The sequence below is a fragment of the Podarcis cretensis genome (assembly GCF_951804945.1).
Source record: "Podarcis cretensis genome assembly, chromosome: 10".
NCBI lineage: Eukaryota > Metazoa > Chordata > Lepidosauria > Squamata > Lacertidae > Podarcis > Podarcis cretensis.
The window spans coordinates 41174965-41247053 of NC_137179.1; the positions used below are offsets into that span (position 1 = coordinate 41174965).

A 72089-nucleotide genomic window follows, 5' to 3' on the forward strand; every position below is an offset into this window, starting at 1 on the left:
CAAATTCTAAAATGCTTTTTTTTTGATGGACTGTTGCCCAACCTGAAAAATGACAACTACCGTATTTTTTGCTCTATAGGACGCACCAGACCACAAGACGCACCTAGTTTTTGGAGGAGGAAAATAAGAAAAAAAAATATTCTGAATCTCAGAAGCCAGAGCAGCAAGGGGGATCGCTGCACAGTGAAAGCAACAATCCCTCTTGCTGTTCTGGCTTCTGGGTTAGCTGCGCAGCCTGCATTCACTCCATAAGACGCACACACATTTCCCTTTACTTTTTAGGAGGGAAAAAGTGAGTCTTATAGAGCAAAAAATACGGTAATTTTGTACCAGCAGCAATAGATACCGCAGAATGGAAAGATTCCCAACATCACTCACTAGTGTAAGGATAATTCTATCATAATTCAAGATGGAAGATTACTACAAACCAGTCTGCAAATGTAATCCATTTAAAATCTCATCAAGTTTGGTGACATATTATAAAGGAAGCAAATTTTTTAAAAGGTTATATAAAAGTGTAATAAAAACACAAGAAGAGGAAGGAAAGAACTTATTCCACACAGATATAAGTTATCCCCCAGTTCTTTGTGAACATATACTTATAATGAAAAAAATTTAAAAGAAATACTGTGCTATCGTTTCAAAAACTTTTGACATTGAGTGCATCTATGAAGTACCATGTATCATGGTTATTAATGGACTTGAGATTGAATGAAAAATATAAGGTGTGCAAGGAAACAAAGGGGAGACATTGGAAACTGGGGGGGGGGGGTATAGGGGGAAATCCAGAAGGGGTAATTAGTTTTAATTTGTGTTATCTTGATAATTTCAAATAATTTTTTTAAAAAAACAACTTTTGACATTGAATAATGTACTTTAAAATACAGATATGAATTTTCTCAATGAGAAGAATCTTAGGGCCCCTTTATGCATTATGAATCATATGTGATGGTGTCTCCTCCACTGATGTATCTATCCTCCAAATGGTAAAGGTCATTTTTTGGCAATTCCTCCTTTTCCTCAGTCCCTTGCCCCCAAAAATCTGCTCTGGGAGGTTAAGGAATCTTCTGCAGCAGATGGGGTGTGCATAAGAAGCAGCAATCACTGAGAATGCCTCCTCTACCTGTTTTGCTGATGGTTGCCTTGTGTTAGCAGAGGGTGCACTACTGAATGCCTCCCTATTTCATGGGTACTCCAAAATAGGCAAATATATATTCATCACTGCATGAGCCAGAGGGTCATAGCTCCCTGCCTTGCCGTGTAATGGGAGAAGTGGATGTTGTTGGTCACATTTATATCACTTGTGTCAATGCAACATCCGTAGGAAATACCATTTATTTCATGCAAAAACTAGAAAGTAGGATCGTCAAAAACAAATGAGTAACAACTATTCAGATGAGCCAAAACAGCACTGAGCAGCTGGGAAATGCTTCTGTGAGATAATGGTGCTGCATATCTCAGCAATGGGTGCTTCCTGAGCCTTCTACGGGTGAGCTCTTAGGGGAATTCACTCATCATCTTTCTTGTTTCCAATATCCACTGCTGTATCCACAGTCCTTTATGGTCCAGCAGCTATTGCACTATGCCTTTAGATGTAGGCAATAGAAGAGACAGCCACAAGTTCCTTCCTGCTTCTTCTCCCAAATATTTTCACAACAGGCTAAGCTGAATGAGGTTAGTCACAGTCAGTTCTGCCATGGTAAGACAGATGAGATGGGCAGAACCTTCCTCCCCGTAAGGGCAAAAGGACACTGAAGATGTTCAAGAGGACAGCTAAGATACAGGAAATCTGGGACTGGAGAGCTTTATGTTTTGATTAAAAAATTAAAAGCAGTCGCAGAGGGATCTAAAATAAATTGGGGGCAGTGGCACTATGGGAGGAGGCATTTGTTTCTTACCGGCTTAAAAAACAAACGAACTAAAATCCCCCATATGAAGATGCAAATAATAAGAGGGGGCAGGAGGCGATTTAGATCTCATTTTCCATACATTTAGTCTTTATCAAATTTATTTAATAACTGCCCTACAATATGCAGCAGAGATACAGGGCATTACATAGACCAAACTCAATGATGGGGGGGGGGGAGGAGTTCCAGGTATGCAAACACAGAAAAGACAAAGAAAATTACACTGCCCAGAAGGTTTTAAATGCTGCAGGGAGCCCTCTATTATTATTGCTCTCACTCGCATAACTAATAAAACAGAACCAGTCCACCAAAAAAAAGTTTTTGTGTTTCATTTTCAATGAGTGCAATCTGCCAAGCTTGGCTAACTCAACTGTCCAGGGTTGCTCCTTCTGGGTCCTTCCAGACTCTAGCCATTACTGATATGGCTGTCATTACCAGAAAGGCAATTAAAGGTTCAAAGTGCAAGTCAGCATTCTCATCTTAGAAGAGATTCAAAAGTGTCAGATCAGAGGATTTAACAATGCGCTCGCTCTCCAGTTATTTTATCTATTTTGGAGGAAACACGGTCCCAAAATTTGTTAACCTTGCTGCAGGTCCACCACATATGTCAGAAGGTTCTTGTATCCTTGCACCTCCCTTCCCCAACAAAGGGTGGAATAGGGAAAGCTGATGTGTGTCAGAGAGATGTGATGTACCATTTCTGTTAATATTTCAACACCAGTTCTCTTGTGGAAGCAGAGATGGATTTAAAAGGGAATTTCCCCCACGTAGAGTTCCAACAGTCATTGCCAATACTGATGTTACAATCTAGTTTCCACGCCCCACCCCCATCCATCCACTGTGCTCATATCCTTATTAATAAGCAACTTGTGAATTTTGGATACCAAACTCTTGTGATCACCATCCAGAATGTTAAGAGAAATTCAAAAGATTCTGATCTCACAAGGCATGTTCCTTAACATGCAGTTGCCACATAAAGTTACCAACCTGATGCCAGGGTAGACAGGCGACCTTTGAGTCCCTGAACTAATTTTTCCACATGTGTTTGGCCAGTGGGGGAACGTCAGGAATGAAGTCTTTAAGCCTGCAGAGTCCAAACTGCTCAAATTCTTTCACATTGTCTATCTTCAGAAAAAAAAAATCAGGATGGAAGTATAAAGGGATTAGCGGATAAATGATCTAAAAAGTTTTAAAGTGGGATATATGATAATGGACCTCTCTCTTCTACCCCTTGCTCGGCTTATTTTTCATGAAAATTTTACAATCCTGTTGTACTATCCACATAAGGCAAAGGTAAAATTTCACACTTCATGTTGCAGGTACTTGATGGTATACAAAGGATAGTTTATTTTTGTTTTTCTTGTACATATTTCCTGATTTATAAAACATTAAAACTTTAAAAAGAAGCCATTAACAGAACAGTTGATAACAGAAGAGTAAGTGTAAAAAGAAACTTTTGTGTTTAAAGTACAATAGCAGTATCAGTTCCCAGAATTAGATCAATTTACTTGCATGTGAAAGTCTGTTTCTTCAGAGCCACAACTGCATAGCATCTGGGGGATTTTATGGGATCGAATAATTTTACCAGTCCAGACCAGGCAATGTTGTCCTGTAAAACAATACTTGATCAGAGTACATCAGAAAGACATTTGACTTGAAAGCTCAGATACGGCAATATGTTTTTTCCCTAAAAAAATAAAAATTACCTAACAAATTCTGTAACACAAAGTGTGTCTAACATTCATCCTCCAGTGTTGTTTGCTTGAAGTTTCACTGCTGCCAATTACAATTTCAAAAGCTATCGTTTTGAAAGGAGGCTGTTTTATTGCTCTTAGTTATTTTCTTGTGAATTTGCTACTAAAACTACACGGAGCTCTTAGTTCATCGGATTCTATCCACTAGCCCAAGAGCCCAGCAGCTGTCTTAAGAAGCGGAGGCAGAACTCTTTCCCCATGCTCCGCCTCACACGAGCTCCTTCAAGCTGATATTATGAGCTGCCCTCTGTCAACATGTGCAGGAGACTGCACTGTGGCAACAGTGTAAGTTAATAGAACTTCTTATCTAAACAAGGTAGGCAGGTGAGACGAGAAGTGTCTTCATTAACGTGCCTTCATCACTTTGGGTTGCTTTTTCTTCCGACACAAAGTCAAACTATCTTATACCAACTTTTGCTATGTCAGCTGTATGGCAGGGCTGGCCAAAGGCAGATTGGGGAGGTATCCTTAAAGGGCAGCACATTTGTCAATTATTTGTTTTATTTTTTATATGTATTATGCTCAGGAGGCATCATTTGGCTTTGCAGCCTCAGGCACCAAAATCTCTTGTGCTGCCACTGGCATAAGTACAATAATAACTAACGCTAGCAGAACGGCACAGAAAAGCAATGCTAGATATGCTAGCAGCATGGGCATAAATCTCATTCAACAGTAAATTTAGCCAAGTTAAGTCAGTGATGAATGCTACTGAACTGATTTCCCTTTTTTCTTGTGAATTCAGAATACTACTGTGCAGATCACTAGAGGTCTATGAAGTAATAACCTCACATCATGTGAAGTTTCTGACTTCCAGCCCCACTTGCGCAGTGCTTTTGAAATCCATATTTTGGTTTTTGAAATCCAGGGGAAGAAGGAGTGCTGTTTTATGTGCACCTGCTGAAGGGGGGCTCGTGGAACTGAAGCTTTCATAATTTAAAACTAGCTGGCATTTGTAAAAAGAAAAAAAAAAGTTACATAGTTATTTAAATATTTCAACAGTTCCTCTAAAAATAACCGGTAAGAACAAAAGCACACATTTATTATAAATCAATTGTTCGAGTGCTGCACTGCAGACAAAATAAAACTCCCTTAGGATAAATCTTTTCTATGATTCTGTGATTCTCTAAAGGATTTAAAATTGTGGAGGAAAAGCAGAGCAGCTCAATGGATGTGCTTGTAAAAGCAAAGAAGAAGAAAAGTTAGGTATCGATTCAATGATTCATTATTTGTGAAAGGTCAGATATTCTGCAGAAATTTCACTGCACGTTATCAGTGCCAGCCCCACTCACATGCATGCAGTTTGCTCCTTGGGTGAAAGGATGGAAAAAACATAAGACAACTCTCCTACTTAAATCACTATGTACAAATTTAAGCGCAGCTTGTTCACCACCAGCCTTTCTAAGAAGAAGTGATTTCTCATTACCGAGATGATGAAAATCACCCCCTTTATTTCTAGTACTGACACAACGGTCCATTTCATACATTTGGCAATCTCTGGAATAGTACGCAAGTGAGATCATGTGAGTGTGGTGATTCCAGCGCTTGCATGAGAGCGGATGAATATGTGAAATGGTCTGCAAGTAGGAAGCTTAAAACATATCCTTTACCAAGATTACAGCTGATTAGAGGACGTTTTTGTCCAAGGGTACAGACTCCAGCTTTCTTAGGTAGCAAAATGTGAATTGAAATTGCTGGTAGTCCATATCAATAACTTGATTCTGGATTAGTTAACATGTTACTTGAACAGCTAGGGATGAACCATGTTGCTGAAGGTACCATGCATCACAAACACATACCTGTTGGAAACAGCTCTGGTTGCATATTAAATAAAGGTGTTACCTTAATATTAAGATCATGCAGAAAACAGCAGGATATGCAAAGTCAAAATGGTTTGAGCACTTCAACTACTAACCGTGAAAATATCTGTTTAGGCAATGTTGTTTCTTTATTACTGGTAATTTACCATGCAATTAAAAGAACATAAAAACTTTACTGCAACAGATTTCCCAAAGTAAAAACATCTGCGGCACAACATTGGGAGTGATGGATTGGACACTTAAAACTTTTCCAAATCTGTGAAAATCATGCATGCTACTGTTGTTCTCTTAATACGAAAAAGTATTATTCTGCTGTGTCACGTTGCTAAGAATTACCTGTTCTTTGAGGTAGCAGAGACGATCTAGAAGAATCAGCACCTCAATACAAGGTCCCAGAACAACTTTCAACTGAAAGAAACATTTAGCCACAGGAGAGAAATATAATTCCATTACCGCAAACAAGCAATGTCCCTCCAATACAGTTTCCATGTTGTTTTGTTGTTTGGTGCTACATTTCATGAAATTATTATATATTTCATCTCATTATTTTACAGGGCTTAATTATGAACTTCAAAGGTACTGGGCTAGTAGTTTTTCACTCAGGCTGACAAGGAGGTACCTTTAGTAAGACAGAATTTGTCCATGACAGGGGGCTAATCATTCAATAATTTGTTATACAAATTATGTTAGTTACATATATATAATTAGCTACAGTCTTTTTTCTCATGATAGGTTACCAAAATGGCCCTTGGCATTGATCCTGTACTACCAGACTCTTCAACTCTTTCCCATCAAAACAATTAAGGAAGGTGGGCACTGCCAAAGAAACAGTACAACTGCAACCTTGCCAAGTCTACCCTATTGGGCATCTTCAGAAAATCAGTGCAATAAAGATCAAAGTCTGTGAAATGCAATAGGCATGGCATCTATTATCAAGTAGCTTTGAGGTATAACTCAGCATGCAAAGCACATTGCAAGTGGCAGAAATCTTGTTAAAAGGGAATCAACAATGAAATGTATTAAAAGGAACGAACAGAGACCAATGTGGGTTCAAAAGGAGCCCAACTTTTTTTTTACATTTATTATACTTGAAAAAGAATCTCCATATGTTCTCATTATTCTACTGACACCTAATATAATTTTGGAAGAGAATATGCTCCCAGTTAAGGGTTGGTTTTTTCTTCCTGTAGAGAATATATCACAATATAAACTGATCCACCCCATCGTAAAAGTTTAACACAACCCAACTGTGGCCTAACATAAACATACAAAACAACTTTTCTGAAACTGTGATTTTACCATATTAAAAGCTTCCAGCTCATTCATTCTGTGCTTGTATTTTTCAAAGTACTCCATTATGAGGCTGTCTGAAATCTGCAATAACAGGAAAATTGATGATGGCAATTAAAACCTACCTGAGGCAGATACTAAAATTATTTTCTCTAATTAAAAATACTTGAAACCCAACAGAAATTTCATTTTACAATCAATAATTTCCCAACTTACTATAATGACTTTGCAGGACTAATTTTTCACTCCCGAAATTGTTTATGTCTCTTACCTGTGTTATTGCTCTACAGCAAAATTATACTTTTTTTTAAAAAAAGGGGGGGGATAAAATCACTCTACGCATGCCACCCTAAGCACATATATACTAGAAAGAAAGACCTGTTGAATTAAGTGGGACATAAATTCAGAGTTAACATGTTTGGTATTGCATTGTAAGGCTGGCGTACCTAGGTTTCAGGAAGCAGGCTGCTATCCGCAAGCCTAGGGAGCCCGGTGGGAAGTCGCGCCGGGCTCCCCAGGCTTGCAGATATCTGCCCGAAGCCCAGGGTGCGCTCCGCTGCGCTCCCCAGGTTTCGAGCAGGCTGCTGTCCGCAAGCCTTGACATAAATTCAGAGTTAACATGTTTGGTATTGCATTGTAAGGCTGGTGCTCTCTACTGGAAGTGGAGACAATGTTCCTAGATCCTTTGCAAACAATATGGGGTAGCCATTCTACATTTGAGGAAGCATTCTTAAAACAGGCATCAGAATATGAAATACTGAATCTCTTAAAAAACAAGGCTATGCTCCTTGAAATGTAGGGCATTTTGGTAAAAGAGGCAACATTCTAGAATGTTTCAAAGTAGCTAAAATACTTTGAAACAGGAAAATCATCTGGCATGGGTGCATCATATGGATGCCCTTTGTGCTATGCAACCATAGGGAATAAGCACATCATCCTACTTTTCTACTTGGTCTCTGTATTTTAAATATCAGAGCCGTGTGGGGTGCAACCACACAAACAGCAACTACAGTATACAGGGAAGGTTGTCCAAGACTTGGTCCTCAGATTCCACAGCCAATGACCTGCATTCACATTCTGGTTCCAACCATGTCCATAATTGCATGTATGGTTTCAGCCCAAATATGCTACAAGCCACCAACAAAAGCCAGGGAAACAAACAGCTTAGGTAAGTCAGAGAATATAGCTTCTGTATGTAAGAGAGTGAATAGAGGAGAAGAGGAAGGATAAATACCACCGAGAGCAGCTTCTAGAAATTTTAGCAACATTATGAGTAAAAGGGAATGCATAGGTTGTAGCCCATTGTTAAACTTCTCAGGCATCTTCTACTGCAAACAAATCAAATAAACTGATTCAAAACTTGCTTTTATTGAATTATGTTATTCCACAAGAGGAAGATTAAAAGCTTGGAAGAAGGTTGAGAACTCTGAGTTCAAGCCAAGAGTGCACTTCTATGAATGTAAGTAACGCTTTGTGAAAGGGGCTTGGATCTGGCAGAAGTTTCTGCAGGCAGAAGTGTCTGTAGGTCATTTTTTCCAATTCCCCCTGCCCCCTGCCGATCTTATTTCACTTCTCACACACTTTGGAAGGTCCAAAGTGTCTCTAGAGCATATTTTCAGGGGGGGTGGGAGAAGATAAGCTGCCCATGAAGGCCTTGGAGAAAGGGGGTGAAGGTGCATGAAGTTACTGTATTTGCGGCCCAATTTAAAATCTCGTTTTAAGTGCAGAAATGTATTTCATCATAAGGGAAGTTAGAGTAAAAAGTGGGCAGGGGTTCAACCCAGAAGACTGATGTATACTATCCCCACTAAGATGTAGCAGCTAAAGTATGCTTGGCTGTTATGAATAGGCTAGAGGTTTATGCCTTACTTTTTCTGCCTCCCCTCTTAGTTTGCAAAAACCATTTTGTCCCCAAACCAAAACTGTAAACTGGGCTTTCAATGCTGATGTTGAAACAAACCATAGTTTTCACAATCCATGATGCCTAAATGAGACATCTGTTTAAACCAGGGATGGAGAAAAGAAGTGCAGCAATTCGAATCCTATTCTTGATGGCCAAACCACAATTTACTTATGTCTGAACTGACTCATAGGAAATCCAAGAAAGCTTCTCATGCCCTACATGTGAAGGAGATATGAAGAGATCTAAATGAGTCAAAAGAAGACTATTCTATGCCGATCCCTAAATTACAGCATCTTTAGAATAAAAACAGGAGGTACGAACTAAAAATTACCTTGCATCCTGCCACGCAAATGCTCACATAAAAGGAGAGATCAGCTCACTATGACAGCAGTGGAATGCCTCAAATGAAATGTCATATATTCAATTCTTAATGCTTATGTGCCACAGACTGGTTCCTTCTTCTCCAACACCTTGTTGGTGCTGGGGCTTTTCGGTTTGCATATTTTAAAGTGAAGTCTGTAGTTTGCCAGCTGATTCTTGTAAATACTACAGCTGTTAAAACTCCTTATCAGATTAAACTGGAATTTGGCACCGGCAGTACACAGATTATATGTTGGTTTATATTTAAACGACAGCCATCCTTGAAATACTGCATTAATATATGTGCTTTATACAGTTTTAACAGCAACCTTTCATAATCCCGTTTTGACAGCAGGACTATATCTTCCTTTCCACAATTGGCTGGTAAATGTTCTTGCTGAAATGTTTGTTACAATTTAAGATTCGGATGACCTATTTGCATTATAACTCAAGTTAATAAGGAATGGCAAACCAAACCCCTCAACAGCTTCGAAACTAAACACACCCACACACTAAGGTGGTACGTTTACTTGAGAATAGGTTCCACTGAACTTGGTGAGACTCCTGAATAAATAATGCGGAAGATTGAAATTGCATGTACCAAAGAGAGATCTCACCAAAACAAATGGCACCTATCAAATCTACAAAGCTTCTTTCTGGTTGTTCAGTTCTGGATACATGAACAAAGAACTCTGAACTCCTTGACACTGAAGTAAACGAGACAACCTCTGGTTGGGATGAACAACTAGATCAACACAATGTGCCTAATGAAGGCACCTGCTACTTCTCCAAGCAAGGAGATAATGGGAGAAGGGCAATCCCCCCACATTCCTCGCCTTGCTTGCGTGCTCAGGCTTGTAATTTAATGTCCCAAGAGCTTCTGGGGCTCACTTGACAGCTTCTTTGCTGTCATGAAGAATGAGGTTCTCAAGGAAAGAGGGTGTCACTCCAAGAAAAAGAAAAGCGATGCCTGAAGGCTGACTCATTCCTTGGGGGACTAACTGATATCCTCTCACACTGAGGACACACCTCCAGGGATTGGGGGGGGGGTGTCTTAGTAGTGCGTGATTCACTCCTTCGAAGCGCAAAGAGATGTTTGACAGGTGTCTGGGCTGCATGCTAACTAGCCTGCCTGGTGTGGAGGTTGCCAATGCTTTGACTAGACAGCCTGGTAGGATGAGTAAACAACAGTGGTGAAATTCCTGGAAACAAAATGGAGTTTTCTACATAGGAAAACCAGGAACCGCAAGCCAGCTTTTGGTGAGATGCTTTCTGTTTCACAAGTGGGGCCAGCTAGGTAGGCTGAGTTGAGAGGTCTCATGCGTGGTTTATACAGAGGTACGCAGATAAGGGATGTGGATTCTTAGTCCCTGGGGGGTGTTTTGTGACAAGTCAGCTCTTCAAATAGCGATAAGCTCTCCTCAAACCAGAGCAGAACCACACTGATGGTAAAGGGACCCCTGACAATTAAGTCCATTCGCAAACGACTCTGGGGTTGCGGCGCTCATCTCGCTTTACAGGCCGAGGGAGCCAGCGTTCGTCCGCTTCTGCAGACAGTTTTTCCAGGTCATATGGCCCGCATGACTAAGCCGCTTCTGGCGAAACCAGAGCAGCACACAGAAACGCCATTTACCTTCCTGCTGGAGCGGTACCTATTTATCTACTTGCACTTTGCTGTGCTTTTGAACTGCTAGGTTGGCACTGATGGTACTTAACATCAAAAAGGTTGCAGAGCAGCTTTTAAAATTAACCCTTGGGGTGCAGCTGTTTGAAGTTGGAAAGCATCCAGTTCATCAGGACAAATTATCTCGAGTGAGGCTGTAACAACTTCTCCTCCGTGAACCCTCCTGGATTACAAACCTTTTATAGCCTTTTATAGCTTTTTATAGCCGTTTTTATAACCGTTTTTATTAGACTTTTAACTATTTTACCTCTGTTAGAAGTTTTAACCATTCTATCTCTACTGTTGGCCAATTAACAAGGATATTCAAACCTTCTGCTGAGAAAGCCTGCTGCTGATTAGAAACGCCGCCTTGAAGACTGGGTATGCTGAGCAGTGGAGGAGGAGTAGCAGAGGAGTTGTGTCCACAAAAGATAAGTTCTCTTTTTATCTCCGTTTACCTCTACTTTTAACCTCCGTAGTCAGTGAGACAGTGACAAATGGGTCATGGCAAGCGACCAAGATCTGCTGAGAAAGGTTGACAGACTCTGGGGTTGTGCTCAGTGAACAATCTCTCCCTTTCATCTCCCCATACACCTCCTAGAACTGGGACTGGGAAGGAAAAACTCAAGGCCTATTTTTATCCAAAAGAGGTTCGGCAGCCGCCCTATCTTCACGAAGCTGGTAATTAGCAGACGGGGAGGTCAGCTACTGGAAGGACGCCGAGCTTTTTATCGATAAAAAGGGAGGAATTGAAGTAGGTACAACCCCAAGAAACACAAGGCAAGTTCAACTCGATAATTACTTAACTGGCTACGCCGTGAGGCTGTTGAATGAGAGAGAAAGTCCTAGTTGAACTCTAAAAGAAACAAGTTATAGTATGAAAGCCTAGGACTAGTACTATTTTCTAACATTTTAAATAACTGATACCTCACAAGCTCCGATGTAAATTGCTGGAGAAACTAACAAGTAAATTGCTGGTAACAAGTAAATTGCTGGAGAAACTAACAAGTTGGAGAGGTTGGAGAGGTTTAGGAGGCAACGTCCACAAATCGGCATTTCTGCTATTGCTTACTCCAGCTTAGAACAAAAAGATAAGTTACCGTCAAGCAAGCAACCCCTACCATATATCCATATATACCCATATACCCACTATGGTCCTCACCAGGAAAAAATACAAGGACCAAGGAATCTTGCCTAATTCACCACAGAGCCCGATGGAGCGTCGAAGGAGACAAAGTAAAATTACCAGCTACTTTCCTCAAAAAGACGCGAGTAAGAGAACTCAGAACGAGAGTATTCTAGATGTAGCTATGCCTTTGCCACTCACAGTGTTGGATTGGTCAACACAGCTAAAGGATTTGCAGACAAACAACAAGTGGACAAACCATCCAACAAATTTGGCCCAAGAACTCGCCATAGCAGAGAATGCTACAAAGGCTAATACAGCCAACACACCTGATGCTAATCCTTATTTGTCACCGCTGGAACTTGGAAGTAACCTTTCAACCCATTGGTTGAAAGCCAACGACAGCGGAACAGAAATGCGGGGTGATTATCTTCAGGAGCAGATATACCAGATTTCTACGGATCTCCTTAACGTCAAAAAATTTTTAGCGATAACAAACGGGCTTCTCCTGACCCTAGTGGATAATTTCAAACAACATGTGAGCGCTTCAGTCCAGAATACAAATCCCCTAGCCAGCTCGGATCCACCACTCCCCAGCAAATCCCGGAGGAAAAAAGCTGAGCCTAAGATGAAGAAAAGCAAAAATATAAAAAATCTAAGGCGGCTTAAGACAACTCACCGTACCTGCAAAAAATATTGGCAGAAGCTCTTTAACCTTCTTCCATCCCTTTCTACAAGTGGAACAAACAAATCCAACTCAAGTGCTATCAAAGAAACACGTAAAGTAGATACACCCACAAAAGAATTTAAACCAAGTTTTGAAGAATCAACACCGAGCGGGGACAAAGGAACTAATCCATCTACAGTTATACCGCCCCAGAGTCCTCTTATGGCCAGCACAGAATCTGTAGACAGAGGTGAGCTGGCGACCCAAACTATTGAGGGGAACCACTCCTCTCAAGCTCGACAGATGCTGTGGCCCAAAAGAGAATGGAGTTTAGTCCTAATCCCACAAAAGCTTGTCTTTGCTAATTACCCTAAACCGCCTAGATTTTATGCAGGGTCGGACCGTATAGACCACTTTTTGTCCATTATAAGAGGCATTTTACCGGGGATAGTAAAAGCAACTGACATAGCCGCTATAGAGTATCTACATCAAGATGACTGCTCGGTACGAGCACTGATTACCTTTTTAGATCATAATCTGGCCAGCCTTATTTTTAGAGCTAAAAACCTATTCAAAAAAGAAAGAATAGTCCTATTAAGAATATTTGAAAACAGAGCACCTTTAACCTCTCTGATGGGGACCAAGGGCATAGGATTGGAAGTTCACAAAAGGGAAAAAACCAACTACCAAAACCATCAAAACAGAAAGCATAAGTTCCAGCAGGATCATCTCCTTCAAACAGTATCAAATGATAAAAAGGAAGCTCCACATCCAACTGGCATTTGGCCTCCCACGTGTGATAGTGAGGACTCCTTTTTGGAGGAAGAACTCTCGCTGATAAAGCGATTCTGGTCACTGCATCCACCAGCTCAAACTGAGATCCTGAAAAGACTTGATTTACTTCGAAGCAGACTAGAAAAAAAGGATGACCAAGGTGAGACAATGAAGGACCTTTATGTGCAGCCCATATCTCCCAAATGTCTAGTGGATAAGAAGACAGTGGGAGGCACCTTTAAATGCGTAGACGTGGAACTACAATCTGAGCCCCCTGTGATGTACAATAAAGTAAGACCAAATCAAGGTGTGAAATCTCAAAGCTCCTGGCACAGCTATCTTAAATTGTCTCCGAATGAATTAGCTTCCCCCCCAACTCCAAAATCTAGCCCCAAATCACCAAGAAGAGAGGACCACTACACTCTCTCCAAGCAGTCATCCTCGAAAAGAGCCAACGGGTGTGTTTTTTTAGACACCAAAGAATTGCTGGACGTGGTGGTGACATAGACCCAGCTCCCCGAAGGGCCCGGGGCCTAAAAGTGCTGTCTTGGAATATCGCGGGTTGGCACGCCAAGAAAAACACTCAACAATTTTTGTGCTACCTTAAGCAATTTGACATCATCCTCTTTCAGGAGACATGGCAGAATGACCCTATATTTCTCAATGGGTATAACTGCCACTACCTGCCTGCCTCTCCATCTCTAAGGGGCGGCAGATCTAGTGGTGGCCTAGCTTGCTTCATTTCCACGGAGCTGGCGCACTCTCTAACAGCCCTACCCAGCTGCAATTCTTTAGCAACAGCCGCTCTACTTAGCTTCAAGAGAACTACTCTTTTGCTGGTCAATGTTTATATCCCCCCAGGCCAAAAAAACTCCGTGGTCAAGGCTATATGGGCTGAGCTAGAGGCGTTTTTAGAGCCTCTCGAATCTACTTACCCGTCTGCCCTGACTATTGTGTGTGGAGACTTTAATGCTCGCATAGGAACAGATGACAACAGTCTATACACTCACTTCAACCTATTTATGGACCCTGAAGAACTGACGGATATTGGTGCGACACGACTGTCCAAAGATAGCAGAAGTAATTTTTCAGGTCTCTGCTTAGTGCAGGCTGCCAGACGGAGGGAACTGCTGATATTAAACGGCAACATAGAGGGGGATCGCCCCGGGGAATATACCCATTTCTCCAAGGCTGGGGGAAGCGTTATAGATTATATTCTAATCTCAAGATTTGCTCACAGCTTTGTAAGGAAGTTCCTAGTGGGCCACAATACTCTGAGTGATCACCTACCTCTAATTTTAGAGCTTGCAGGTCGGCCTTTTGACTATTCGATTGCCGAGCCACAATATATACCCTCTGTAAATTTGGGTATACCTGCTCCCAAAAGACTCAAATGGTCCCCAATACTGAATGAAAACCTAACCCTCCTTCTTCAGTCAGTGGAGTTAAAGCTTATTCGCTCCGCTATTGTGTCAGGCAATTCAGTAGATGTGATTATGGAACGCTTTAAATTACTTTTGGAAAGACTGAAATCCCATTTAACAACAGTGATACATAGCGCCGCTACAAAAAGGGCAAAGGACGGAGCTAGCTGGTTTGACCTGGAGTCCAGGCAAACAAGGAGACAAATGAGAACTGCCTACCAGAGATATAGGAAATCAGGGACTGCCCCCCTACTTAATGCTTATATTGATCTGAGACGGTTTTACAAACAATTACTAAGGAGAAAGAAACTGGAAGCTGAAAGAGCCGCATGGCACAGTTTGGTTAAGGCATCACACGAGAAAGATACCACTTGCTTTTGGCGAACCATATCTGGTCTACTGGACCAGGAGCGTACTAATTCCATCTGTACAGTGGAACCAATGGAGTGGTTGCGCCATTTTCAATCTGTGTTCTATGACCAGGAAGCCCAACATTACAAATTATGTATTCAATTGGAGGACCTACCTCACTGGCCACCAGTAACTGTTAAGGAAGTTGAGAACTTAATCGCACAATTAAAGAACAACAAGGCCCCAGGGATTGATTACATCCCTGCCGAACTTCTGAAGTCCAACATTGGCTGGTGGGCCCCCCTGCTGGCGTCTCTATTTTCTTGGATCGACTCAACGGGTTTACTTCCAGATGGTTGGACTGAGGCAATAGTTATTCCAATCTACAAAAAAGGACCTACGCCAGACCCGGCGAGCTATAGACCAATCAGCCTTCTGCCTATACCCAGCAAACTATATGCCAAACATCTTTATATTAAGCTAACTAGCTGGCTGGAAACTGAAGCTATTCTAGCGGAAGAGCAAGCGGGTTTCAGGCAAGGCAGATCCACCATAGACCACTGCTTCACCCTAGCCTATTTAATTGATAAATATGCCAAAAAATCCCGCGGGGTGCTATATGCAGCCTTTATCGATCTAAAGGCTGCCTTCGATTCAATTCCACGTGCAAGACTCTGGGATAAATTGAGCACATCAAGTATAGACAAAAGACTATTATTCCTGATCAGCTGTCTATATAAAGACACGGTGCTGCATGTAAGAACTTCGTTAAATGGCCATCTTATAGGACCAGTTCCTGTCAGCAAGGGGGTCAAGCAAGGTTGCATCCTGGCCCCAGTTCTATTTAACTTTTACATCAATGATATGGTTAACTGTTTGTCATCTCCGGACTTCCACGCCCCCAAACTGGCTGACAAATCAATATCAGTACTTTTGTATGCTGATGATGCGATACTCCTATCTCGAACAAGAATAGGCTTAAATAGGCTCATAGGTGAATTTTCAGCATACTGTAGGAGAGAGCAACTGGCAATAAACTATCAGAAAACCAAAATTATGGTTTTTGCAAGGAAACACAGACAGTACAGCTGGAGGATGGATAACCAGACAATTGAACAGGTTAAAGCCTTCAAATATCTGGGTATCGTGTTCCAGTCGACCGGGTCCTGGGATGTCCATCAAAAATGTGCCAAAGAAAAAGCAGCTCAAAGTATTAAGATGCTGTCCCGCTTCTTTTACACAAAGGGGGGCAGATACATCCCAGCAGCCCTTGAAGTTTTTCAAGCAAAACCTTTGGCGCAGTTACTGTATGGGGCACAAATCTGGACGGGGAACCACTGCTCCAGTCTTGAAACTGTTCAGTCTAAATTTCTAAGGCAGATATTCGGCGTCCCCCCCTGTGTTCCAAACGCAGCATTACGACTCGAGGCCTGCCTTCCATCTGTAGAAACTCAGACTTGGCAAAGAACATTCAACTACTGGCTTCGTCTTAATCTAAACCCACCTGGTCTACTGCCTCTAGTAATGCAAGATTCTCACAAAAGCAAGTGGTTCAAAACTGTGCATCAAAAACTCCTTACATGCGGTTTGCATTCACAGTCCCTACTATCAATGGGCCTCATTAAAGCAAAGAGTCTAATTGGCCAGCGCCTGAAAGACATTGAACGGCAAAACAACCTGACCATCTTAAAGAAACTGTGCCCATGGTATACCTACTTTCCCCCTTCTCATTTTGACTCCCCAGCCTCATATTTGTCTAAATTAACCATCCCAAAATACAGACGTGCCTTTACATTGGCTAGATGGGATGTTCTTCCTTCTGCCGTACTCGAAGGTCGTTACCAAAAGACTCCATTTGAAAAACGACTCTGCCCATGTGGAGATGGTAACACGGAAACAGTGTCCCATGTCCTTCTATCTTGCCCTATTTACAAAGACCTAAGGAATGAGATTATTACTCCACTTATTCTCTCCAACCCCGGCCGTTCACCAGACATTACACTGTATCTTCTCTTATCTGATACGGATAGTCAGATAACAGAGAAGGTCGCGAGGTACATCGAGAGAGCTGTGAAATTGAGGGCCACCATCTGAGTGACAGACTTGTTCATCTGACGGACCCCCTTTTGCCTGTTCTTTTCTTCTTTTTATTCTTATTTTTATTTTTATTTTTAATTCTTGTCTAGCTGTGGCCTGTTGGCTTTGCTAATAAAGTTTTGATTTCTGATTTCTATCTCGAGTGAATGAGGGTGAATATATTTCTAATCACCCAAAAAGGGACGAGGTAGAACTGGGAAATGAGCGTAAAGTACAACCTGGCTTCCATAATGGGAGAGAGCCCAAGGAGAGAATCATAATGTTGGGCCTTTGGGAAGAGTCACAACCCAGGAGCAGAAGGTCCCAGGGGTAGAAGGTTCATGTAGTAGGTCCCAGTTTAAATCCCCTGGCACTTCCAGGTGGGATTATACTCAGAGTGGATGTGTTTGTATGCTAAAACTAGAGTCTCTGAACCAAGACAACTAAGCCGAAGTGCTTGACCTTAAAGGAGAACATAGACCAAAGACTAACCCTGCCAGAGGCTCTGATGTGGTCTGTGAGGCCACTTTCTCCAAACCATGCCCATCAGCCAATGTCACTAGTGATAATCAGCTGGTGGGTGGGAAGACAAGGTTTACCGTATTTTTCGCCCTATAGGGCGTACCTAGGTTTCAGGAAGCAGGCTGCTATCCGCAAGCCTAGGGAGCCCGGTGGGAAGTCGCGCCGGGCTCCCCAGGCTTGCAGATATCTGCCCGAAGCCCAGGGTGCGCTCCGCTGCGCTCCCCAGGTTTCGAGCAGGCTGCTGTCCGCAAGCCTTGGGAGCCCGGCGGGAAGTCGCACCGGGCTCCCAAGGCTTGCGGATAGCTTCCTGAAGCCTGGAGAGCAAGAGGGGTCGGTGCGCACCGACCCCTCTCGCTCTCCAGGCTTCAGCGAAAGCCTGCATTTGCCCCATAGGACGCACACACATTTCCCCTTCACTTTTGGAGGGGAAAAAGTGCGTCCTATAGGGCGAAAAATACAGTAATTCTGCCTTGGCTGTGCCGCCCTATTCCCAGCAGGGAACAAGATTGCACAGCCAAGGCAGCAGGATTTAATCCCTGCACATCAGCTGAGTGGGTATTAAAGCCATGTGCAAAAGTGTTACTTGAAGCAGCTCACGTGTGAGAGCTACTTCAAAGAGGCTTTAGGAAAGGGTTTAAGACAGCGCCTGCACTCCTGTTTGAGCTAAAGGAGAAGAGAGAAACAGGATAAGGAGGAGCTTGGACTGTTGAATGATAAGGTGTGTTAAAGGGGGGGGGGGTAAGAGGCTACACAGAAACTGAATTAATTCTTTGCTTCTGTATTTTCTACAGAAAATGTAAGATAGGTATCCATGTCTGAACTTCTCAAAAAGAGAGGCTGAAGGACAGAAGTAAATAGTGGTGACAAGATATGACATTCCTTATTGAGAAATGTAAAAGTAGCAAATCATTAGGTACTAATCTTATCCACTTTTTTCCAAATGTTACTTTCTGTTAATTTGCTATGTAACCATGTTCACATATCCTGGGAAATGCTGTACAGTTTGTAATTTGTGACCCAGGATCCATTTGAGTCTTGCTTACAGCGTTTTTCTAATAACTTCCTAGTTCTGTGTGTTAAGTTTCTTTTTTAACTAATTCTCAATTTTTAAAGTAACTTCCTCTATTGAAATTAAATGGGCTTCAATCCAAATTGCTTAGTCTGAAGAGATCTTTAGATCACAGGCACTTGATTTCTGCCTGAAGTAAAACCAGTGTCAACGCATTAGAACAAGGGCTCTTGCAGGTTTTCTTTAGAAATATAAGCTTGTTAAAAAGAAAACACCAGAAATAACAAACACACATTATATCCAATAAATGTAGCAATAAGTTCCAGATGATGTAAAAAAAGGGCAAGAAACTGAAAATGCAATTCAGTAAACAGAATAATCTGTGAGTCTTCCCACATATGTGGGGAGAAAAAAACTTCTCAATATAACATGTTCTGGAGAACATCAAATTTTACTGACAAAACCAATATTGCTAATTTAGTGATATATATTTTTAATAAAAAAACCCTACTCAAAGCATATCTATTGAATATGTGCTGTGCAATCCAACACATGTTCATTTGGACACTATCCCCATTTATTTCAATGGGACTTATTCACTAGCAAGTGTGCACAGGACTGTGGTCTCCATTTCCCTGGGAATAGAGACATAAACGGAATTTCTACCATATGCATGAATTCATATATATATTATTTATTACACATACAGAAAAATCCCTTAGTATATTACGCAAGGCCCTATTTCAGAAAAAAAATCCAAATAATTCTCTTTAGCACTATTTAGTATTTACAGTGAGGATGTTGTGTCTGAAGAGGGAGAAGGAATCCTTCTCTGTTTAGAGAAGTTTTTAAATGTTTGAAGTTTTCTTCTGTTTTAAATGTTCTGTTGAAAGCCGCCCAGATTGGCTGGGGAAACTGAGCCAGATGGGTGGGGAAGATAATAATAATAATAATAATAATAATAATAATAATAATAATAACTGTTCTTGGCATATGCAATTCCTGCTATTCCACTATCACTGATTTGTAATTTTTTGCTTTTTATCAATTACAGGAAATTATATTGGAAGAGTGGAATAAAATCTTCCAAATATTCCACTTGCAACAATTTGGAACTGATAGGTATGTGTAACTTAATACAAATCTACAGTAGATATGCATTTCAGCAACTGTCAAGACAACATAAGCTTTCAGATTTCAGCAGCAGAACTTCCACCAGCAAACAACCCACTGAAATAAACTGTCATCTATGAAGGTGAATTGCATGTATTGAGTAATCAGCTACTTACCTCTGACTCATCGAGTTCAAGCTTTTTAAAAGCTTTTCGAGCATAATCCAAGAAGGAAGATGATTTAGAATATACTTTCCCAATATTACGATCACTGAAATGATAAATAGGACATATTTTTGTTCTTCTTGCATTAGAAGGCTATATATTGTCATTCCACAGACAGCATTAACAGAAAGCATGAATGACCTAACAAAATAATGAAATACATAAAATACTGTTTTGTATTTATTTAAGTTTCCTTTTCAACTTCATCGGGAATACAGATCATAGATCAAAGAAGACTGGGGATGCCAGTAGATCATAGATAATAGAATTGTAGAGCTGAAAGGGACCACAAGGGTCATCCACTCCAACCCCCTGCCATGCAGGGATATTTTGCCCAATATAGGGCTCGAACCCACAACCCTGAGATTCAGTGTCTTGTGTTCTACCAACTGAGTGATGATTCCAAATGCATTTGTATTAACTAAAATACTTATTCTTGCATGTTAAAGAAAGAAGATATTATACAGCCCTATATAGGAGTGTCTGGCGTGCTCTGGTCCATGGGGTCACGAAGGGTCGGACACGACTAAGCGACTAAACAAATACAGTGGTACCTTGGAAGTTGAACGGAATCCGTTCCAGAAGTCTGTTCGACTTCCAAAACCAAGGTGTGGCTTCAGATTGGCTAAAGGAAGCTCCTGCAGTCAATCGGAAACTACAGAAGCTGCATTGGACGTTTGGGTTCCAAAGAATGTTCGCAAACTGGAACACTCACTTCCAGGTTTGGGACATTCAGGAGCCAAAATGTTTGACTGCAAGGCATTTGGGATCCAAGGTACGACTGTATTATACAGTCCATAGTTGTATCATGTAGACCAGTGTTCCTTCAACCTTGGGTTCACCAGATGTTCTTGGACTACAAGGCCCATCATCCCCATCCAGCTTAGTCAGTGGTCAGAGATATAAATTGCAGTCCAACAATATCTGATGACCCAAGGTTGAAGAACACCGATGTAGACAATATATAAGGTGCACAGGTAGGGGGTGGATAGCTTTGGATTTGAAGAGTTTGGATTTGATATCCCGCCTTTCACTCCCTCAAAGCGGCTAACATTCTCCTTTCCCTTCCTCCCCCACAACAAACACTCTCTGAGGTGAGTGGGCCTGAGAGACTTCAGAGAAGTGTGACTAGCCCAAGGTCACCCAGCAGCTGCAGGTGGAGGAGCGGAGACGCGAACCCGGTTCCCCAGATTACGAGACTACCGCTCTTAACCACTACACCACACTAGCTTTAAACAGAGTATCTCCAGCAAGAAATGTTTGAATTAACAGGTAGAAGTGATGCCTATGTTTGATGCCTATGTCAACCACAAAAAGTCTTGGGGAAGTCTTATTCTCTCAAACTCAACACTTTGTAATGATAATGACTTGCCTTACAACTGAGAAGCTGAACAGTAAATATTAAGCATTTACTACAGTTGAAACACTGTATGAATGATTAATAATGGCTTATGGCATCATTATTCACTCTTTTGTTTGACTTCAGCTGCTTTTCAAGCACGGTTACATAAACCATTTTCAAGAATAATTTGGCTACGTTTGCCAAGCTTTGTTAAAAATCAAGACACCACATAATTCACCAGTTCCTTCTGAATGATCAACTTAATTAAAACATAAAGAATTTACAGGTTCAACTTGCTCACGGTTGAACTTTGTGGAGTCCTATTCAGTGCGGGTGGCACTGTGGGAGCCTAGGGCTTGCCAATCAGAAGGTTGGCGGTTCAAATCCCCACGACAGGGTGAGCTCCCGTTGTTCGGTCCCAGCTCCTGCCAACCTAGCAATTCGAAAGCACGTCAAAGTGCAAGTAGGTACCGCTCCGGCGGGAAGGCAAACAGAGTTTCCGTGCGCTGCTCTGGTTCGCCAGAAGCAGCTTACTCATGCTGGCCACATGACCCGGAAGTTGTACATCGGCTCCCTCGGCCAGTAAAGTGAGATGAGCGCCATAACCCCAGAGTCATCTGCAACTGGACCTAATGGTCAGGGGTCGCTTTACCTTTATTCAGATTTACAGACCCACAGACAAAGAGATACTGTCAGCTATCTATGAAAAGAGTTGTTGCTCTTTCAATACATGCATTTTTGTCAGATTTTGCCACCACCGTGAGTAAAAAAAGGAGGCAAAAGTCGTCCTTAACGATATGAAATTATAGCATACTACCTTCTTTTGACTCCATAAAATTCTTCTACAATAACCTGGAGGACAGCTCGATAAAACAAGGATTCTGTAGGCAGCTGCAAGGAATCAAAGAACAGCAGGGCATTAAGTTGGAACCAGACACCGCAACTAGAACAACGAAAACAGTTGGCTGTCTTCAACTAATTACTGGTTTCTGTTCATTCCACCTAGTGTTACTAGTATGTCTCTTGTTCCCAAGTTAAAGCGTTGTTCTTTAGAAATGTAACGATGTAACCATAATTGTTGGAAAAAATAAACACAGGAAACAGCAAGCACTGAATGGGGCTGAGGAGCAGTCTAGAGGAAAACAGTAAGCCCCACAGGCCAAATTATGCTATTTGTTATGTTGGTTTTACTGCAGAAATGTACCCATTTAGGATTAATCTGGTTCTCTAAAGTCAGAGGGAAAACATTTCGCAAGTTTTCAATGCGCTTTCTACCCCCTAACAACTTCATCTTCTTTCCCCGATACACACAGAAACTCCTGTGCTTCTACAAACAGTGCAATGTGTTGAAGAGCTTCATACCTTTAAGAATGAACTATGTGTTTACATAAGAAGAGGCAATACTTGCACCTCTTTAAAAAGCATGGCCAAATTTATCCCCTGTGTAAACTCCACTGGGCTAACGGCTTTGCAGCAGGGACACACTGGTCTGTAAATCTGGTGTGCTGAACAGTCATGCGGCTTGTGTACATATACCACAAGGGATGATAAATGGCGCTGTAATGATTTAAAGTATCCACAAAAGGAATTTAGATGGAGATTTGAAAACAAAGAATATTGAGTGCCTTGCCAGAACCAAGAATTTGTAATAAATCAAAGCAAATCCTCCCAATACTTTCCCATGTTTATATCTCTAGTTGTATATAACTAATATTGAAGAGAAAATTCACTGATGGTTCACTGGCCCACGTTAGGAAGCCATTTCAATCTGACCGCTGTGTTTCTAGTTAAATGTCAGAAAATTAATTGCATGATGTACGATCTGGCTTTATGTTACTCTAATATTTGCCCATAAACTAAGATTTCAGTAATATATAATTCTTACGGAAGAATCTGGACTTGCAGCAATACATTGTAAGAAAATAAAGGCAGCTACCCAACTGTAAAAACTGAAAGTGGAAAGCCATGCTAGTCTCTTTAAAAAACGGTTTAGGAACACTGACTACATTACTAGAAAAGATACTGGTGCAAGATTCTGAAAGAAAAGAACACTGTGAGATGCCCAGCTAAATAGAATTTCTTCACTAAGCAGGTCTCCATTGTTCCGTAAACGCAATGAGCCAGCTTAAATTGCCAAATTTCCCCCCACAAATGTACACAAGCACGTGTTTTCTGGGTACAGTTCAAAGTGCTGGTTATGACCTTCAAAGCCTTATATGACTTGGAACCAGGTTATCTGAAAGGCAGCATCTCCCATACAAGCCCACCCAGGTTTTAAGATCCTTGAGAAAGGCCTTTCTTTCTAGCCTGCCAACATCAAAATTGGCTGCTCCCCGGCTCTGGAACTCTTTATCAAGAGAGGCCTGGCGAGCTCAGTCTCTGATGACCTTCTGCCGGCAGCAAAGACATTTTTATTTAGACAGACATTTGGCCCATAAATTGATATGTAAATATGCTGTAGTGGGTTTTAAATGGTTGCTTTTATTGATGTTTAACTTACTCTCTCTGTATGTACTTGTATGCTATTGCTGTTTTATTGCATTTGTATTATTGTCTACCACCTTGAGAGAAGGCAAGATACATATGTAATAAATGATAACAATAAAGAATACATAGTCACATGGCAAAAGGTTGCAGAGGTGGTGGTGATGATGGATAGGGGATTTTTCCAAGCAGCTGTAATCAGAGTTAGCAGCCAGGAGTTCAAGCTGTATTGTGTTTACTACTTCCAAACGGTCAAATATATAAGCAAATAGAAGAATCTGGCGGTGTAAACCAACCTCAACTGACACCTATTCCATAATAAGTCGCATCGCAATAATGAAATGTGAGTCACAAAATGCGTTCCACGGAGAGTGCACTTTCAGCCATCTGTAAATCTTAAAAGTGTTTTTGGCCTGTCCTGTCTTACCATGCATTCTTTAAGAAAGCATGCCGTGTTTTTAAGCAGATGAAGATTAAGTCACAGTTCCACAAAACAGAAGGCTTTACTTGGGAAGAGCTCCACTGCAGGCAACAATGAGCAAGCAGGGACAAGACTGACGCAGAGGGAAGAAGCTCATAAAGGGCATCATCAGATGCAACTCTAACCCAAATGAACTTTTGGAAAGAGAGGACTGAATGCAGAACGGGTTGCAATTAGGTCAAAAGCTTTTGCTGGATAAGAAAGAACTCTTGCTTATCAAAGGATCAATTTAACTTCATATTTTCCATGGATACACCTTTGGACTCGGAAAAAGAGATTTTATTTTAAATTTGCATGAGGCAGAAAAGAAACCAGTTTACAATGAGACTGTAATCCTCAACCCGGTTATTCAGTAGTCTCTGGACTTCAAGTGAGGCTACTACAATGAAAGAGGCTGATAGAGGAATGAAACGCAAGACATTCAGAGTACTTTTAATGTATGCTCTTGCTATTTAAATCACTCTTAATTAACTGGAGAAAATTATGTTTTATCATTGCTCATGAAGACCAGGCAATAAAAGTGCAATTTCATGGTGCTGATGCAGAATATCAATCTGCCTCCAATTCAAGCTTTGCTGTTTGCTAACTCTCCAATTCCAGCAAATGAGAAGTTCAGCACAAGGTCATGTATTCAAAGTAAGAAAACAGCTTTGTCATTGGAAGGGTTAAATACACAACATTACTCACCACTTGGCCAACAGCAACTCGTTCCAGAGCCTTCAAAGAGAAAAATAGAAAAATACTGATGTATTTATTCTTCAATCTGAACATATCATAAACATACTTCATTAAAGGGGTGGGGGAATAACAGAATATATGACAGAAATGTGTGTGCTTGCATCTATCACATGTTATTTAAGAATGTAATCACAGGATTCACAGTTACAATGAAACGTATAAATATATTTCTGCAAATATCTGAGATGATACTTGGCTGTACATTTTTAATTAAAAAGCTGAATTCGATGGACACTTCATTTTAGTCTACAATGCACCTAAAATGGTAATGGATTATCAGGTATGCCTGAAAACTATGAAATGGAAATGGAGAAGACTTTAAAGAACTGTTGGGATACAAATTCAATTCTACAAAAAAAATTAGAAATATCCCTTCTATTAACATGTACACTGAATAAAAACTTTAAATGCAAAGGGCTGGTTCACACGTAATGATAAACCATGGTTTAGTGCTACATTCGCAAGCAGGAACAAGCCTAAGCAAAACAGCCATGCTGCTTACACATGGTTGTCATATTATTTTTCCACTGCGCACAGGAAAAACAGAAGTAAACATAGCTTCCCTGATTAGGCACCCAGTAAATAAGATAAGTAGCAAGGTGGGGGAGGAGAATGTGGGGCAAAGTGATAGGAGGAGAAAAGGGATGCAGACCATCCTCAGCCTGTTGGAGAAAAGCGGGCTAAGATGCAGGGGAAGCTAAATCTGTCTGAATATGTTTAAATGGATTATGCAAACTGAGACAGAGGCTTAACAAGTCGAAAGGGACAAAGACTGAGGTTCATAAGAAGATCACACAAGGATCAAATGCACATTTGGTTCAAAGTCAAGATATGTTGCTTGGGATTGGACTAGCACTGCAGCCAGGAGCAGGGGGCAGTTCTAATATTCAGACCTGCTTAGCACATGGCAAACTCTGCTAACCCAGTTTAATTCGTAGCTAGCATCTGTGAGAATATCAAAAGCACGTAAATTAAAATTTTAGTAGGTTAAGAAAGGAGGAGATGGTGGGGAGATTGAAGACACAACACAGTGGTCATCCAAGATAAATGTCCCTAGAAATCCGAATGCATGTTATGCCATCTCACCATGTCATGAGACGGTGCATTTGAACTGAAGAAACATTGCATGTAAAGCTATCTTGTTAAAAAGGGATTGAGTCTACTCTGACTTTGTAGCCAGGCAGACATTTTTTCTATGCTTAGTTGTGATATCCAACAAAGACTAGTGAAATCAGCGATGGGGCTGCCATGGATTTCTGCCCTTTAGACAATTGTCAGGACCTTCTGCTCTGTGCCACATCTCATCTGAACTCAAAGCAACCAAGCTGTGCCCAAATTTTCATATGGGCCCACTAACTGACCATGAATACACCACTAATTGTGTTATTCTGCACTGCCTGATATTTAAGAGACAAATCCAGGTCTGCATGTAGATACATTTTGGGGGGGTGGGGAAAGAAACTGTACCAAACAGGCTGCCATTCTGGCATTGCGACCACAGAACCAGCCCTCTTCCTTTAAATACCGGCTCATGGGAAAACCCAGTGTTCCGTGAAGGACATCTGCAAAAGAAAGAGAAACAATACAGAAACAGTGTAAATAGGCTGTTGAGAATACACTAGAGCATTGAAAGGGATTTTTAAAAGCTACCTAGTTTAACAACGCAAAACAGCAGTTTGAGAGAGATATCTTACCTGGTGAATACCATTAGCCTAAGGGCCTACATCTAAAAATCCTTGTATTTTCTCAAGGTAAGCTATTATTTCCATTCTAAATTAAATCCCTCATGTAATAGGATCCTCTAAAAAAACACAACAACCCTGGTGCATCATTTACATTGTGCAGCACAGACAATTTATAATAAGATTTCAGCATACTAACCTAGAATGATGGTTGTAGTTTTAATATATTAGGTGCATTGCCAAGTATCTCATTTCAGCTGGTATTCTCCACATCGTCTCCGAACTATGTGATTTGCTTTGCACTGCTGGTGATTAAGCAATGAGCACATACTCACTGCACATGCACAGAAAAAGGAAGCCTTGGTGGAGACTAGCCGTCCTCATTGAGAAACTATTACTTATGTGCATGAGATCAAGGAGTTTGAAAACCCCAGATGTGTGCTAACACGTGATTATCTATCTGATCATTTGCCAACAACTAACACAGGCATGAGTTTCTGTTTGGTCTTCTTCAGCCCTGGTGAAAACAAAAGCCTTCATCTCCAACTGGCACTGTTCCACTTTTAACTTAATAATTAGCCGTTTACATAAGGTTAAACACCATCACCTCTGGTTCTCACATGAGACATTTATCTGTACAACTGCATGGTGCAAGAGTCTTGTGGGCCCACAAAATGGAAAAAAAATTGGGCAGCTGAGCAAGACTGGGTAAGAAACAGGAGTGTTCATGATAAACAGATGCGAGAGAGGGACTGCTGGAGACAAATCAATAAGTTGGCCACAGAAGGGAGGAAAACGAGGCAAGCGTCTAAGCGCTGGCTCAATATATATTGATGCGTACACATTCAAGAAAATAAAAGATTTTTAATGGAACATTTAGAAGAAAATTCAAAAATATATATGCTCGGGTGCACTTAACTACTTACTAACAATGCCATTAGAGCACAGCTCCTTTGCTATTATTGTTTAGGGTGGGGATGTCTAATCTGCCGCTCAGGGGATGCATCTGGGCCACCAAGCTCTATTTCCCAGTTGAAAGCAAGCAAACAGATCTTGGCTCTAAACCCCACAGCACTGAGATCACAGATAAAGCCCTCTGCCTGCTCTTTCATAAAGACAAGGCACTGTTTCCAGATACCTCACCCTGGCTCAGGAGTGGGAAATGCTGACTGTGCGTATGTGAAACCACATGCATGTGTGTGTATGTGAGAAAGAGAGCGAGAGAGCACTGTGTGCCAGAATGTCTGGCATATGTGTAGTATAAGTGCAACTGTGCATGTATAGTAAGCATATGGTGATGTGTGGTTTGTGTGCGCATGCACATACACTTATACACTAACCATGCCCAGTGTAGGAAGCTGCCCTTGGAGGGGCGGCTGACCACAAAAGGCTAGCCACTCCTACCTTAGGGAAACAGGCCAGAATTGCAAACTATATTTTGAAATTTGCTTTGTTCCTGAAACCAGGATCAATTAGTTTGTCCATGTTTATGTTAGCAAATCACTCCTCCGTTGCTGATACGTGGCTGGAAAGTCACATGTCACTGTTTACTTTCCTGAGCTGGGAAAGTCTGAGGACGGAAGTTACATCTTATCTATTCTGTTATGTTGTGCTATTGCACTGTGTTCTTCTCTCTCTGTCTGTTGCTGAAGAAGAGAGGAGCCATTATGATTTGTCCTGTAAATATGGCAAAATAAATCTAAAAACACTCACATTCACGCTTCCAGTCGTCATTGCAGATTCTGCTGATTAATAACATGCACAGGATCATCTGACCTGTGTCGCTGAGTGCTCCAGGATGAAGATTGATATCTATCCCAGGGGAGCGTAACACCGGACAATGTCCAGAGAGGTTTGTCTCCTACCGGGGACCGTGGGGCCCCCAGGGCATGTTATGGACAGTTTAGACACAAGAAGTAACTGCTTCCAATCTCCTTGCAGGAAAGGGGAGTGTGCAAGCTCTGAGGTTTGTGGGTGCAACATTAAGGGTGTGTTCACACTCCTGTTTCCTGTGGCTTCGGCAGGCTTCCATCACTGCTTTTTTTTTTAAGCCGGGTTCACATGACATTAGCACAATCCATCGGTATCCAGTTGCTTTCAGAGAAATGCTCCTCTGTGATGAGCTTTTTTCCTCCAGCTAGCTTTGAAAATGGAAACTGTCACTTCCATTGTGGTGCGAGCCGTTCAGGCAGGTTTTGCACGTGTGCGGATGAAAGCTTCACTGACTTGGGAGTTCCATATGGGGAAACAAATCACGGAGCAAAGACATCCCTGCCCCCCTCTCTGATGTGAACAGCGGTGGGAGAAAGCGACTTGGAAATGCAGTGGGGAGGAAACGACCTCAGTGTTTCAAACTGTTAATGTGAACACAGCTTAAATCATAGTTAAGTGTCACACTTGAACTGCTCAGTGTGATGTGGTTTCTCCTATCTTCCCACTCCAAAGTTGGAAAGGGAGAGGTTTTTTTGCCTGCTGCAGAGAGTGGATTTTCCAGAGGCTTTTTTATTCTGTATTTCATCAGAGGAAAGTGTGTGTGTGTGTGTGTGTGTGTGTGAGAGAGAGAGAGAGAGAGAGAGAGAGACTTTTTTTAAAAAAAAGATTATTAACAAAGATAAGCATTTACTTTGGAACTGCCGCACTCCAGTAGAGATATTTTGAGGTAAGTGGCTAACGAAGTACAACTTTCCCATCTACAAAACTACTTGGCAATAAATGCATACAACTTACCTTGACCCTAGAAGTATATATAGGGATACTAAACCACTTAGCAGAAGACTGACAGGCAGCTATTCAGAACAGGCTTGTCTGAAGCCAAAATGCATTCAGAACTAGAGCCAGTATACTGCAGCAGTTTTGATTTTCATTGTTAACACCTGGCTATTTTTTCAGGCATTTATGGATTGTTAATTCTGCTCTGTGTTTTAAAATTGTTCTTTGTTGTTTCGCTGTCATTTCAATAATTGAACAATTGCTTTCAATGTATTGTTGTGCCCAACCTGAGATCCATTTGATATAGAGTGGGTTATAAATATTTTAATTAAGAAACCCCTACCTTTTTACATAAATGAAAGAGCAACAAAAATTTTTGATTGAAAGCATCTTGCAGTTTGTAATATTAAGCAGCACAAAGGTGGAATCTGAGGATAAAGGTGTTATAGGATATTAATTGTATCAAGAAAAGCACAGGATTCCTGATCGCTTGCATCCCGCTTGCTTTTCTTGTATATTGAAGTTCCATAATCCACAAACATTTACAATTTTAATTTTCATCTCATGTGTGTGAATAAAGAAAAATCAAAATGTTTAGGCTTCATTTCTAACCACTATAGGGAAGCAATGGAATACACCCTAAGGGCAAGGCCTAAAAAAGGTGGCAAACCTGCCAAGAGATATAACTGACTGACAATCTGAAACAGCTGTCAGTGTAAGGTAATTACCCAGGGCTTGCTAAACACACTGAAAAATCTCTGTATTTATCACACACTTATTCACAGGGATTGCTCCATAATTTTCACCTAAGATAAACAGTGAAGAGTGACTTGATATGGAACCTAATACTCATATGCAGTGGAATTCACAAGGCTGGCACCAACAGCATGTCAGCTATTTAATTATAAAGATTACTACCTCGGAGATAGTCACCCAAAATTGTGTTCATGCTTGGCTTGTTTATAGTGTACAACTAGAAGAAAAAAAGGAGTTTGGATTTGATATCCTGCCTTTCACTCCCTTTAAGGAGTCTCAAAGTGGCTAACATTCTCCTTTCCCTTCCTCCCCCACAACAAACACTCTGTGAGGTGAGTGGGGCTGAGAGACTTCAAAGAAGTGTGACTGGCCCAAGGTCACCCAGCAGCTGCATGTGGAGGAGCGGAGACGCGAACCCGGTTCCCCAGATTACGAGACTACCGCTCTTAACCACTACACCACACTGGCTCTCTATGCTTTAAAAAAAGCTCAACTATGCTTTAAAAAAAATGTCATTGTCTTCTTACATATTTATTTATACCCCACCTTTCTCTCTGATAGGGACTCAAGGCAGCTTATGGATAACAGAGAAAGAAGAACTTATTGCCTTTTTATTGTTTACTTAGACGTAGATTTTATGTTGGACAATAAAGCACACCAATTATGAGTTAAGTGCTACTGTGTCATTACTGTAACAAGTATTAACCCTGCAAAAGTTTAAAAATAAACACATAGAACTTTGGTGACAATCCAACACCAAGTTAGATATGTGTGAAAGCTAGTATGATGATGATGATGATTAGTAGTATTAGTATTAGTATTATCATCATCATCACCATCACCATCAAGAAAAACAACAAGAAGCAGCTGGCTTACAGATAAAATAGGAAAACTAAAAAATTAAATCCATGAGATTAACTGCATCTAAATCATGGCCTGTAATTATGCTCCGAAAGATTTAAAAATAATAATCAAGGAAACAAGAATAATTGTAAAATGTGGTACAGCATGAGGAGGACAGAAGTCCTAATAATCTGCTGACTTTGATTTGAAAATAAATAAAGCAAGTTTATCCCTGTTGAAATATTACAGAAAAAGAAGAATGGCCTAATAAAATTCAACCACCACCTCAGCCTCAAACACAAATGAGTGGCATGCATCACTTCCCAGATGGCACAGTACCTTCATGACATAACATTAGAGAAGTCCTAAAGATACACGGACTAGCTTTAGGGCTATTTGAATTCCAGTGATTGGGTCAAGAAAGCCATAGAAGAACATATGACATGCACTGTTCATGAGTCTTTCTGTTACCACCCTGTTTCATCAATCTGGGAAGGTAGCCCATCTAAGAGAAGGAAAGCTCTGGTGCTAAACCTCTGCGGTCTTGCAGCTATACTCATTGGTGCCTTGTGGGACATCTTCGGGGAAAAGTAAAGGCTAAGGAGTAAAACCCTACACAAATCTGGAGTGGAGTCCCTAAGACGGTACGATAGTTCCTTGTACATCTCCTTCCAGCAACTCTGGGAGCCAAGCTGGTGCCAAACGTATTGCTCTGCTTTCCTTTGGACCACATCATTGATGCCAAGAGGGGGGTCTGGTCGTCTGGGCAGCCCAGGACCTCCATATGCATTGCCCAGGCTTACACCCCAAGAAGGACACTTTGGTGCTGCAAACACAGATTCTCAAAACCCAGAGGCTAAGACCACGCCACACAAAAAGTTATAACAGGCCTTCCTATAGGAAAGACCCATTAGCCATCCTTCTTCTGTTTATTGCACTGAGATACACACACACACACACACACACACACACACACACATGCATACATTAAATAAGCTGCTTTATACACAAATATAAAGAGAAGTTATGGGAAAGGAAAGAGATTTTGAAACGATGCTTGGAAGACACAAAATGTTTTCTATGAAAAAGATGAATGGGTAAGTAATATGACAGGTCTGTTAGAAGATCTTGCATACTAAGTGTAAGCAATTAATCACTGTAATTACGCATTCAGACAGAAAAGGTGACTTCTTATCGCTGAAATATTAAGTATTTAAGTTATGAGAACTGGGATTGGGACACTATGGCACACACATCCTATACAGAAATATATTAAAAACAATACCATGACAAGTGCTAATGGACTAGTTTTCTTTAAGTTGTTTAAAAACACTTGAGTCTAGGCATACAACAGATGGCTGAGCAGCACAGAAGTTGTACTGAAAGTGAAACCCTGCTTTCATTGGGGCTCCCAAATGGCAACATTATGCACATCTACTTCTAAAGTATTAGAAGCAGGTTTCTCTAGATCTTTAATTTATTTGGCTCTGGGTATATTTCATACTCAGAGAGCAGCCACCATTACAGGACTTGGGAGGCAGATTATATTATTTCGTTATGAGATCGTTTTGTTGTTTTATTGACAGATTCACCCTGCTCTAGAGGATTCTCCGATCTGAGCCCTGTCCAGAGTTGTCAAGGATGCTGTTGTGAAACCATACCACTGAGAACGTCACTCAAAATGGAACAAGAACTGGGAAGATTACATCAGCGGCATTTTTTTTGGTCTGTGCATTTGAACAGGTTTTACTAATAAGAAGATGGGATCACAACCAACCAGCACTAAATATCACACTTCGGTGAAAACCAAGAAGCACAGAAATATTTGTCCGCATTCATTCTGAGATTATAGAAAAATCACTTTTAAAAGATGTTCTACAACCATTTGTGTATTGCGTTCTGCATTAAAACTAATGCAATATCCTTTTAAAGGATGGTGTTGGGAGCTATAAAGACACCAAACTATACAAGCCTTCATATGTATTTTCATTTTTTAGCTGAGGTGAAAGTCTATACAAATCTTGTAGTGCTTTTAAGATTTAATTAAATACCTACAGAAGAACAGAAATGCAACTGTTTTGATGCCATACTCGTAGGTGGATTTCAGACTTTTTAGTTAGAAAATGAGTCACATTTTCCATTATTCGCCCTTCACCCTTAATGTCCCCGCCCCACCCCCGGTAAATAACTATGACTACAATCCACCTTCCACCAACACACATCCATCAAGCACTCTTGTTACCAACATTATCCACCTCTAGCATTGTTCTGATCATGTTGACATCCCTCCTCTAATCCGCACACTGGCTTCTTGGACACCCTGCACAAGCTTCTTTCATTCAAAATTGTTCACAGCCTCATCCCCATCTCCCTACTTTTATGTTCCAGCACAACTGTTCCCTTCACACATCCAGCTGCATCATGCTTCAGTTGCCCAAAGGTCTCCTGCTCCTTCATATACGCCACCACACCCACTTCAAAACTGCTTGAAACTGTCCTTCAGGACAACTCAGTGTGACCAACTCCCTTACTTTGTTCAGGTCACTCCTCAAAACACGCTTATTCCAGGAAGCTGTTGTAAAGTAAGCTAAAGTGTTGTTGTTGTTTAGTCATGTCCGACTCTTCGTGACCCCATGGACCAGAGCACGCCAGGCACTCCTGTCTTCCACTGCCTCCCGCAGTTTGGTCAGACTCATGTTTGTAGCTTCGAGAACACTGTCCAACCATCTCATCCTCTGTCGTCCCCTTCTCCTTGTGCCCTCCATCTTTCCCAACATCAGGGTCTTTTCCAGGGAGTCTTCTCTTCTCATGAGGTGGCCAAAGTATTGGAGTCTCAGTTTCAGGATCTGTCCTTCCAGTGAGCACTCAGAGCTGATTTCCTTCAGAATGGAGAGGTTTGATCTTCTTGCAGTTCATGGGACTCTCAAGAGTCTCCTCCAGCACCATAATTCAAAAGCATCAATTCTTCGGCGATCAGCCTTCTTTATGGTCCAGCTCTCACTTCCATACATCACTACTGGGAAAAGTACGTCTAAAAGCTAAAGTACGTCTAGCCAATTAACACAAACTCTTCCTCTGCTTATCGCTGCCTCGATCATCTGCTTGCTTTGGATGGCTATAAAGCTCTCTTTTCTTTTTGCAAAACTCTCACGTATAAAGATGCCAAATATAGCTATACACAATCCACAAACACGGATATGGGTTTTCCAGAGAATAGTGTAATTTGCATTGGATATTTTTCAGTACATGAATAAAAAAAAAACCATTGCAGAGAGCCCACCCAACGATAGTTCCAGTTGGAGCATCTATGTACTCTTTCAAGACACAATAAAAATACTGGAGTTCATGTATTCCGTGAAAAAACACCTTTATTTTAATGTATGCTTCAAGGGGCAAAAAAAAAAAAAAAAAAAAGACTGAAACCGGAATTTTGAATTTCTTCTGTACTGCTTCTTCAATAAAACCCCTCTGTATTTTGAATTGGTCACTTGAGGGGGGCAGACTGTCAGAGAGCGATAGTGAAATTTAATAAGATAATGATTTTTAAATGTTTCAGTATAAAAAGGTAAAGGTACCCCTGCCCGTACGGGCCAGTCTTGACAGACTCTGGGGTTGTGTGCCCATCTCACTTAAGAGGCCAGGGGCCAGCGCTGTCTGGAGACACTTCCGGGTCACGTGGCCAGCGTGACATCGCGGCTCTGGCCAGAGCCAGAGCCAGAGCCAGAGCCGCACACGGAAACGCCGTTTACCTTCCCGCTGGTAAGCGGTCCCTATTTATCTACTTGCACCCGGAGGTGCTTTCGAACTGCTAGGTTGGCAGGCGCTGGGACCGAGCAGCGGGAGCGCACCCCGCCGCAGGGATTCGAACCGCCGACCTTTCGATCGACAAGTCCTAGGCGCTGAGGCTTTAACCCACAGCGCCACCTGCGTCCCCATGTTTCAGTATACATATTAGTTAAAAACATCTGTTATTTCCTTTACAGCCATGTTTCAGATATCTCACAAACTGATTCAAACAATGCAAACATGTGCCATACAGCAATATTTAGAGATGGTATGGAAATGAAATCAAGTGCTTTGATCTTTCCTTTGGAGCACTTCATGAGTTGCCATGGTATCAAAGTCTCTTGCTTTTAGATTGATATTGCGGAAGACAGAAGTAGATTCTTTCATCATTTCAAGAGGGTCAGACATAAAAAAACCCCTCAAGTTCTATATCAAACAATGCTTCTAAAAGAATGTGCTGTTCCTTTACATGTCAACGGAACTGAATTTCCAAACGAGGAACACAATCTAAATCTGAGCATGTATAGCTCAATTGATTTCAATGCGCTTGTGTGTGTCTGTCCTCTGGATCATAACCAAATAATCTTTCAACATGCCACGCATTTAGAATCTAATGTGAAACTCTAGCGATTCAAGAGCAGGTTAAAAGTGGAGGCCTGTTGTTTAAGGGTGGCTCAATGGTCTGTCCGTGGCACCAGAGGCTGAAGTCACCTCTGTGTTATAAGAGATAACCTGGCTCTAGTGACATGTCCCCTTTGTTTGGATGACTGCAATGCCTTGGATGTGGAGCTGCCTTTGAGAATGAGCCCAAAACTTTAGCTGGTACAAAATATGGCTGCTAAAGTATTAGCTAGAACTGTGTATTATGAGCCCAATATTTTATCTTCTCCAATCCCAATGCAATGTGCTGGTTTTTCTTTTTAAAGCCCTCCATGGTTTGGGATCTTGGTGTGTGACATATCACCCCTTCCTACATGTGCACTGTCTCCCATTTCCTCTCCGACCCTGTGTGCCCCAAAAATCTGTTCCAGAGGGTCCCCCAACCCTCCAGAATTTTTTTTGAGGGCATGTAGGATGTTGGAGGGTTAATGTGACTAAGTTAGTCTTGTCCATAAACATCAGTGGTTCTACTCTGAGTACAATCAGCAATGGACATAAAAGCTTATGGCACAATAAATTGAAATGCTAAAGTTCGTAATTTTTTGCTACAGGAAGCTAACACAACTACCCTTCTAGTATTCACATTTGTGCTTCAAGCAAGTCAACTTCTTAAACTGGCAGGCTGAAACTAACCATAGTTAAGATTACATAGCAACAGTTCTGGATCCAGATGATATGATAAGCTGCGAAAGCTTCGAAACTCCTCCCGGTCACACAGGAGGGGAAGACTGGAGATGGGGAATACATAAACTCTAAGCTCACTATGACTCATGCACACTGTGGTAAACTAATGGGTCTTGTGAACTAAACTAATGCAAACGTGTCTGAAACCTAAAGCCAAAGGTCGTTCTTTACTGTAATACTGAAGCATTATTATTTTTTTAGTAATCTGCAAGATAATTCTGGGTAAGTTTTATATTTCCTATTTCAGATCATGTTTAAGGAAAGGTATATACATATATAAAATTATTCTGTTCCCATAATGAAATTTTCTGAAACTATTTGCTCTCTAATTATACAAGTGTGCTGTTATCTACAAACCCATTAAACTTCTCTGTTTGTGCATTTACATACTTAAGGAGGTTAAACCAGTTTAAGTGGCAAGCACATTGACATCATAATCTTCCAACGCTTTCCTCCCAACTTGGCTTATGATTGTAAACAGCCACAGTATTTCCAAAGGCATAAATGCACAACCCACTGTATAATGAATCAGTGTGGTGTTATGGGTACACTGCTAACGGCAAAATCTGATACAAACGTTATGTGGATGGAAATATAATGATGAACAAAAACACATATTTTTAAGTGAAGCCAAGTAAAAACAGCTGTCTTTATAACCACATTAAAGCATTCTGTATTAATAAGCCTATGACCAAATATTACAAATATAAAAGAGAGTGGCAAAACAGGAAAGCCACAGGGCCTGCAGAAGTAAGTCTTCCACAAGTCATAATGAAAAGCAGTAAGAAATGAGTCAATAAAAGAAACCAAAGACATTCTTAATTAAACAGTTTTTTTAAAAAAGGACTCAGGTAGAAAAGGCTTGCTGTACCTTCCTGAGTTTCATGCTCCTCTGACAGAAGATGGTAACAGCAGCCGACACTGCAAACTGCCTTGATTTCAGGTTTAGCAGTAAAAAGTCGCAGGGTACTCGGAGCAAGATCACCACAGGTATGTAGACCCACCATTACACAGTCCTGGAACAGAATAGAAATAATACACGTTCAGAATTGAGCTCACCATTAGTGAATTGTCATACACTGCAAATCTTTAAGCCCACAACGTATGTGACGAGGCAAAGATCATTTGCATTATTCCTCCAGCTCTCTCCTACCTATAGGTGGAATAGAATGGAGAAATTAAGGCCTCTTGGATTTATTAAGGTCTCTTGGGAAGAAGTTTCCACACTGAATATATTTACACCCAGGCAGTATGCTGTAAAAAGCAGCCACTTAGCTCTCAGGAGGTCGGGTGAGCTCCAGCACACCAGCCCCCTGTCTGCCACTATTCTTGACGTGAAATATTTCAAGCTTCAAAATTAATAAAATGAGTTAATAAAGTGAGATGATAATCCAGGGACATTGTAAAATTAGCCAAAAAAAATTTAAATAGAGGGAATTTTTAGCCAAAGTATGTTCCTGAAGTTTAAGGAAAGTGACTTTATAGAGGCTATATGAACATGTTTAGATATAGGGAACAACGGATCAAGGAAATGTGAATGGCAAGGAACTTCCATTTATGAACCAAACCTCCACTTAGCTAAGCCTGTACTTATGAAACATTTAGTGTGGCACTTCTAAATAATAGCAATGGTGTCGTTATAAAACGGATCCCATGCTCTATTTCCTCTGTGCTGTTAAAAAAAATGTTATAAAGATGGAGCAGAAAATATTTTAAAAATGAGGTTAAGTAGCCCAGAGTTCTACTTCACAATTTGCCTTACAGTGATGACCAGACCAGGAATTCTACGTAGGAGGGAACATAGGAGGGAAAGACCACTCCTATTCCAGTTGACTTGGTAAAAGGAACTTTCTTTCTTTATTAATAACCAGCTGAGAGGCTAGTAGCATACGTCTCCACATTGGCCACAGTGGATAGACTTTGCTCTGTGGCACCAGCAAGGAAACACAGTCTGCTTGTCTCTTAGCAGGACTGTAAAAGTAATAGCAGAATGGGTTTATTCACAAGCAACCTGGATTATAACAACAAGCAAAATAACCTCCAGATCTTCAACAATGTCTCGCAGCTCCGTTTCTGCAGTGACGTATGATGTTAATGGAGAATATACGTTGGCTTCTTTTGACCGGCTTGCTTTCTCTTTAAGGGAAGCCATCTTCCTTCGTTCTTTCTCCTCTTCACAGAGCTCCCTACAATTACTTCTGGTTGAGCAGTCAGTTTCCACAGCGTCAGCAGGCAGAATACTTAGGAATACATTTTCCGGAATGTTGCTCTCTTCGGGCTGCAGCTGAGCCCCCGAGTGAAGTTCATACTGTTTGTTAGTAATACACTTATCAGAGTCTGTGAAAACATCAGCTGTTTCAAAAAGAATGGAATCTGGAGCAGCCACCTGGGCCTGACTTTGAAGACTGTTATTAGTACTTAAGAGCTTTTCACTGATATTTGCTTTGCATTTCCCTTTATCTTGCTGTGGCCTTTCATTTGCCTCTTCCAACACTTGCTCTTTGACATTTGCTCTTCCCCGTCTTTGATAGGCTTTCCAGTGTTTCTTCAATTTCCTGTTCCTTTCATTAGCTCCGTGGGTGTTTGTGTTTGAGGAATCAATTCCGTAAACCTTCAGATTATACTGCAATGACAAGAAGGAGCTCAGGTAGCCTTTTCCAGATCCCAGGTCAATAACCTAGAACACAGATAACAAAAATAACTTTTTAAAAGTAGCAGATACTCATATTTGCAGGCAGCAACTATAAACCATAAAATTAATGGGGGGGGGAGGAGTGTAGGTCCTGTGATTTAAATAGTCCTGTTAGCGTTTATATCTCCCTCGAGGTTAGCACAAGGTAAAACTATACTACCTGATAATGTCAAAATGCAGTAATTTAAAATTCAAATGTCCTAGACTCGGAAACAGGTCTTTAAGAATTCGTATTTGGTCTGCAAATTTCTCCCCCAAAAGGGTAATTTACTAGGACCTTAGGAATGACAAAGAGAAGATCTTGAGCTCAGGTGCTCCCTCCCTAAACCTCTTCAATTTCAGGAGAAGTGGGTGTATGCATTGGGGGGAAACATTACGTTCAAGCACAGTATGATGTTTAATAACAGCATTTCAATATCATATTTCAGTTGTTCCAACTGGTGTGTGTGTGTGTGTGAGAGAGAGATCTCAGAAACCTTTAGAGAACAGAACTAGAACTCAGGCCCAGTATCGAAGCTGGTGAGCTGAGGCTAAGAGAGCAGTGGCTTGCCCAAGACCCTCTAGTGAACTCACAGCTAAGGTTAGGTTGTATACATATTCTTCCCTTCTTACACCAGCTCTCTTGTCCTGGCTGGTTCATTCATTCACCTATCCTCAGAATGAATGGAGAACAAATCCTGGTCCCAAGTTAGGTTAGATTCTGGGAGGAAAATATCACTTGAATGAGCCCAGAGGAATTCATTTTGAGCTTTTCGTCTCCATGAAAGAGCTGCTACCAGACTTCCAGGAAGTGGATTTCCCCAGGCTCATTCCTGCTATTATTGAGAAGTGTGTGCTTATAATCTGCTTTTATCGTATACTTCTACCATACCTTGTTGACATTAGAAAACACGGTCAATTAAAGTAACTTTCACTCTGCTAAATAAGTTCTTATTTGAATTAATGTTCAGTTTAGCTTTCATTAAGAATATACAAAAAGTCACATGGACAGGTAAAGAGCCTCCAATTATTAATTTTAAAATGAATATCCCATTCTTTTTATGGAAGTGCTTTTGAATCCAAAAAAAGCTCTCCATCAAATATGAAGATCAAACTTAAAATTTTGTCTCAGACTATAGAAAGAACGGTTACCAATATTACAAAATGCAAGTATTTGAAATGGACAGAACTTACAAAGGGGGGAACTGATTGATGCTTCCATATACAAAAATACATCTCATACATCTTTCATTTTATATAGACAAAGGTCTGAGAGAAGAGGGAACATTCTCTCTTTCCTTCTCAAGCATGTGAAATCTACACCAAATATTCTCATCTACAACTATGACAAAAGGAATTTATGAAATGATTTCCCAACAACTGGTGAAAACGTAACACTCGATATTAATGTAATTTACAATCTCTTTGATCCTTCAACACCTTTGCTGTGGTTTCGATATGCAGTTCAACCTTTCTTTAACAGGAACTTGAGGCTTAGGCTGAAAACAATAATGGATTGTCCTTTACTGACCTCTAGTGTCTGTTAAATTGCCAGTGCTACCTCAGCAAGCCATTTCTACTCAACTTTTTAATCAAGGAAATCACATATGTACGTCAACACTATACATTTTTAATGAACATTTGTGTTCCCTTTGAAAAGTGCAATGAAAGTTATGCTAAGCACATTGAAATAAAGCACACTGGAAAAAGCTAATCCCCACTGAAATACCACTGACTCAACTTGGAAAGGCAATGCCAAGAATAAACTATTAAAAGTTAAAGTTCCAAGACATAATGAAATCTTTATTGGGTTAAATACTATGTCCAAATACAGTCCTTGTAAGCAACAAGGCAAAAACTTTAATGCAACAAGGCAAAACATTTTAATAGCAAGTCAGAAGTAATGCTTCAGCCCAAAAGCTGGCTGCATGTGTACTATTCAACAGATATTAAAAGGACCAAACTTAAAAAGCTTTATCAAGGGCTATGTTCTATTCTAATGGTTTTTCATGCTATTATAGTTTATATTTGTTTTGTTTTTATCTCATTATAAGCTACAAAATTCCCTGCAACTTAGTTGGCAAGGGAAATATTTTAGAAGTGAATTATTTTTTAAAATTACATAAGCTGGGTTTACATAGCATGTGAGACAGGGAATGCAATTAAGCTGGCAGCTGGGATAGGCCTTTCCCCCCCCCCCCAGTGGGCCCCTCACTGTTGGCCTTGGGGCTGAGCCTGGCGAATGGACTCTATCCCCCTAGTCTGTTCTCTGGATCTTTAGCCTTTTGCCATGTATCAGTGGTACATTTCGGTCTTTTCTAATTAACATTTGTTTACAGGCGGTAACCATTCTGCACACATCTGACTGATTCATGATCACCAACACATGCATCACTTTCAACCCCAGAAGAAGGTGGAATGGGGTGGTGGCGCAACGGGTTATGCCCGACCACCGATGAACACAATGGCCCAGAACACTCAAACAGGGAGTCGCCAGTATTTGAAAAGGTATAATTTATCACTGGCTTGCTTTTAAAACCTAGCAGACTATCCGCATGTTCTGGAAGTGTTGGTAAATGCCAAAGAACATTTACAAACACAAGCATATGGTATACACGATTTTGTCTTTGAAATGTACCGTAAGAAAACCAGGTTGGGGGGAAAAGTCTCTATCATTCAACAAGTTGCAGTTTCTCATTCACGAAAAAGATTGTTCCCAAACAGGAGCCAGAAAAGACAATCACTTGCCACAGCAGGACAACTGATTCTTAAAGACCCTTCAAGTCTTAACGGTTCAAGTAAGGTTCTATTTGCATAGAGCAAGGCTACTACCATTATGAGATTGCATCTTCTGCCCAAATAAGACCTAACTAGATGTTCTCCATATGTATAAGCTTTGGGAGAGATTCAATGAGCACAAGCATTTCAGCTTCCTTCCACTCCTTCCTCTTTTGCACTAGCAGATTCCTTGTGCCGGCTTCCACAGTGGACCTCCTTGGTTGAATCCGGCACTATGAGTAGAGAAGGGAACCAAAGAACTGCACTGCTGGCCCTGCCCTCAGCATCATGAATGGCTATCGCTCTGTCTCCTGGATTTCCACACCATCCACGAGAAGTTGCTTATTCAAAAGCTTTCCTGATACAAACATCAATACCAACGTAGAACTATCCAACGTACAACTAAGGTAATGGTAAAGAACCCCTGGACAGTTAAGTCCAGTCAAAGATGACTATGGGGTTGCGGTGCTCATCTCGCTTTCAGGCCAAGTTTGTCCGCAGACAGGGCAACAGGAGCTCACTCCGTCACGGTGATTTGAACCGCTGACCTTCCGATCGGCAAGTCCAAGAAGCTCAGTGGTTTAGACCCACAGCGCCACCCGCGTCCCATTAAACTATCCAGGCATCAGAGTCAGTGCCATGCATGATATTGGGGATGGGGCTAGCAACACAGTCCCACAACCTCCTTCTCCACATGGAGAACTGGGTAGGACTATTGTTGGTGGACCGTGCAATTACAAACCATACTAGCAAAACCTATTGCATTACAGGGTGCATTGCTAGTGTGGTGCATAGTCACACAATCCCCCCAACCCTGTATATCACTGGGAGCAGTGTGGGAGTAACCAGGGGATTGTGGCAACCAGGCGGCTTTGATTAACTAATGAAATGGGCTTAAAGATATCCATTTATGGGTCCTGATACTATTCTTGCCTCTTGTTTATTAGCTTGCATCTGCACTAACTAAGCCAGGAGGTCCTTTCCAAGATACTTCAAGCTACATGTAAAACAACAACTTGACTTGGTCCCAACACAATTCAATGCTATTGTAGAGAAAAGGTTTTATATTTCTTTTAGATTATGCCTCTGTGTAATATTAAATACGATTACAATGATTTTCTTCATCTAAAACAGGGATGAAGAACCTGTGGCCCTCCAGATGTTGTGAAGACTGTAATTCCATGATCTCTGAACACTGACTACGAGTGATGGGAGTTGGAAGCCAACAACATCCGGAGGACCACAGGATCCCTTTTTTTAATCTCAAGGCATCCAAAATGCAGCCATTCATAAAATAGACAATGAACTTGATTGATTGATTTATTTTTTGTAAAAACCTGTTGATTGACTTCGAAAGTAATAGTTTTCAAAATAAGTATACCACTTTGCACTTTAATTTTGCTATACAACCAACCACCATACCATCACAGTATCTTCTACCACCCATTGAACATTGCAGGTAAAAAGTTGAAACTAAGGGCAGAGACTGGAGTCTCTTAAAAAGAACCCTCTTAAAAAGATATGTACTGTTGTAAACCATGTGTTTGTGTTTTTCATAGCGCTACACTTTAATTATATTTGGCATACTTTTATGAGAAGGGCTGAAAAGAATCCAATATGAAAAATCTCTCCTAAAGTCTTGCATTTTTTCCATTAACTAAAACCATGGAGTGCTTTTATCCACTCCACACCCCATATTAATTCCAGTGTAACCAAAAGGCCATTTGGGGGTATTAGGGATTTGCAATTCTGAGCAAACAATGCAATATTACAATGCATTGATTGACTAAAACGTTTAATCATAAACAGCCTCTATTTTACAATACAATACAAATACCTTTACTGGCATTCCAAGTCTCTATTTTATATTCAGTGCAAATTGTGGAGAGTCTGGGTTACAATTAAGACTGTAAGAACAGCCTTCTGGATCAGGCCAATGGCCCATCTAATCCAGCATCCTGTTCTCACAGTGGCCAATCAGATGCCTGTGGGAAACCTGAAAGCAGGACCCAAGCACAAGAGCGCTCTCCCCTTCTGTGGTTTCCAGAAGCTGGTATTCAGAAGCATTACTGCCTCTATCTGTGAAGGGAGAGAATAGAAGTTATGGATGGTAGCCATCAAAAGCCCTCTCCTCCATGCATTTATCTAATCCTCCTCAAGCCATGTAGGCTGGTGGCCATCACTGCCTCTTGTAGGAGTGACTTCCAGAGTTTAACTATGTGCATAGCTGTCAACATTTCCCTTTTCTAAAGGGAAATTCCCTTATTCCGAATAGGATTCCTCGCAAGAAAAGGGAAAAGTTGACAGCTATGACTATGTGCTGTGTGAAAAAGTGCTTCTTCCAACATTCTGCTTCAAGGGATTGCCCACAAATTCTAGTTTTATAAAAGAGGGAGAAAAATTTTTCTCTACCCACTTTCTCCAGGCCAGGCATAATTTTATAAACTTCACCTCTTACCTGCCTATTCTCTAAACCAGGCACCCCCAAACTCGGCCCTCCAGCTGTTTTGGGACTACAACTCCCATCATCCCTAGCTAACAGGACCAGTGGTCAGGGATGATGGGAACTGTAGTCCCAAAACAGCTGGAGGGCCGAGTTTGGGGATGCCTGCTCTAAACCAAAAAGTCCCAAACACTGCATCTTGTTTTCATAGGGGAGTCTCTTCAACCCCCTGAACATTTTGGTTGCCCTTTTCTGAACCTTTTCCAACTCTGCAATTACTGCAATCAGATGTCAAACCGCACAGGCAGTTGTCTAATCTTACAATGCCATGCTATACTCACTTCAGAGCAGACGTACCTAGGGTTGCGCTGAAACAAAATACTGTAACAGAACAACGCAATAAAACCAAGTTAAAATATCAATCACAATAACCAGGAATGCCAGGAACTGGTATTGATGGTCAGGGAAATGATTGGGGAAACAGGTCCATTTTCAATTGCCATAGGAAACATCCCAGGGTCTGAGCCCGCACAGCCTATTCCTGACTTGGAAGTCCCCTGTACACCAGTGGACAGTCATGGGAGTAGCAGTATTGCCTACGGTTCTTCTGCCTGTGGGAGTGCATGTTGAGTCCAAAGTCCTTTCCCTTTAACAGTCCCCAAATATTCAACAGGCTCCTGAAAGTGCAAGAACTATACCTAAGCGTACCTGTTTTCTAGCTGGACTACTGTACTCTGTCCATGGTCCTGATGTCTAGTTTTTACATCCACATTTCTGGCTTCTGACTCTTGTTGAAGTGTTTGATCAAACCTGCAGAGAACTGAATCTAAAATCAATGGTTTCTTGATCGCATTTATTATCCCTAAGGGGCTGGAGCTAGTCCATGGGTCTTTGCTTTAAAGTCCAAAACTGGAACAAGTATGACTTTACTTTTTAAAATAAGTACACAATATGAAATCATAAGAATTCTTACCTGGTTTAGGCCGTAATACTTTGCAATGCCGTCTACTAACTCTGACATCAGCTGCACTTCATGTGACTTCTTATTGTTCATGAAGTCATCCGTTTTTATCTCTACTTCTGATCGACACAAAATGCAATTAAATTAGAAGGGTTTGATTTTTTAAAAGAAAATGCACAACCAATTATACACCAATTCTGAATAACTGATTTTACTGATTCTTATCAGTAAATAACAGTTTTGCTTAGGACCAATTCATTGTCATCAAATAAATTAGATAATTCAAAATAATAAGAACTAAAACTTGTTAATAAAAACTAATGTCAGTGACACCCCACATCGGGCCATTTTGTTGGAAATTGTTCACCATGTTGATTTGTCCCTTTTTTCAAATTATTTTTATTATAACAAGAAAGGGGAAATTTCCAATACAAACAGGAGAAAATAACAAAAAAAGCATTAAGATCCTATGCAATGAAAACCAGCAGGAGAAAACAAAACAGTTACTAAGGAATTCTCATGCAGACTTGCTAAATTAAAAATTAAAGAATGAAGAGTTAACATCATTGTTTCCCAACGATACTAGTAATCCATCTTGAGACTTGCCAAAAGGGCTGTGCTTTTAAACATGTGGAAGTATGGTCAAGAGCTGTCATCATACAGCAGATTTTATCAGCTCACAAAAAATTAATACTGACAAACAAAATTCAAAGAAGGCAGAAGCCAGCCATGTCATTTTTGTGTTCTGCTATCAAATTTTGATGTAGTCAAAAGAAAAGATTGATTAAAGTTTAGGTTTCCCATAAACGTTGGCTGGGATCCAACAAGATGCATGCAGAAAGAGGCCCCTGAATTTTCTCAAAAGCTGCTTAGGGAACGTTATCAAAGCTGGATTCAAAGGCTGCTGTTGGAAAATCCCTACACAAAATGCATGCAGAAGGATCTCCTGTTGGCACAACAGGCTTTTTCAATCCTGGTTGTTCAGCTGGAATAATTTTTGAAGGCTAGTATTACTGAAGATCTTTCATTTAAAGAAATCACATACAATAGGACAGCAAATATTATATTTGCATTAAATGCACTGCTAACCACTGCAATAACACCAAATAATTGTATGTGCATTCATCCATAGTGGCAAGGCACACTACAGTCACTTACATAATTACGTTAGTAACAGTAATACGCTGAAATGCTCCTCCTCAAGTTCATTGTTTTTTAGATTAAATGCACTTACCAGATGCTTTAAAATTAATTATTGCTCACCTAGCTGATTTCACAAAGTCTGAAAGAGCACCAAATTCCTTTTTTATAATTTTTATTAAATTTTCTGTTTTACAACTTCAAATACTCATTTTACATCCTTAAGATATCAATGACTTCCCTTCCTCTCTTTCCATGGTTCATTTTATATATCTTAAATCCCTGCATATTTTACCAAAAAGCTATACTAATCAGTTTGCCATTATTGCATTCATCAAAACTTATTTGCACTGTTGAATTTATCTTAATGCTGCCAGCGTTTTCAGCTGTACACCATTATTTTCCATATACAGTGGAACCTCTACTCATGACCACAATCCGTTCCAGAGGCCCGCCCGGAAGTCAAAACGGGTCGCTGGGAGAGGCGCTGTTGAGCGCAGGCGGTGATTGCCCACTTCTGCGCATGCACAAATGGCAGCAAACCCACCAGTTACTTCCCAGTTTGCTGCAGACGTTGGGCGAAATGACGCGAGTGAAAGGGGACGCAAGAAGAGGTTTGACTGTATTCAGTAAACTTTTTCCAATCTTCTTTAAACTTATGTTCTTCTTGTTCTCTTATTCTATACGTTAAGTCTGCAAGCTGTGCATATTCTGTCAACTTGAGTTGCCACTCTTCTTTGGTTGGGACCTCTAAAGAGCACTGAACTTTTGATCGGAAAGCAGCCAATAATGTTATGTCTGTAAGGTGAAATAGTAACACCAAATATCATGCTCAAATATGAGTTCCTTCAGTACAAGGAAATCCTGACTCCTAATTTAAAATACAAATAATGGATACTTGAAGGAAACAGTTTAAAGATGCTTTGGTAGCAGAAGCCTCTCAAAGGCTTAAGCACTCCATAGCACCATTCATGTTTCATGAGGCCAATGCTCTTCTGAGATATACAAACAGCTGCAATTTAATTTTAAGAGGGAAAAAGACACTTTTGTAAATGTAATGCTAGAAGTGGGTAGCATGTTTCCAAGTTATTTTGGTTATTTCTGAAGCAGACTGTGTAGCTCTTCAAAGCAGTATCTCTGACATATTTTTCTTTTTATGTTGATAAGGAAAATCATAAAAACCAGATGAAAGAATTTCGAGAACAATATGTTTGAATGTTATAACATTCCTCTCTTTGTGCACATTTCTTTGTCGAAAAATGCAATTTGTTCAAGAACATTTCTCAACAGTTAACAGATGTGCCTCTTTTCTGAAATACAGAAATGAATCTAGGAATGTCTGGAAAACATTCTACATTTAAAGGTCCCAGTGATCATACAAAAAGACCATATTACAACCCTGAAGTTGGTTATTTGGCCTCACCAGGTGACTGCCAAGCAATTCCATTCAACTTAATAGATTTCTTTTAATGTTGTTAAATACAAGGAACTTATTCTGGATTCAGTTTTGTTCTGTTGTTACGGTTTCAGATTATTTTACAATTATGTGCCCCATTTATAATGGTTGTGAGTTTCGTATCTACTATGCAAGTTTTAGCACATCGAGATAGGAAGAAAGTCAGCAGTTGTAAAACATAAAGCAAGGTAAAGTGGTCCCAATTGCCAAGTGGCAGCTAAAATTTGAGTGTGAAGTTGAAAACGAGGGACCTAGACGTAAGAAGCACTAAATGTGATATTACTATGGCTGCCCTCCTGGACCATGTGACTAACTATGCTGGCTCAGTGTGACTATGATTTCTTTCATTTTTTTGGGCAGTAGCTCCCAGTTTTAAAACTTAAGTTTTGAAACTTACAGGATTTCCAAAAGCCATTTGATATGTGAAATTCAGAGAGAACTCTTCAGAGAAAAGAAAAAAGATGTTCTGATGGGAATATATAAGAAATCACACACAGCCAAGCGTATGACTAATAAACAAAAATTTGAACACTATTGTTGCAAAAAAAGAAAAGAAAAAAAGTAGGATGCCCCAGTAATGATGTTTGAAGAGATGACTAGGATTGCATTTGTATGCACTTACCTTCCTTATCAACGTGTGTGTGTGTGTGTGTGTGTGTGTAAACTTAGTTATGTTGAATCTGGGTGGAGAAAAATCAATGATTTTTAAAACAAAACAAAAAATCGGATATATATTTTAAAAAAATGCTTTTGGAGGAAAAATCTTTCTATTTAAGTTACATTATAGTCCAAAGGCTATTCATCGGGAAATAAGGATTTGTTTTTAATTATGTAGCATGAGGCTTTATATGCAATGTAAATTTTTTATATAACTGTAAAAACTACTCTGAAAATTTATTATTTCAAAAATGAAACCTTCATCTGGTTGTAAATATTAAGATTATATCCGCAAGAATGAGCCTTTCTGTAAAAAAATAATTTAAATCAAGTCGTAATGACTAGTGATTTCATTCATGATTTCGATCATGATTTCAATCAAATCCACCCTGTGGTGAATCAAGTGCTTTTGCCTCTTTATTAACTTGCCTTTGGATCACCTCGTGTGTTGTGTTGTGTGTACTCCCTACTCGTTCCTCCTCCACCAAACCAGATGCTTGTCCCTTCTCTCCAACTTTGGAAGATGTTCTCCCTTCATCAAGCCTCCTAAACGCGCCAGAATAAGTTTCTAACAGAACTTTAGCCCAGCTCTACCTGGGAGAAAGCCTAGCCTCACATAACACAGTGGGACAGCGAGTAGACATATATATAGGATTGTGCTACATGTAAGTTTTAAAGATTTCTGAATTGCTTAGAAAAGGAATCCAGAATGTCATAACGCATGTAAACAAGAACAGGTGAATAGGAAGGAGAAAGCTTTAAGGAAATATAAAAAATAGATTCCAAGATTATAACTTACCTGACCTTGGCTGCTGTGTCCTTTCTAGTGCTTCTAGCATCTGTTCTAAGGAGATACACACCCCTAGGTTTGGCATGGAGTAATATTTAGCAGCAAGAGCAAAAGCCTGCACGTTGATCAGCCTCTGAGAATTTTCACAGAAAATGTTGTAAAACTCACAGCTATCTGTAAAAAAAGAAGTAAATACAATTAATTTTGTAATTACCGTATTTTTTGCTCTATAAGACACACTTTTTCCCTCCTAAAGAGTAAGGGGAAATGTGTGTGCGTCTTATGGAGCGAATGCAGGCTGCGCAGCTATCCCAGAAGCCAGAACAGAAAGAGGGATCGCTGCTTTTGCTGCACAGCGATCCCTCTTGCTGTTCTGGCTTCTGGGATTCAGAATATTTTTTTTCTTGTTTTCCTTCTCCAAACACTAGGTGCGTCTTGTGGTCTGGTGCATCTTATAGAGCGAAAAATACAGTAACTGCAGAGGGATAACTCCTTTACTCCAAATCTTAATGCAACCCAACAAAAACTGGATACCCACAAATAAATATTGTCACCTCACCTTTCGCACATCACACTATGGATTCTGATAACTGGAGACAAGAGTCACATCGAGACTCCTAGAAAATATATATATATATATATATATATATATATATATATATATGGCATAAGCCTAACTAGCCATTATGTAACCTTAACACATAAAATGTCCTTTTGCGATGAAAATGCATATATATTTGTTTCTGCCTTTTGGGGGGGTAGCGGGTTAAAAACCAGCTAGATCCAGTTCACACTGAGTTAATCTGTAGTTTCAATTTACAGTTATGGCAGGAGCTCCTACAATACCAGCTGGAACAAAACAGAAATCAACAGTGTCAATAAACTGTTAAGGATTGCTGATTTCTAGTCTTTTCGAGGTCAGCATCTTGTTCCTTTCCTTTTGCAAGCGAAATTTTGAAAACTGAAGAGCGGGCGGGCGGGGGGATATGGGAGTGGGCAATCTCTGCTCAAAAACAAAAGGAGACTTCTTTCACCCATGGCAGAAATGTTCAGCAGCTTGGAGGGAAAGTAAAAATAATCTGCATTTATTTATGGCAGTTCTATCCAGCTCATCCTTTAGAAACCTCAGAATGGCTTAAATGAGATTTTCAAGTACTGTACTTTCATTTTAAAAGTACCTAAAATATATAAGCACGGTACAGACTTTAAATAATAAAACAGTGCCTGCCAACAAGCTCAGAAATAGGTCTGGTGCAAAAGAAAAAAAAATATGAATGGGCAGGGGGAGAGGAAAAGAAGCTCCTGGGAGAGGAGCCAAATGGCAGTTGGTCCTGGCACTAACCAGATGTGCATATAATATGACTTCACACCCATTTTTTTTGTTTGGAAATACACAAAGCTGGCTTCTCCCACTTGAGAACTTTCTGTCTTCAGGTAAAGCAGCTTATGGTGCTGCCACAAGAGAGAGTAAGTGGCTAAAGTTGACGTTTCTCCACCTACCGCTATCTGAGAAAACGAGTATAAGATTTATCTAAATTTATAATCTGTCAGAATTAGGATGGACCGCACAATGCTAAAGCAGTAGTAGCACACTAAATAGCACATGCTGAGGAAAATGCCAATGTCTGGCTGTCAAATCAGTTATCTAGGAACCCAATACTACTTTATCTGCAGCCGGATATCAAAATTTTTATACACTGTAAATCTATATGCATGCTCAGGAAGGAGTTTAGTAGTCATTGACTGAATGGAAGGTTGCATGGGAACTCTTGAGTTCTATTAATGGAAATAAAGTAGAGATATAAATGTCATAAAATAATTTAATCTCCTCTGGACGCAAGAAATATGTGATTACTCTGCAAATTTGATTCCATTAGTTTAAGACTGCAAATCAGAATCCAGAATTTCTTTCCTGCCCTAAGTAAAATGTAGCATAGCAAAGCTAGGATTACTGGCAACTACTGCAATTGTGAAAGATCACCAGTTTTATCAAGAAATATCTGGGTACATTTTACATGTCATGGCTCCACTGCTTACAGCTTACCATGCCCCAACACTATGCTTTTTTAGATAATTGGTTAAAACAATGTTTCCAATACTAATATTATTGTTCTGGTTAACTTCCCCCTCCCAATACTGTTCCCTTTGTGGTTATGTTTTATTATGTTGTTATGTTGTTTAAAATGTTACCATTGAAAAAAAACATTTAAAAATATTATTTCAAATAGTTAATTTCAATTATAATAAATACATATGTTATATAGTCTCACAGGGGTTCCCAAACTGTGATCTGAGAGCTTTACTCAAGGGGTTTGCAGCATCTCTGTGGATTTGTGGTTGAAGATGAGAAAAATCAACATTCATATTGATTTTTAAACTGTATCTTTAACTGATTTTTAAACTGTATCTTTACTGCTTCTTTTATATTGATTTTTAATTGTGTTCTACGGAATTCAAACTGTAACACAATAAAAATGCAAGAAACAAAAGAAGCAATAAATATACCATTTAAAAATTATGCAGCATCTGCCACATTATACAAATGGGTAGAAAACTATTAAGTGGTGTGACAAGACGATACTGTAGTGTTGCCTTATGTCCTCTTTTCCCCCATATGTCCTCTCTTTCCAGGACACGTCCTCCTTTTCATGGGTATATAAAATGAGAGCCATCATAGCAATCCACGGTTGGAAGCATAAGTCGGCAAATGTGTCCGCTTCTTTGGTCTTCAGACTATGGCAACCCTACAACTTAAAGTTGTCCACTGCGGTGGGGAGTTTGGGAAGCAATGTGCCTAAATAAATTCAAATGTCTCATTGCAAGCAATGCCATTCATTGCACAAATATATCATGTACTAAACACTGCAAACCTGGGAGTAAGTGTTCCGGTTTTCAAACGTGCTCTGTTTTGAGTGCTACACTTCTGTTTTGAGTGTTATGCCAAGGTCTGTCTGTTTTTGCTATTTATATTGCGTTTTTGTGGCTTTTTGGTTTTGTTTCTGGGACTGTGTGGAACCCAGTTCACCTACTGACAGATTGATTGTGTGACTGCAGTACATTGTTTATTGCTTTCATTTTATGGATCAATGGTCTCGTTAGATAGTAAAATTCAAGTTAAGGGGTTGTTTTTAAAAGTCTGGAACAGATTAAACAATTTTGCATTACTTTCTATGGGAAAGCAACTGCGCCTCGGTTTTGGAACGCTTTGGATTTGGAACGGACTTCCGGAAAGGACTAAGTTTGAGAACCAAGGTACCACTGCAATAAAATAATGGCAAACGCTTTTGTTAATAGCCAGTGGAGACCCCCCCCCCCCGGCCACGTGCGCTGCGGGCCGCCTTCTAAGCGGAGTGGAGGCGCTTACCGGCGGCCTCCTCCAGGGGGCGCTGCAGAGGCGGCTCCTCCAGGAGCTGCTGAAGCCTCTCTCCGCTCAGCGCTTCCAGCACCGCCTCCGGGGGAAGCGCCACCATCTTCTCCCACAGGCCGCGAGTGTAGAAGTCCACCGTGTGGGCCCGGCACAGCGAAAGCATCCGTCCCAGGAACCGCGCCACCGCCCGCAGCCGCGCCACCACCGTCTCCGCCGGCAGCTCCGGGGGAAGAGGGCGGTTCGGCCCGGGGACCGGCGCGGAAGCCTCGCGGACGCGCCGCGACATCGCCGGCGGGGGAACGGATAGAACCGAGCTGCTCAGGCGTAAAAGGAAGGGCTCGGCGCTCTATTGGGAGAGCCTGTCCGTCTCCAAGGACGCCCGTTCGCTTTCGCCTACCCTGCCCAGGCTAAGCGAATCGAGCACCGATAGAAAGGCCCGCGATTTCTCTTCATCAGGGATAAGGCGGCGACTCCCGCGGCCGAAGTGAAGCGGGTCGCCGGTTGGATTACGTCATCGGCACGCGACGAAGCCGAGCGGAAATTGGCAGATGGCGCCTGTAGCGAGGAAGAGAGAGGCGCCGGGCGCCGAGAAAAATGCTGGGGCGGAGAAGAAGTCGCAGGTTCGCCCTGCTCGGAAACGGCAGTGGAGGAAAGACCCGCGTCTGGTGCGAGGGAGCGTCCGGGAGGGTAAGGGCAGCCAGGAAGGAGCTGAAGGCGGGGGGCGGTCGTTCCTCCTATACTGGCCCCCTTCCGTTGCCTTTAAACTTTAATTTATAAACACTGGGCGATAACCAGCTAAGTCGTACTCTGAATAGACCCATTGGAATCAATGGTGCACTTTGAATTATTATTATTATTATTATTATTATTATTATTTCTACCCCGCCCATCTGGCTGGGTTTCCCCAGCCACTCTGGGCGGCTGCCAACAGAATATTAAAAACACAATAAAACCTCAAATATTAAAAAACGTCCCTAAACAGGGCTGCCTTCAGATGTCTTCTAAAAGTCAGAAGAATGTGGCTATGTTTGGATATCCATTTCGGTCAGGGTTTAGGCCCGGCTTTGGCGCAGAAGCTGCTTTGGTTGCCATGCATTTGGTTGTCACGAGAGGCAGGAAAATGCGTCCTTGTTCGTTCTCCTCGATCTCCCTTGGCAGCTTTCGATACCATTGACTGTGATATCATTCTGGCTGTCTTGAGTTAGGGGTGTGTGGTACTTCTGGAACTACTGCTGTTGCCTGAGACTTAAGTGGCTTCGGTGGCGCAGAGTGCCTTCCCTCAGCTTCTGCTGGTGGCCCATCCCGGACAAGGAGAGCCTCACTACTGCTGTCTATGCTCTGGTATCCTCTAGCTTAGACTCTTGCAACACGTTCTACATAGGGCTGCCGCTGAAAACAGTTCAGAAACTTCCACTGGTGCAAAGTTTGGCGTCCGGGTTGCTTACTGGCGCTAGACAGTTTAAGCATATTACAACCATTCCTGGCCTGACTGCCCTGACTGCAGATTTGTTTCTGGGCCCAATTCAAAGTGCAGGTCTTGACCTATAAAGCCTTAAACTGCCCAGGGCTGTAATGATCTCAAGCACTGCCTTTCCCCATATGAACCGGTCCAGACCCTGCAAACATCTTTGTGTGCCTTCTCCACAAGAGGTCTGGAAGGTGACAATACCAACTGGGCCTTTTCTACAGTGGCTCTCCATTTGTGGAGTGCTGTCCCAGGGAGCCTCACTTGGTGTGTTCATTATGTATCTTTAGGTGCCAGGCAAAAACGTTTTTGTATAACCAGGCCTTGGGCTAATTAATATTCTGTTGTCTTTAAAATGGGTTTGTGTGAACCACCCTGCAATCTTTGGATGAAGGATGGTATACAAATTTAATAAATAATAATAAGATTAACGACAAAATGTGACGTCCTGGCAAAACATTTTATTTAAATATTGTTCACTTAGAAGTGAGCTTTGCGGGGCTCGTAGCTTAGGCTGCAGTCCTAACCCTACTCACCTTGGAGTTCAGTTGGACTTGCTTCTGGGTAGACATGGTTAGGACCTCAGGCTTAGTAAGGGTTGCTAAGTATAAAGTTTGACCTTACCTACCTGTCCAACAAGGTTTTCCATCAGTTTGCAGAGGAAGAGACAGTGATCACATTCACACATCACAGGAACCCAGCTATGACTTAGTAAAACCATGTGAAAGCAAGGGCTCCCAGAGAGGAGTTTGCAGAAAGGGTGGAGAGCAAGGTTAAGTTCTTTTACATGAGCAAGTCAGCTTGCTCAACATTCGAGTTGACACTGTTAACTACAGTTCTTCAAGAGAAGATGGAGCATTATTTCAAAGATCATCTGGAAGAAACATTAGTAAAAGAGAGTGTTATGTTATAACATTTGTAGTTTTAATCACACTTTTTTCTTATTCCACATCTTTTTTTGGTGTCTATAGGACAGGGTTTTGCCTTTTGGAGAAAGCAAAAGATCCAACGTGACTACAAGAAATTGCTTAAAAAGGAAAGCAATGCCAATTCTCAGAAGAACATTGGGTACAAAGAAGATTACCCAGAACACCTGAAGCATCTTTACTTAGCTGAAGAGGAAATGCTTAAGAAACAACGGAAGCCTAGGAATGTTCGCCCTTCTATACCAAAAGAAGAGGAAATTGCAACCACAAAGTAAGAAACCTTTTGGGGACTGCTTTTATCCTATAACTCCTTTTTAAAGGTGAGCCTAGGTTATTCTTCTAGCAGGTGTTTTCACAGCATTTTAGTTCCATTCAGGGTAATCTTTCATTTTCCAAGCTTAGTTCAGTGAAAAAGGTAGCAACTAGCAGTGACAGCATATAAAATAGTTCAGCTATTTTAGGATTTGGGTCAAATTATAGTAAATTGTCCTAAGGGATGCGGGTGGCGCTGTGGGCTAAACCACTGTGCCACTTGGGCTTGCCGATCGAAAGGTTGGTGGTTCGAATCCCCACGACGGGGTGAGCTCCCATTGCTCGGTCCCAGCTCCTGCCAATCTAGCAGTTCAAAAGCACAAAGTGCAAGTAGATAAATTGGTACCGCTCTGGCAGGAAGGTAAACAGCATTTCCGTGCGCTGCTCTGGTTCTCCCAGAAGCGGCTTAGTCATGCTGGCCACATGTCTGCGGAAAAACTGTCTGTGGAAGCAGACAAACACTGGCTCCCTTGGCCCGTAAAGCAAGATGAGTGCCGCAACACCAGAGTCCCTGACCACGTTTGCTGAGGTTGATAGGAACTGTAAAGTACCACTTTGGCTATATAGAATAAATGTGGGGAATAAACTTACGGTACATATAAGGAAGTTACATGATTACATAATAGATCTCAAGCAGCTCAAAATAGTTAAATCAGATTTATAGGTAGATGATAATTGCTCTGAACATGATAGATGCAGAATAGCAGACAATGCTGCCTATCTGAAAGTTGGTGTTTGCAAAAGCAGTTCTGTAGGTCAGATGAGCAATAGACTCCTTTCCCCAGCACAGCCCTGTTGTTGTTGCTGCACTTTTCCAAATGGTATTGAGAGGACCATTAAAAGCACTGAATCAGAATTGCAAACTTTACACAAATAGTATAATTGCATTAATCGAAAATCAATACTCACTGGTTTGTTTGTCTAATGCAGGTGCAACATGGTTCATCGAAAATGTAAAACGAAAACCTCAAACCAGAAAGCGAAAGAAGAATATGAGAAAATAAAAGCCGAACGAGAGAAGAAAAAAGAGGTAAGTCTTAAAGTCTTAAGTTTCTCACAGAAAGTTAGCACTTTAGAGAGTGGGAAGAGGTGAGAGTTAATCAACAAGGGTTTTGTTTTATTCCCTGGCACTGATGTTGATGCTGGCAACTTCTTTTGTCTTACAGCTCATAATAATTTTATGTAACTCACTCTATATATTGTTAGAAAGGGGTCCACCAGTCTGTTTTTTTTAGAATACATTTATTAATACAAATCTTTCAAATACCGAATTATATAATTTAGTTAAAGTGGCCCCCTGCATGCTATATTTGATGATTTCATGACTTTCTTTATTTCTGTATTCCAAAATCTTACTAGTTTCAATTACATTCCGGTCATAATCATAATCTCTTATACAACAACTGCAATATTAATAGCTTCTGTTTGTGTTGAAACATTAAGTGATTTATAAAACTGTAAATGAGGAACTCAAACTATATCCTTGTTCTTCTTGTGTGGCAATTATTCTGTCCACAATGTTTCTTCCTGTCCTTGTAAGATGTTATGTCTTTCTCCCCCCTCCCCCCAATTATTGCTCACATCAGTCATGCCGAAGAGATCCACCAGTCTGATGTCTTCTCAAACAGCTGCACTGTAGTCCTAACCATGAAGAACAATTCAATAACATAAACAAATGTGCCCCCCCCCCCGCCGGTATCAGAAAGACAATGGAAAGACAGACTTGCCCTTTATCATTAGATATGTAACTGTGTTGATTACTTTTTTCCACACTAAAAACATTGGAACAAATGAAGGAGGTATCATGGACAAATATTTTTAGATATCACCATTTATTTTCCTAGCATATATACCTGTAAAAAGATATTTGCAACTTGCATTTATATATATATATATATATATATATATAAAACAATTTCTTAAAAAGTATGAAAGCCATACTTGTTTTAATTACTTGGGTATTTTTTTTTTATTTCAGGCAGCCATAAAAAGAAGAGAAGAAATAGAAAAAGCTCAAAAGCTCTACAAACAGAAGAAAATGGAAGCTTATAAAATTTTAAGTAAAAAGACAAGAAAAGGACAGCCAAATCTAAACCTACAAATGGAGTACCTCCTTCAGAAAATACAGAAAAACCCATAAACTCTTGTTTTTTAATTACCAGTGCAAACAACAATGAGCCTTTAAGATTATAAAACTTGTTATCCCTCCTCAGTATTGGAAAACCTGATATTAGAGAATTGGCTCTTGGGAAAGGGTACAAAATTATGATGAAAGTATTTTGTGGGTACCAGAATAAAATCTGTTTTCAGACTATCTGAACTTGCAAATCTGGGTATCATATTTTTCTACTAGTATTTTAAAATAAATACATGTATCTGCATTAGACTAGCAGTGGTCTAATTTTAGCTAAAATCTCTGAATTCTTGCAGTCTTGGTTTTCCCCCCATCCAGTTGTTACTTCATTTGTGTTCTTAGAATAGACATCACACTGTTTACCACAACAAACATGAGACTATTCCTGATTCAATCTCACTTAGTATATAATTGTTGAAAGTGTGATTAATGGACGGAGGCTACTGATATTTTATTTCATTAATGAATAGCTGCACTGCCGTCAAGCACTAACTCATAACGAAAAGCCTGGTTGACACGAGTTTTATTGGGAAGCAAAGCATTATGTATTGATTTTAAGATAATGAAAAGTGGTTTTGTCAATAGCAGAATCAAAGAAGATAGGTACATAAGCAGAGTCAATCCATTGAATGATTTTTCTTCTTTTGCTGTATGATGCTCTTACACAAATGTAACATCTTAATCCTGTGTATCCTCCTTCCAAGTCAGTTGTGGGCCCTGCAACACTTTGCTTGTGCAATGATAGATGACACATATGGAGATACAGGTCTCTAATGCCAAGTTTGATCACTGAAGCTCACTGTTGTCAATGCAATAAAAAGCAATATGAAGCAGCCCTTATATTGGGGAGATTAAAATACTTTTTTTAAAAAATGAAAATGGTATGTTTCTGCCTTTTTGCTTCCATTTGGCTAACACAGGCCTGGAGTGTTAAATTTCATGTGTTTTAAGTTTTACCCATGGATTGTAGGCGGGACACAACCACACACACACCTTGTAATCAGACTGTCTCGCCAGAGTGGTGCATACCCTGGTTAACTACCGCTTGGACTACTGCAATGCGCTCTATGCGGGGTTACCTTTGAAGGTGACCCAGAAACTACAATTAATCCAGAATGTGGCAGCTAGACTGGTGACTGGGAGTGGCCACATAATACCGGTCCTGAAAGACCTACATTGGCTCCCAGTACGTTTCTGAGCACAATTCAAAGTGTTGGTGTGGACCTTTAAAGCCCTAAGCGGCCTCGGCCCTGAATACCTGAAGGAGCATCTCCACCCCCAGCGTTCAGCCCAGACACTGAAGTCCAGCGCTGAGGGCCTTCTGGTTGCTCCCTCTCTGTGAGAAATGAGGTTACAGGGAACCAGGCAGAGGGCCTTTTCTGTGGTGGCGCCCGCCCTGTGGAACGCCCTCCCGTAAGGTGTCAAAGAAATAACTGACATTTAGAAGACATCTGAAGGCAGCTCTGTTTAGGGAAGCTTTTAATGTTTGATGTTTTATTGTGTTTTTAATATTCTGTGGAAGCCGCCCAGAGTGGCTGGAGAGGCCCAGCCAGATGGGCAGGGTATAAGTATTAATAATAATAATAGTGCTTTTTTTCTGGGGGTATGCAGGAGTACGCATACTCCGAAACACTTTGTTAATCTTTGTACTTTTGTCCATTTACTGTATTTATTTTTCCCTATTTGATCTATAAAATGGTGATTTTCTTGAGTCAAAATGAGAGTACCTCTAAACATTTTTTTTAGAAAAAAGCACTGATATATAAAATAATAACAACAACATTATTATTATTACAAGGCTTGTATGGTGAAAAGGAGGAGAAGTGAGCTGGGGATTTGCCTCTGTGCCTTGCTGTATGTAGAGGATATATGCTTAAAACTTGAATGAACTGATACATTGTGTTTCTCTTGCATCCGTTGTTGGTCAACTGTGAAATTAATTGTATGATAATTTGTATGACCCCTAATGGCAGATTTATCCGATACAGTAATAGTAATTCTAGCTATGAATATAGGTTTTTAAATACCATTTGAGTGGTGTGTTAGGTGTACCGTGTTGCAAAATTCACACAGCCTTCCTTTAGAATTGTAGAGTTGGAACGAATCCCAAGGGTCATTTAATTCAACCTCTGCAACATGGGTACAGCCAGGGGAGCAGCTGCCCCCCACCAACTAAACAAATAAAACTACCTAACTGACCAATCGAGTCGCAGATAACTTGGTTCTGCCCACCCCCAACAAAAGTCCCACCTGCCCTAACATAACTCCTGGCTATGCCCATGCCCTGCACTGCAGGAATCCTGCCCATAGCCATCCCTGGATGAGCTCAAACCACCAATCTTCTGACTAACAGGCAGACTCACTGACCCCTTGTACCACTGGGGGCTAAGGGAAAGTTACTTTTTCAAAAGTTTATATTAGGAAAAATTGCATACTAAAATGCATCAGGACTTTTTTTAAAAAGTGAAACAGGAAAAATGAGAAATGGAGAAAGAGAAATTCCCAGATTTGTCCATCCCTAGCTGCAAAAAGGGACGTGGGTGGTGCTGTGGGTTAAACCACAGAGCCTAGGACTTGCCGATCAGAAAGTCGGTGGTTCAAATCCCCACGACGGGGTGAGCTCCCGTTGCTCGGTTCCTGCTCCTGCCAACCTAGCAGTTCGAAAGCACCTCAAAGTGCAAGTAGATAAATAGATACCGCTCTGGCAGGAAGGTAAACGGCATTTCTGTGCTTGTTTGGTTTGCCAGAAGCAACGTAGTCTTGTTGGCCACATGACCCAGAAGCTGTATGCTGGCTCCCTGGGCCAATAAAGCGAGATGAGCACCGCAACCCCAGAGTTGGCCACAACTGGACCAAATGGTCAGGGGTCCCTTTACCTTTACCTAGCTGCAACAAGCAACTATTTACTAATTTATTTAAATAGATTTTCACAGTTACAATAGCTCCTTGCAAAGATTGTCTACTGCAATAAAACTTTAAAATGTGCCTGTCCTGTTTTAGGGAGGAAGTGAGACTATTTCAGCTTGCTTGTTCCTGCTTTAAATGCAGCATAATTGCTTTTCAGAAGCTTTTGGTTTTTCTCCCTTATTGAAACCCCACTGGGTGGCGGCATGGAGCTGAAATTCAGCATCAAGAATACATGGGTGCATGATCGCTCAATAGAACAGATAAAATCATAGTTAAAAAGATCTGGTGCTATTTGAAGACCTGGTGTGATTTCAAGAGCTTACAATCTTAGGGGAAAGAAATACATTTTTAAAGCATTGCTCAGGAAAGCATTTATCAATCAGAAATTTCAGTTTTAGGTCCTTGAGGCAGCAATCCTGTACACAGTTGCCCAGGCATAAATCCCGTTGAACTCAGTAGGACTAAACATCTGAGTAATGGCCTACAGTGTAATCCCTAATCATGCCTACTGAGAAGTGAGTCCTATTGAATTTAATATAGCTTAAAAGGTAAAGGTAAAGGTACCCCTGCCCGTACGGGCCAGTCTTGACAGACTCTGGGGTTGGTGCGCCCATCTCACTCAAGAGGCCGGGGGCCAGCGCTGTCCGGAGACACTTCCGGGTCACGTGGCCAGCGTGACAAAGCTGCATCTGGCGAGCCAGCGCAGCACACGGAAACGCCGTTTACCTTCCCGCCAGTAAGCGGTCCCTATTTATCTACTTGCACCCGGGGGTGCTTTCGAACTGCTAGGTTGGCAGGCGCTGGGACCGAGCAGCGGGAGCGCACCCCGCCGCGGGGATTCGAACCGCCGACCCGCGTTACTCCCCGGTAAATGAGGTTGTGATTATAGCCTTCATTTTTATTGGCACCTGGAGCAGATATTCAAAGAGAACTGACTTTCAAGGGGGAAGAGGAATCAGAAAAAACACCCCCCTCTATTTCTGCAATGATCCTCTGCTGAATCTGAGCTCATTTGTCTGAAATGTAGCCTATCTTCCCCACCCCATAATGATTTACTAGTATTTTCCACTGCTAATTGAAAAATTAGTTATTTAATCATTTTTTATGTGTGATAGCAAAATAAAAGTTCCATAAAAGTGATTATGGACAGGAACAATGTTTTATCTGCTCGTTTGCACTTTTGAGTTCATTTCCCCCTTTGATCGAAAATGATTTTTATTTTTTCCACACTGATGTTGTGTCAGAAATAAAGCGTGAACTCACGAAGTGACAAACTGTTCTTGTCTCGTTTTTATATTCCAACCTGCAAATAAAATGACCATTTCTCAGTGAGAATGCCCCTGCTGACATACTGCTATCGTATCGGCATATTTCCCAAAATAGAAGCAGCAGTAACTAATGGTATAATAGCATGGTTGTCTTTTAATAGAGAATCTCCTTTTCCAACCAAACCTTACTAGCTCTGTAGAAAAGTGATTTCATTATTTTCAGTATATATGGAATGACGTTCAGGCAAAGTTTGGCCCCTCCTGAGGAGCAGAATGATACACTGTCCAACATAATGACTACGTTTCTTTCCTTGTTATATTTGATGTCCGCTCAAGCAGAATTTTCAGACATTATTCAGAATGATGGTACTCATTCTGAAAGAGCTGTGGGAAAGTGTACGTTTTCAGAGAATTACTCAACAACAAACGGGAAGAAATATTGGTGGCACTGATGTGATGCAGCAAACCCTAAACCATTACCCTGAAGAAGATATGAACATCTTAGCCTTCAGAACAAGAGGACTCCAGATGATTCATTTGTAATCACTGGTTTGTAATGGTTCCATCTTCAACTGACTGCAAGCAGAACGCTCTTCTACTGGTTTGGGAATTTCACAAACCTGTGGTGGCCAAAAAAACAACCCACCAAATCTCACCTTCAGAAGTCACCTTCCCTCTGACTGGGGAGTAAGGAAAAGCTTTATCACTTCTGCTGCAAGCAAATATGGAGCCTTGTTTCTGAGTGAGAACATAATACAGTGGTACCTCGGGTTACATACTCTTCAGGTTACATACGCTTCAGGTTACAGACTCCGCTAACCCAGAAATAGTGCTTCAGGTTAAGAACTTTGCTTCAGGATGAGAACAGAAATTGTGCTCCGGCGGCGCAGCAGCAGCAGGAGGCCCCATTAGCTAAAGTGGTACCTCAGGTTAAGAACAGTTTCAGGTTAAGTACGGGCCTCCGGAACGAATTAAGTACTTAACCCGAGGTACCACTGTAATCTGCGTAGCAATGAGGAAAGAGTTGTTCATGGTCCAACCTACTTCTGGGCCATTTGACAAAAAACAGAAATGTATACCATAGAGCACTTTGCGGATATGATATGACTTTGAGGGAAAAGTTAATCCAATTGCTTTTCTAGTTCAGAGTTTTGTACCAAAAAAACTCCTTTTGAAGCAGGTGGTATAGTGGTTAGAGTGTCAGACTAGAACCTGGGAGACCAGGGTTCAAATCCCCACCCATCCGTGAAGCTCAATGGGGACTGCCATGAACACTGCTTTGAGCTCTTTGGAGGAGGAGGAGGAGGAGGAGAAGAAGAAGAAGAAGAAGAAGAAGAAGAAGAAGCAGCAGCTAATACAAAAATAAACGACTCATAAATAATACACAACACTTCCTGCAAGCAGGTATAACTGTGAAAATAACTATAAATTAAGTGATTTTAAAATAAAATAAAACAGGTTCGTAGAGGTGAATGTCTTGGTCCTTCTACCAGCAGAAGGAGTCTGCTAATACGAGAGAGAGAGGGGATTTCCCCTCCCCCCATCCCCCTCAGTGCCTCCCCTTTGATCTGTTCTAGAGAGGCAGCAGATCCTCCAGAATGTATTTTCAGGGAGGCTGAAGAGAGGAGGGAAAATAGGAATTCCCCTCCCCTCCCCCTCCCATTAGTGGATGCATTCCTCTGGATTTTAAAGGCTTGTGTTAGGGCACCAACTGGACACAACCCATAGTCTTAAGAGCAAGAAGCAGTGGGTAAGATCTAAAGGTTTCCTTCCATGAACAGAAAGGAGCATTTGAATCTAACACACTAAGTATAAAGAGGAAGGTCATAGCAATGAATTTTGGAACAATGATGGAGATACTGAAAGAAATATGACAAGCAACTAGGAACAGTTTTATCCAAAGGCTTTAATCAGTTGAACAAATCAGGTAAATTAATTGTTAAATAAAAACAGGCAGTGTTTTACCTACAAGAACTATTGCTCCTATTTAGGAACAGACTTTTAGAGTCATAATTTGTATTTTGAACTCTCTAGTGTATATGAACTTCCTCCAAGGGGGGGTGGGGAGTCTTATCAAAAGAAAACGACAGACTAAGTGAAATAAAGAGCTATTGAGGTTGCACTATTGTATTCTCTGTTGCTAGGGAGGAAGATCATTTCTGCACTTTTCTTAAAGTTCTGCTGGTTGTGATGTCTTTGGATAAGATATTTTTTTTTAAGATTAGCAAAAAGAATGTAAGAAAATTATAGAGAGCTTGACAAAAGAAATATAATGGCAATTGTTCAGTGGATAGGATTCATGCAGGGATTTGCTACTGCAGTCCTTGGGCATATAACTTTCTCCTTCTCTGATAGGCAGGTACGTAGGAAGATTTGTAAATTAATCAGTTGTGGTGCAGGTGTACATACCAGAGGGAATTCTAACTGAGAATCTAAAGGCCATAAACAATGGTCAATTAGTATGATTAACATAAGACGAACCCTACTGGATCATGCCAAAGGCCCATATAGTCTAATATCCTGTTCTCACAATGGTCAAACAGATGCCTACAGGCTGCAAGCAGGACATTAGGACAACAGCACTCTCCTCACTTGTCCTCCCCTTCAGATATGTTGCTGGGCTGGAAGGTGGGCAAACCTACATTGCATTGGACAGAATGTCCAACTCCCATTGTTGCATCAGATATTCCCTCACTATCTGATGCATGCAAGATAAATCTAACTATACTGACCCTGTGTGCCTCCCATTTTGCTCATGTCAGATAATGGTGCCAGTTGAAATGGTGATTGTGGACTCAACACAGAGAGACATAATCACTAGCTGACGAGGATAAGAGCTTGTAAAGTAATTATAGCAAGGAAGTGCCTCAGAATGATGGCTCCTTTTTTGTTTTTGTAGGATGAGGTCCCTGGGATACAGCACCCTTAGCAAACTACAGTTCCCAGGACCTCTGCTTCATCCTTCTTCCTTCTTTAAAACTGGAGATATCAGGGATTGATTTGAAGATCATCTGCATGCAAATCCCCTCTCTCTTTTCTTCCCACAGAAAGTAATGTTGCAAACAGAGCTGGGACCAAGGATCTGTGCCAGGGAGAGTTAGTGGCAGAGGACCAAAGGAGGATTCAGACAAGCTGTTTCCCCAAGAGGTGACCAAAACAAATGCTGGCAGTCACCAAATATCTGATCCTACTGCAATCTACAACCTGGGAATAAAAAATGGTACCAGCCAGGGAGTGTACAGGTTACACGGAGCTTTCTCAATCAGAGCCGAAAGACTGGGTGAGTGAAAGTGAGGTCACAGTCTTGTATGGAAGGAAATCAGAAAAGAACAGCAGTTGTTGTGCCTCATGAGACCAGGAATGTGTGATGCCATCATAATGGCTAGAATGAACAGAGTTTATTGACAATCTCCTCACACAATCCTGTTGGAACCAGCTGACTTTCAGATGAAACCACAGCTCAGAATGCATTGTCCACTTGGGGCTACAGTAGTTTTTTAAAACTGGCCTCCTGCAGACCATTTCATCTTTAGCTTGTGGATCAAAAAGGTTGGCAACCTAGTGCAACATTTTTCAGCTGAAGGGCTGAGTTTCCTCATGAAAGGGCTCATGAAGACCCAGGGCCAAAGGCAAAAGTGGGCAGGGCAAAGGATGTGACTCTGTACAATAGGCTGCATTCCAGCCATGTAAAACCCATAGGTTTCTACACACCCTGCACACGTATGTCTATCCAGGCAAGGAAGAGACATTACTTTAGTTCAAGGACACATTCTAGCCAAGCAAAAGAACTCAAGGAGGGTCTGAAGCATGGCTGGTGAGGAGTGTGGTCTGGGAAGAGTTGCAAGGATCAGAATCAGAGTCCTGGAGGGCTGCATTCAGCCCTAGGCCCAGGTGCACCAACTCCTAGGGCAGAGGGGTCTTCCACCCCACTCAGTATTTGCTGGCATGAGGCCAGGCCCCCTGGGGTGGAGGGAGTGGAGGAGGCTGAGCACAGCATGATTCAATTGCTGGCTCCTGAGCCATGGGAGAAGAAGCCACAGCACTGGGCTCCCCACTCGGCCTCCTCCCAACGACACAACGTCACCTGCGCACTATGCACATGATACCACACATGTGCAAAATGCACTGCCTGCCCCCCCCCCAATCCTGAGGACAAGATGACACCTCTGACAGGGTCCAATATGCCCAACTCGTGCTCTAGCGTGACTCTGCCAAATCTGAGTTCATTAGCAGTTAGTAATGTGCAGTGCTTTTTTTTCTTAAAAAATGTTTAGGGGTACTCTCATTTTCCTACTCCCATTGAAATACTGCCCCTCAATGAGGCCAAGCTTAGATTCACAAAATGTTTAGGGGTATGCGTACCCCTGCGTCCCCCCAGAAAAAAAGCACTGGTAATGTGTAACTTGGCCTTGACAAATCATGGGAACAACTAGCTCATTAGAACAAGGGTAGCCAACCTGGTGCCCTCCAGATGTTGTAGATGACATATCCCATCATTGTCGGGCCATGCTGACTAGGGCTGATGGGAGCTGTAGTATCTAGAGGGCACCGTGTTGCCTTTCCCTGCATTAGGGAGAGTAACTGTCTCTCTTCAGCTTTACTGTTGGCTATTTTCAGTCTAGACAAGAACAATGACCACTAGTCAACACACCTAGTTTTATCTCTGTTCTAACAACTGACTCTACATTGTGCTTTTCTTGAGGGGGGAATCATCTTCCTCCTCTCTGTACTCAGATTATACAGTGGTACCTCGGGTTACAGACGCTTCAGGTTACAGACTCCGCTAACCCCAAAATAGTACCTCGGGTTAAAAACTTTGCTTCAGGATGAGAACAGAAATCGTGTGGCACCGGCACGGTGGCAGTGGGAGGCCCCATTAGCTAAAGTGGTACCTCAGGTTAAGAACAGTTTCAGGTTAAGAATGGACCTCTGGAACGAATTACTAAGTTCTTAACCCGAGGTACCACTGTACTTAGGTACTCAGTTCAAATATCTAATGACAATGGTTCTGGCCCATGAAATCTTACAGCACAATGCATTTGTTAGTGTTCAAGGGGCCAACAAGACTATCCATTGTTTTTTTTTAATAAATCCATACAAATTAGAAAATCATTCACAGCAACTGGGTTGGTTTGGGCAGAATATAGGGCAACATAAGAGTACTTAGCAAGGCTGATGTCTTGAATATGTTGACCACTAATACAACTGTGTGTTATTATTTGGGAAGTATGATATACTGGACATTGCCTTTAAATCAAGTGCTATTGATTGTTGAGCTGCACGAGTCATTATCTGTTAGTAATGTGGAGCTTGCTCTGAGCTCTTGCCAATTCTTTGTTGCTGAGCAACAGCATTTGTCCCCTCCAGTTAAGCATTTGTAGCATGTATGTATGGATTAAAAATAAGAATGATGTAGAATGCAAAACACTTTTCTCATTGTTCTTAACTGTTTACGAACCAAGCAAAAGTACTTGTCATATTACTTGACAAGCAACAAACTGCTATGACAAGACTGGAGATTCTGGTCCATGCATACTGGATGGAAACCAAGTAACTTCCATCTGACAAGTAAAACAACCTATATGGTTATGAGTTGGAGTGGGGGGAGCTGTATGCCGAGACCCTTTGAATTCCTGGATCCAGCAAGTGTTAAAACCTAAGCAAGGATTCAAATTCCTGAAATAGCCAGGCTAGTTTCCTGGTGAAGTAATGGTCTAAGTATGGGTTTAACAAGTGCCAGACGGCAAATGGGTGAGCCCCACTCCCTCAACTCGCTGGTAGTTAGGAAGACAAAGGCCAGAGTTGAGAGCTGAGTTGTGTGAGCTAGAAGCTGGAAGCTGGCAGGCTGCAGGCTGAGCAGCTGGGAGTCAGAGCCATGCCTGATTTCTGTCAGAATCCAAGGCTTTGGCTATGGGAGAAGCAAGACCTTCTTGGGTGTTAATGCTGTGATCTCCCTCATTGTAGGCTCAGGTTGTATATATGTGTAAATAAACCATATATCATAAAGACATCACAGTCTCCTCTGTACCTCATTCCAAAGGAAGCATGTACCCTAGGTAAATGTCTGGAATGTCTGGAACCTTCCACCGCTCGGAGATTGCGGTGGCATGCAACAATATTCAAATTCTTTGCCTTCACAATATCACTGGTTCCTGTGCTTCATTTTAAAATACAAAAACTTATATTTTTTGTGAGCTTACTTGGAACAATGTGTGCAGTTCATTATAACCTGACAGATCAGTGGAAATACACTCAAGTTAATCACAATGGAATTTATATTGTTATATTGTTCCAAAGGAAGCATGTACCCTAGGTAAATGTCTGGAATGTCTGGAACCTTCCACCGCTCGGAGATTGCGGTGGCATGCAACAATATTCAAATTCTTTGCCTTCACAATATCACTGGTTCCTGTGCTTCATTTTAAAATACAAAAACTTATATTTTTTGTGAGCTTACTTGGAACAATGTGTGCAGTTCATTATAACCTGACAGATCAGTGGAAATACACTCAAGTTAATCACAATGGAATTTATATTGTTCTACATTTATTTATGGTGAGTCATTTTATCCCATTGGTGGTTTTAAATTGAAATAAAGTTTGAGTGAAATTATAGGTGCTGATGCTTATTCAGTCAACTTTAGCATCATGCCCACCTGATCCTTGCATGTTGTAGAATATATGAGTCAGTAGAGCATGAGACTCTTTATGTCAGGGTCAGGGGTTCAAGCCCCGTGATGGTAAAAGATTCCTGAATTGTGGTGGATTGGATTCAGGTGAAAACACGGACATTTCTCACCCCCAACTAACCCTCCTCGACACCCCAATCCACCCCCCACAGGGCATTTCCTATCAGAAGAAGGGCAAGTTCCACCATCACCACACCAATGGGGCATGGCACACACACACTTTACCATCATGAGAAAACCCCTTAACCCCAATTTTATTCTATTCTTTGGTAGAATGAAAAACACACACCAATAAATAAATTTTAGAAAGGGATAAGATTAGAGGCAGATGCACAAAGCATTTTTTAAATTTAAAAAATCAAGACTCCTTTTACTATGTAAATAACTTTGTCTCTCTTTTTTTAAGATTTGATTTCTTTGTTTCTTATCTTTGTTACTTCTTTATTTCTTTATAAATTTTCTATTTTATATAATTTTTTTTCTTTTCTTTTCTACCTGTTAAGAGATAATACATAATGTTTGTATAGACATGCAAATCTTTTAATCAATAAAGAATTGATAGTTAATAAAATAAAATAAAATAAAATAAAATAAAATAAAATAAAATATCAAGGCTGCTTGTGCTCCACTCTGCCCCCACCCCTTTCTTCTTGCCCAGGGAACCCTGTCATCTTCCTACACCTCAGAGCCAGTGCGTCACATGGGGCTGGGCCTCGGTGATGGCAGCCTCTCCTCTTCCTTGCTCCCACTCTCCAGCAGCTGCCATGAGCTGCTCATGGGAGTAATCCAGCAGCAGTGGCCATGGTGAGGCAACGAGATGCTCCCCTGCAGCCACTGGCTCCTCCTCCTCTATGAGCCTAGCAGCAGCAGCACTGGCGAGGGAAATAGGGACATTCCAGGATCAAATTAGAAGCTGGGATAACTTGCATCATTTCGGTACTGCCCCTGGAAAATTGGGAAGGGTATGGAAGTGTACAGTGGTACCTCGGATTACAGATGCTTCGGGGTACAGATGCTTTGGTGAAAGCACGCCTCAGGTTAAGAACCGTTTTATGTTAAGAACAGACCTCTGGAATAATAATAATAATAATAATAATAATAATAATAATAATTTATTATTTATACCCCGCCCATCTGGCTGGGCCTCCCCAGCCACTCTGGGAGGCTTCCATAAAAACCAAAAATACAGTAAAATATCACACGTTAAAAACTTCCCTGAACAGGGCTGCCTTAAGATGTCTTCTGAATGTCAGGTAGTTGTTTATCGCTTTGACATCTGCTGGAAGGGCGTTCCACAGGGCGGGCGCCACTACCGAGAAGGCCCTCTGCCTGGTTCCCTGTAGCTTTGCTTCTCGCAATGAGGGAACCGCCAGAAGGCCCTCGGTGCTGGACCTCAGCGTCCGGGCAGAATGATGGGGGTGGAGACGCTCCTTCAGGTATACTGGACCGAGGCCGTTTAGGGCTTTAAAGGTCAGCACCAACACTTTGAATTGTGCTCGGAAACATACTGGGAGCCAATGTAGGTCTTTCAAGACCGGTGTTATATGGTCTCGGCAGCCGCTCCCAGTCACCAGTCTAGCTGCCGCATTCTGGATTAGTTGTAGTTTCCGAGTCACCTTCAAAGGTAGCCCCACGTAGAGTGCATTGCAGTAATCCAAGCGGGAGATAACCAGAGCATGCACCACTCTGGCGAGACAGTCCGCAGGCAGATAGGGTCTCAGCCTACGTACCAGATGGAGCTGGTAAACAGCTGCCCTGGACACAGATTTGACCTGTGCTTCCATGGACAGCTGTGAGTCCAAAATGACTCCCAGGCTGCGCACCTGGTCCTTCAGGGGCACAGTTACCCCATTCAGGACCAGGGAATCCTCCACACCTGCCCGCCTCCTGTCCCCCAAAAACAGTACTTCTGTCTTAAGTTCTTAAACCGAGGTACCACTATAATATAGAAGTGTACAGTATAGCCTTAAAAAAATATGACTAGCATTCAGCCATCATCTGTGAGAGGCTAAATGATAAAGATGCATATATCAAGGGTAGGCAAAAGCTATTTCCGGAAGAGTAGCATCATGTTTCAAACACCCCATTAATACATTGGCACTCACGTAAAGAAAAATGCAGCAAGCTCTAGATGGACAGTGGCTTTCTTTCATGAATTCTACCCTAGTACTGCAATGCAGTATGTTTTTTAAACTAGGATTTACAAGGTCACTTGTGATGCAATTTAGGTGGGGAACAAAAAGATGGTTGCAGCACTAGTGTGTCTGTGTGGAGCTAATTGCAAGTCCATCAGTATGCAGACTCTCCATTAATATATAATGTATAAATATGAAAATGATATGAAAAATATCAAAAGAGCCATTAGTAGTCATCATTCTCTCCTTTGGTGCTCTTAATGTAGAAGTGGCTTGTGCCTGCATGCTTCTAAGCATGTTACTAGCCTTTATTTTATGGATGAAATAGCAATACCAAACATGCTGTATGTTAGAGGTTTTAGGATTCATAATGGAAGTTGTAGACTGCTGCTCAACGCCACAATGAAACTGGCTTTCCTTCTAGAATTGGGCCAATGAAATGTCAGCAGTCCTTCTCATTAAAGCAGAGGGATCCAAGGATTGCTCTGCCACACAAGCCTTGACAGTAGCAGGGGAAAGCGTACGATGAATTAATACTAGCATCTCTTATGCTGACATCATCTTGGGATATGATTTATTTATTCATTCATTCTGCACAGCTTCAGACCTACCAACTGCCCTGTTTAAACAATAAATAGATTAAAGATGAGCAAGGTTTTAGGGAGAGGGGAGAAATCAGAGGATATCTTTGTAGGATAAATAAATAAAAGTCATGCAAACATGTTTCTCAAGGTCAGAGCTGAAATCATTCCACCCTCTTCAGTAAAAACAGCAGCAACCAGCAGCAACCAGCTTCCACTGCAGTCACTATAAGCAGAGACGCAACAGAGTAGTCAACCTTGAAGTATCATATGAATAGTAATGGGGGGGGGGGAGAGATGCATGTACTAAAGTATATTTTCTGGGAAGTGAATACAATGTTCTCTTTAAAACAACCTGTGCTTTAGAATAATCACCCTGTGAGCATCTTACTCACTAGAATTAGTTCATATTAGCATTATCCAAAATCCTCAGCTGGATCCTAGTTTGACTTGGCTTTTCCAGGGGTCTCTGAAAAGGTTGGGGAACCAGCATGCCCAATGGTCAAGGATGAGGGGAACTGTGTTCCAGCAACAACTGGAAGGTCACAGTTTCCCAACCTCTTTCCACAGCTACTAGTTGCACCACAGGACAAAACACAGGTATCACACTGTTCTTACCAGTATATTTCAGTCTGCAGGGTAAACAGTAGCTTGGCGGGTGTTACTGGAGAAACATCAAGGGGGAATGATTTTAAAAGCTGTTCCCCGCTGCCAGAGTCCAGAGATCCAAACCCTCCTTTCTAACTAACACTTTTTAAAATGCAGAAGCATAGCCTCCAACTGCCCAAAAGGCCGGGACCATTAGAAAAACCCTTAAGCCATCACAGCTCCTCACTTTGAACGGTATGAAAGAGATCTTGTTCATTGATCTCCCCCATCATGTAAGTGCAGCCTCCAGGACTGGGTCTTCACAGCATTAGATTCCAGGAGAAACGGCAGCATCACAACTGACTTCTATTCCCTATATGTAATAGAATTTAGCATTACTTCCAATGTTCCTTTTGCAACCAGATGCCAACAGATGACTCATTCCAATCTGAACCTAACTTTGAAAACACAATTCAGAGGTGAAGCAACCACCAATTAAAGATCATTTATTGAGTTTCAGCTTTATTAGGGAGTGTAAACCAACCTCGAGTACCCAGCCATTAATGGATTATGGATCCCAGGCTAGGGGTGATGGGAATTATACTTGAACATCTAGGGAGCCCAATTTCAGGAAGCCGGGCTTAAAATATTCAGCATTTAGGACAACGGGTAGAATC

General features: G+C 41.3%; 2 protein-coding genes across 3 annotated transcripts; one reads left to right on the top strand and one right to left on the bottom strand.

The window, feature by feature from the left end:
• Positions 1–3230: 3230 nt before the first annotated feature.
• Positions 3231–52694, bottom strand: METTL25 (methyltransferase like 25; the record flags this gene model as incomplete). 2 transcript variants are annotated; one of them, XM_079991833.1, is made up of 12 exons in its annotated part: positions 3231–3516; positions 5815–5886; positions 6778–6852; positions 19933–20026; positions 22140–22213; positions 24975–25004; positions 26493–26587; positions 37017–37161; positions 38184–38822; positions 45011–45117; positions 49051–49215; positions 52406–52694. In XM_079991833.1, the coding sequence occupies 12 exons, from the start codon at positions 52692–52694 to the stop codon at positions 3412–3414; spliced, it is 1890 nt and encodes a 629-aa protein (XP_079847959.1). In that variant the 3' UTR covers positions 3231–3411. The 2 variants fall into 2 exon arrangements, with proteins under 2 accessions (XP_079847959.1, XP_079847960.1); XM_079991834.1 differs by lacking the exon at positions 38184–38822.
• A 261-nt stretch (positions 52695–52955) lies between these two features.
• On the top strand, positions 52956–57425 carry CCDC59 (coiled-coil domain containing 59). Its single transcript, XM_079991862.1, has 4 exons — positions 52956–53095; positions 54845–55070; positions 56042–56141; positions 57090–57425. Exons 1-4 carry the CDS (start codon positions 52957–52959, stop codon positions 57249–57251), a joined length of 627 nt encoding a protein of 208 aa, XP_079847988.1. The 5' UTR covers position 52956; the 3' UTR covers positions 57252–57425.
• The last annotated feature ends 14664 nt before the right edge of the window (positions 57426–72089 follow it).

What these genes read in the sequence shown, in the direction of transcription:
- CCDC59 (XM_079991862.1), top strand. Translation starts at nt 52,957, where the DNA reads ATGGCGCCTGTAGCGAGGAAGAGAGAGGCGCCGGGCGCCGAGAAAAAT. An exon ending in GAGGAAATTGCAACCACAAA is followed by an intron (nt 55,071 to 56,041) that starts GTAAGAAACCTT and finishes TGTCTAATGCAG; the next exon opens with GTGCAACATGGTTCATCGAA. An exon ending in AACGAGAGAAGAAAAAAGAG is followed by an intron (nt 56,142 to 57,089) that starts GTAAGTCTTAAA and finishes TTTTTATTTCAG; the next exon opens with GCAGCCATAAAAAGAAGAGA.